A 66,797-nucleotide genomic window follows, 5' to 3' on the forward strand; every position below is an offset into this window, starting at 1 on the left:
TTGTTTCGGGTGACTTTTTGCCCAAGGTTTCGGGCGGGGGTGACTTGCAACGGCGCCTTCTGGAGGCCCTAAAAAAAGGACCGGGGACTTCCATACAGGTAGAGGGAGGGTCGCTTGACCTGGCTTTCTGGACAGAAAGGCATGGTTTTAGGGCCTTCCGACAACAAAGGAGGGGTGAGATCGTATGGACTCACCCCACACCGGGGAGGGACCGTAGGAATGTGGCCCGTCTCTATTGGAGGAGTAAGGAAGCAGCAGTTCCTTCTAGGAAGACTGTTGTGGAACTTCTCCTGGGGGCTGGGTTTGTCGCGAATGACATCTTTGCGCTCATACATCCCTACGGCACCGCTATGTTCGACGTCAGCTTTGTTAGGTCGGAGGGTTTGGAGCTTTTCTGGTCTAAATATGAGCTGATGAAGAACACCCCGGAGTGGCGGGGTTTTGCCGTCGAGGCCATCACCCGCCAATCGACTGTGAAGACAGTGACCGTTTTGACCTGTAATGAATCACTGTCTAGTGTAGACATCATGACTTGGCTTAGTCGATATGGTAGGGTGGGGCAGTTCCCCGCCAAGGTGCTCGATGAGCATGGCATCTGGTCAGGTGCCTGGACCTTCAGCGTGGAGCTGTTTGATCGGGGCAATTCTGTTGCTCATATTCCCTCCTCTGCCTTCATAGGAAGGGATAGGATTATGGTGTTCTATAGGGGCCAGCCAAAGGTCTGTCACAAGTGCGGCAGTCCCACCCACTTCAGCGCACAATGCGATGTTCGCATGTGTGCGAAGTGTGGGGACACTGGTCATCTTGCCGCATCTTGTAGGCGGATCCGGTGCAACCTCTGTGGGGACCTAGGCCACCCGTTTAGTCGCTGTCCGCTTGCCTTCGCCAACAGGGTTCAGGGCCGGGCTCAAGATCAGGCAGGCACTAGCCGCGAGGCTGGGTCTGTGGTTGGGGAGGAGCCTGCTGCCGGGACTGAATCAGTTGGTGAGGGGACAAGCGCTGGAACTACTAGCGCTGGAAGAAGCAGGCAGGATCCGAAGAAGCAAAGGCCGTCCAAGATCAGGTGGCTAGAACAACGCCGCAAGGATAGGGAACAGGTAGCAGCTGATCCTTCAGCTGGTCTTTCGGCTGGTCTGGCTGAGGATCCCGGTTGTAGTGACCCGGGGTACAGCGACGATGGGGAACCAGAGGCCCAACCTGTGGAGGCTAACCCATCCGCCAACCCTGTCTCCTCGTACGGCGAAAGCTTGGACGAGGGTGGCAGAGCGTGGTTGGAGGGTAGGAGGAACAAGCGGAGTAAGAAGAAGAAGAAAGGAGAGGGTCGTAAACCCTCTTTGGAGTGGGACCCATCTGTCCCACTCATCCTTGACCAGAGGCCTAAAGAAGGATCAACTGGGTCCCCTCTGGTGGAAGTCTCTAATCGGTACCAGGCCCTTGACGAGGATCTCCCAACTGCTTCAGCTGGGGGGGAGGAGGGTGTGGTGCCAGAACGCGTGGGGGCCTCCTTGCAGGCTGCCGGGCCCTGTCCTTCGGGGGGTAAATTACCTTCTGGAGGGGGGGCCAAGCCTGGAACCTTGGGCAAAAAGGATGGTATGGATGTCTCTGTATGTTTGAAAAGACAGAAGGAGTGTGATGGTTCAGATGAAAATGCTGATGGTGGTGGGGTGGGGAAAAAGAAGGCTATCTAACTCGGAACTCACCCCGTTGACACTGGCAAGCATTAACGTTGCCAGTATTAAGTCAGACGCAGCTCGTTTCCTGGCCTTTGATTTTTTCAGCCGTATTGAAGCTGATATTTTGTTTTTGCAAGAGACCTGGTTAACAAGTACAACTCTGCTGGCAAAAGCCAAGCGAGAATGGCGGCTAGGTCCGTCTTTCTGGTCTCTTGCGGCCGAGCCACGTAGCGGGGTGGCGGTACTTTTTAAGACCGCCGAAAGAGTGGAATGCAGGAGGATAATCGAGTTAGAAATGGGAAGGTGCCTGATTTTAGATGTCCTCATGGGGAGACAAGAATTGAGACTAATAAACATCTACGGCCCACAGAGTAAGTGGGACCGCAAGTGTCTCCTCATGAGGATTAAGCCTTTTCTTTTTACCAGCCGGCAAGTGATCTTTGGAGGGGACTTCAACAATGTGACGAGGGCCTGTGATAGGGGAGGCTCCAAAGGTGGGCTGGATGCTGATAGCATTGTGTTGTCTAGGATAGTTGAGGATACTCGTCTGGTGGACGCCCATTTACGCCCATTTATAAGCCAGACCACGTGGACTTCACCTTTCATCAGGGAAATCGTAGGTCTAGAATAGATAGGTTTTATTTAAAGGAGGAGGCTGTTTTCTCGGCTTTAGAAGCCGTGGAAGTGGAATTCTCCGACCACTGTTTGATTATTTTCTCTTTGAATGTTGCAGAGACTCCCTGTATGGGCAGAGGTATGTGGAAGCTGAATTCATCTCTCCTGGAAGAAGTGACAATAAGACAGTCCTTTGAGGATTTCCTTCAGAGCCAGGAACCCTTGGTGGACCTCTGCAACAGTAAGTCGGAGTGGTGGGAGATATTCAAAAAAAGGACGGCGAGGTTTTTCCGTGAGCTTTCTAACCTCAGGAGCTGGGACAGATACTGTCTGTACCAGGAACTGAGGAAGAAACTTAAAAGACTGGTTTCGACGGGGGGTAGCCGTGAGGATATCTCTCGTGTGAAATCCTTGCTCAAGAGGTGTCAGTACGATAGATACGCCTCTTTGGTAGCTGAAAGGGATTTCGGGAAGTACCGCTCACCCGACCCCTTTGGAAACTGTAAGATGGCAGTAAAAAGTAAATTTGTGGTAGGCCTGGTCGACAGTACGGGTTCCCTGAATAGGTCCAAATCAGGGATCCTGGAGGTCGTCAGGTCTTTCTACTCTCACCTCTTGGGTAGGAAAGAACTAAATCGGGACAGTTTTTCAGCTTTCTTGGCTGAAGCTATTCCCAAGGCAGGAATAGACCCCTCTCTTGATATTTTGGCAGAACCTATCAGGCAAGAGGAAGTGGGACTGGCCATTGATGGGCTTAGGCCCAAGAAATCGCCAGGTCCGGATGGCTTAACATCCGAGTGGTACAAGGCTTTCAAGGAACAATTAGTTCCTCTCTTGACCGAGGTGTTTAACGAGTGTCTTTCCTCGGGCACTCTGCCAAAGTCAATGGGTAAGTCAGCCCTGATTATTCTGTCAAAGGGTAAAGATCCATCCCGCATTGAGAACTGGAGACCCATATCGCTTCTCAATGTGGACAGGAAGATTCTGGCAAAAATACTTTTCTGCAGATTGGTGAAGTTTGCACCGAGACTTCTTTCTGGGGCTCAGCACTGCTCTGTTCCCGGCCGGAGCGCTTTTAGCGCCGTTCTCAGTGTCCGAGAAGCCGTGGAGCGGGGCAGGGCGGGTGTTTGGAAAGGGTTTCTGTTATCTTTGGACCAGGCGAAGGCTTTTGACCGGGTGAACCATGAGTACCTGTGGTCTGTTCTCTTGTGGTATGGTCTACCAGGGAGGTTTGTAGACTGGTTAAAAACTTTGTACAAAGGGGCGGAGAGTTTCCCGTTGATTAACGGTTGGTCGGGTCGACCTTTTGAGGTGGCTTCTGGTGTCCGCCAGGGATGTCCTTTAAGCCCTTTGCTATATGTGTTTGCGATTGATCCCTTCATTAGAAGGGTAGATCGTGGACCGTTGGCGGGGGTGGGGATGGAACTGGCGGTGCGGGGGCCATCTCTGAAGGTGGTGGCATACGCCGATGATGTCTCCATTCTTGCCTCCTCGGAGGATGAGGTGAGCTGGGTGATGTCGGAGGTGGACTGCTATTCAGAGGTTTCTGGGTCTCAGATCAACTGGGACAAATGTGAGACTCTCTGGCTGGGGGAAGGGGATCCTGTCTTCGATCTCCAGGGCACTCTTCCAGAACCTCAGAAGTCCGTAAAGATCTTAGGCATCAATTTTGGCCAGGTTGGAGATTATCATCAGCAAAATTGGGAGAGTAGACTAAAAGATGTCGCCCAAAAGGTGGACCGTTGGAAGGGATGGTCTTTATCCCTCAGGGAAAGGGTTCACCTGTGCAAAGCCTACCTGACTCCCGTGCTTTTGTATCTAAGCAGTGTTTGTGTTTTGCCAGGGTCTCTCTGGGGTACGGTCTACAGCCTCTTTTTCCAGATGTTGTGGGGAAACAGGCTGAACCTAATCAGGAGAGAGGTTACTTACCGCACAAGGAGACTAGGCGGGTTGGATATGGTCAACCCTGTGGTATTCTTAACAAATACCTTTTTGAAAATTAATATTGCAAACCTCTGGAAAGAGAGGGCTCCTTTGTGGGTAATTTCCTGTAGGGAGTGGTTTCGGCCTTTCTTCCAGGAATGGGAGACAGGAGGGCGAGTGAAAGACCTACGTGCGTCACATGGATATCTTCCGGCTTATGTTGCCCCGGTTCTGAGAATCCTGAGACGGTGGGGTCTGGGGAAGGGAGAGGTGGAGACCATGTCAAGGTTTTCCCTTGACAGGAAGGTTCTATCTTACCTTTTTCAGGCCCCACTGGCCTTGAGGGACTGCCCAAGTCAGGATCTGGAGGGTGGGCTGTCTTTGTTGAATTCAGAAAGGATCCCTAAGAAAGTTTGGGATGTGACTTGGCGCTGCTTCCACGGTAAGCTATATGTAAGGGACAATGTGAAGTGTAGAAACTCTGAGGAAAGGGGTTGTCCCCGGGAGGAGTGTGGTAACCTGCTGGAAACCATGGACCACTTCTTACTTCATTGTCTCTTTAATATAGAGGTATACAAAAGGGTGGGGGCTTCCATCGGTTGGCCTAGGCTGGCCGCCCTGTCCTATGCGGAGTGGGCCTATGGAGCTTTCAAAGACCTTGGTGGGAGGGACCGTCGCACTTTATTCGTTAGTGCAGTGGTTAGGCACCACATCTGGTGTGCACGGTGTTTAGTGTCAACAAAGAGTCACAAAATCCTCCCGGTGGAGATGGTATATAGGAACATCATGGGTGACCTGGTGAAGGTACGCTCTCTTGAGTACGAAAGGTGGGGGGACCCCAAGGCCTCTCGTCTGTGGAGGGGCTTCTGTTTTGGGGTTCCTTAGCTGAGTAGTGCTCTTTTCCTGGTGGTGGGCTGATATAGCACACACATAGGTTTTTGTTTTGTTTTTGTAGTAATGTAGGTATGGAAAGGCTTACGGGTACCGAACCATAGCTGGTTTAGGTGTAATAGTATTGGTTTATGGTGTCTATATTGTATTATATAGGTATGTTTTGTATTATGTTAGTGTTATGATAATATAATATTATTAGTATTGTTAAGTTTATAGTGGGGTTTAGTTAGGTTGGGAGGGGGCTGGGAGGGAGGAGGGATTGTATATATTTTTGTTTTCTATTATATATTATATACATATATATAAAAAAAATATATAAAAAAAATAAATAAATATAAAAAAAATAATAAAAAAAAAATGGGTGTTTTTTTTTGTTTGTTGCAAACTGACTGACCCCAGTCCGACTGGGGAAAGACTAGGACTTCTCAAAGCTCGGGGTTTATCCCCTTGGAACTTTGGGGGTTATCAGTTTGCATATTTGCTGTGGACTGGTGGTGGGTTAGTTAGATTTAGTTCTATAAGTTGTATATAATTTGTGTATCATTTGTATATAGTTTGTGTATATAGTGGGTATATAGTTTATGTATATTGTGTATATATTTTATTTTATGGATTTTATGTATACGTGTAAGATGCAAATATGTAAATATGTATAGTATGGGGTTACGAAAGTGTTTTAAGTGTTAATAGTATTGTAGGTTCTAGTGGGGTGGTGGACTGGTCGGGGTGGGTTTAGTAATGTGTTTCATTTCTGTGTATAGATATTGTTATGGCCTTTTGTTATTTATTTACAAATTAAAAGAGTCCATATATACAGAATAAGAGCACATACTCTGGATTACACCCAGTATACATGACTGGGGAAGTGGTACTGTGCAGTGTCTATGTATACAGAATAAGAGCAGATACTGAGAATTACACTCAGTATACGGGACAAGAGAAGTGGTACTGTGCAGTGTCGATAAATACAGAATAAGATCAGATACTGAGAATTACACCCAGTATACAGGACACGAGAAGTGGTACTGTGCAGTGTCGATATATGCAGAATAAGATCAGATACTGAGAATTACACCCAGTATACAGAACAGGAGAAGTGGTACTGTGCAGTGACCATATATACAGAATAAGATCAGATACTGAGAATTACACCCAGTATACAGGACAAGAGAAGTGGTACTGTGCAGTGTCCATATACACAGAATAAGAGAAGATGCTGAGAATTACACCCAGTATACAGGACAAGAGAAGTGGTACTGTGCAGTGTCGATATATACAGAATAAGATCAGATACTGAAAATTACACCCAGTGAACAGGACAAGAGAAGTGGTACTGTGCAGCATACATATATACAGAATAAGAGCAGATACTGAGAATTACACCTAGTATACAGGACAAGAGAAGTGGTACTGTGCAGAGTCCATATATACAGAATAAGAGCAGATACTGAGGAACTCTTTTTAATTTTATACAAAAATACTAAAACTTTGCCATAAAATTTCCAAACCAGATATAAAACAAGGTATAAAGTATATACACTTACCCTACTGGCCCAGCTACATGCATACTATCTCATTCATACCTACTAAATAGAGAAAATGAAAAGAGAAAAAGAAACCTAGCCTAACCTAAACATCCGATCCGGCTGAACCCTGACTATATACAAATTTATACAAATTGTTTATAACAGAAAATAAATGACAACTTGTCACAATAAATAATCAACACAAATTAAATAATCATAATAGAAATATCAAATAACAATTTTTTTTATTATTATTATTTTTTTATATTTTTTATATTTTTTTTATTTTTTTATACACACACACACACATTTATGAGAAAACACAAACCTATACTATCCCTACCAATCTATCCCATCACCTTCACCCAGGGCCAACCTCCGCCTCTTGTCCCTCCATGAGGCCAGCCCTTCCACCACCACCCACACCCAGCCCCTCGCCTCATGTCCTCCTATGTCCGCATAGTCCAGGGCTGGATGCAGGCCTCCCCACACAAAAATATGAACCACCCCACCCCATCCCACCCAACCTAACTACACCCCACTTACCCTATCATACAATATATGCATCTTATAACAACCATATCAATCTATACAAACCAATATTAAAATCCACCCGAAGGCCCAAGTTCAGTCATTTGCAAACCTTTCTTCAAAAACTCATCTTAAATACAAAACAAAAACCTGATGTGAAAGCCTCAGCCCAACACCAGGAAAAGTGCTACTGAGGTTAAGGCACATCAAAGGTGAAGCCTCTCCAGAGGTAAGAGACCCCATCCGTACCCACCTTCTCGCACTCAAGAGAGCGAACCTTCGCCAGGTCACCTAGAATGTTCCTACACGCCTCTTCCACAGGGAGGACTTTCTGCTGGGTTGAAACTAAACACCTTGCGTTCCATGTGAAGTACCTGATCACTATGTTAACTATAAAAGCTGTGCATGGGTCCCTTCTTCCCAAACCTTTGAATGCTCCATAAGCCCATTCCGCATAGGAGAGATTGGCTAGCCTAGGCCAGCCAATGGATGCACCCACCCGTTTGTATACCTCTGTATTAAAGGGACACTGAAGCAGGAAGTGCTCCATACTTTCCAGTATGTCGCCACACTCCTCCCGGGGACAACCCCTTTCATCAGAGTTCCTGTACTTCAAGTTGTCCCTTACATACAGCTTCCCGTGAAAGCAGCGCCAAGTCAAGTCCCAAAACTTTAAGGGGATCCTTGCCGAATTTAACAACTGTTGAACTTGTCTAGATCCCGGCTTGGGCAATCCTTAAGGGCCAAGGGCTTCTGGAAGTGGGTCAACAAGACCCTCTCGTCAAGGGATCTCCTTGACTGGGTCTTGAATTCCCTCACTCCCAAACCCCATCGGCGGATCACCTTCAGAATCGGGGTGACATAAGCCGGAAGATATCCGTGAGGTGTACGCAAATCCTTCACTTGCCCTCCTGTCTCCCACTCCTGGAAGAAAGGCCGAAACCAACCCCTGCAAGAGACTACCCACGGAGGAGCCCTCTCTTTCCAGAGGTTTGCCAGGTTGATCTTAACAAAGGTGTTCACAAGGAACACCACGGGGTTGACCATACCCAACCCCCCTAATCTCCTCGTACGGTATGTCACCTCTCTCTTGACTAGGTTCAGCCTATTCCCCCATAACAGTTGGAAGAACAGACTGTAAACCTGAGTCCAGAGAGGTTCTGGCAAGACACATACACTGGCCAAATAGTTAAGCAAAGGGAGAAGGGTGAACCTGATCAAGACTTAACTTTCTGTGAGGGTCAAAGACCAACCCTTCCACTGGTCAACCTTCTGAGCGGCGATCGTGAGCCTGCTGTCCCAATTTTGGGTGGGATAATCCCCATGCCGAATTGAACGCCTAGGACTTTGGCTGACGACTGGGACTCTCACACTTATCCCGGTTAATCACGGACCCGGAGACTTCCGAGTAGCGTTCTACCTCCGACATCACGTATTCCGCCTCCCCTCCCGAGGACACGAAAACAGTGACGTCATCGGCATACGCCCCCACCCTCAGAGTGGCTTCTGGCTCCTCCAGACTCATCCTGACTCCCGCTAACGGTCCTCGATCAATCCTCTTAATAAAAGGATCAATCGAAAACACGTATAAGAGCGGGCTCAATGGACAACCCTGGCGGACTCCAGACCCAACCTCAAAAGGGCTGCCAGACCAACCGTTCACCAGCGGAAAACTCTCTGCCCCTGCATACAAGATCTTTAACCAATCGACAAACCCTCCCGGCAGGCCATATTTCAGAAGGACTGCCCAGTGGTACTCGTGGTTAACCTGATCAAAAGCCTTTGCCTGATCTAAGGCCAGCATGTACCCCTTCCAGTTACCCGCCCTACTCCGTTCCACTGCCTCTCGGACACCGAACCGAGCAATGTTGGGTCTCCGAAAGGAGCCGGGGTGCAAACTGCACCAACCGATTAAACAGTATCTTGGCCAGGATCTTTCTGTCCATACTGAGAAGCGCTATGGGACGCCAATTCTCAATATGGCTCGGATCTTTACCCTTTGATATAAGGATCAGAGCTGACCTCCTCATTGACTTTGGCAAAGCACCCGAGGAAAGGCACTCATTGAATACCTTAGTCAAGAGGGGAACCAAGGAGTCCTTCAAGGTCTTATAAAACTCGGATGTTAAGCCATCCGGGCCTGGCGACTTCTTTAGGGCAAGCCCTTCGATCGCCAGGCTGACTTCCTCTTCTCTGATTTCTTCTATCAAAACGCCAAGAGAGAGGTCTACTCTTGACTCAGGGATGGTTTCAGCCAGGAAAGCTGAAATCCTGTCCCGATTCAGATCCTTCTTCCTCAAGAGGCACGAGTAGAAGGACTTGACGATTTCCAAGATCCCTGATCTGGACCTATCCAGAGATCCCGTACCATCGACCAGTCCCGTCACCAACTTACTTTTTACTGACATCTTACAGTTTCTGTAAGGGTCGGGCAAGCGGTACTTCCCGAAATCCCTCTCAAAAACCAAAGATGTGTGCCTATCGTACTGGCACCTCTTAAGCAAAGATTTCACCCTGGAGATATCCTCTCGGCTACCTCCAGTCGAGACCAGTTGTTCGAGTTTCCTCCTCAGACCCTGATACAAGCGGTACCTGTCCAGGGACCTGAGGCTCGAGAGCTGGCGGAAGAATTTTGCCACCCGATCTTTGAATATCTCCCACCACTCCGACTTAGTGTTACAAAGATCCAGCAACTCTACCTGACTCTGAAGGAAGTCCTCAAAGGATTGTCTCACCTCTGCTTCCTCCAGGAGGGCCGAATTTAGCTTCCAATAGCCTCTTCCCATTTGGGGGGATTCTGCAACATTCAAAGAGAACATAATCATACAGTGATCAGAGAATTCCACCTCTACCACCTCTAAAGGTGAAAAAGTAGTCTCCTCCTTTAAATAAAACCTGTCTATTCTAGACCTAATCTGACTACCTCTATAATAAGTGAAACCACTGTGGCCTGGGGTGTGCCTAATGTGGCCATCCACCAGGCGAGCCTCGCTAGCTATGCTATTCAGGGATACACTATCATAAGCCAGCCAGTCTCTGGCGCCTCCCCGGTCTTGGGACCTTGTGACTGTATTAAAGTACCCGCCAAAGACCACCTGCCGACTCATAAAAAGGAAAGGTTTGATCCTCATAAAGAGACGCTTCCGATCCCACCTGGTTTGGGGACCATAGATGTTTATCAGGCGAAGCTCTTGACCCTTCATGAGGACATCTAAAATCAAACACCTCCCCATTTCTAACTCAATCACTCGTCGGCTTTCTATTGGTGCGGTAAAAAGAACCGCCACTCCGCTATACGGCTCAGACGCAAGAGACCAATATGATGGACCACACCTCCACTCCTTATTTGCTTTATATACAGCCGCCAAATCTGGAAGCCTGGTCTCTTGCAAAAATAAAATGTCAGCTTCAACCCGGCTGAGAAAATCAAAGGCTGCAAACCTAGCCGCAAACTATTTAATACTGGCGACATTAATGGTCGCCAGCGTCAACGGAGTGAGTGCCGCCATACAGAGTGATTAAGTTAGACGGCCTTCTTCCTTCCCTTCCCCTTCTTGTTCTTCTTGTTCTTCTTCTTACCCCTCTTGGGGCTACCCCCTAAGGTGGCACGATCTCTTTTGAGAGAGACAGTGGTGTCAATCTCATTAGTCACCACCGCCTCCCCCTTCGCACCACCCTTGTCATTCCCATTCCCAGTGTCTGGACCCGCCCCACCTCCCGAGGACCTTGCATCCTCACTGGAGGGAGGCGCGGGCCCTTCCAGAGGCTCCTTCTCTTGCCCCTCCGGCTCCCCACCTTCAACCTCCTCCCCGGAAGAAGAGGAGGAGGAGATCTCATCCAAGGTGAGGTACCGGTTGGAAAGATCCAGGGGAAGAGAGTCAGGATTAGAGAGGTCCAGGGGGCAGCTGGCTTTGCCTTCCACAGGCACTCTAGTCGGGCTAGATCTTTTTTTGGTCAGACGTTTCCTTCTTATTCTTTTAGACTCTGTCTCACTCCCCTCTGTTGCACTCTCGTAGCAAGAGGACAGAGTCACCTCGGAATGGTCTAGTCTCCTGAGTTCCTCATTCCCCTCGATATCCCCCAGGGTCTCAGCTCTAGGAGAGGCATTCTCTTGGGAGGGCACAGGCATCACCCCAGGATGGGGTTCCACCTGCCCCCTCTCCATTTGACGCCTCTCCCTCCATCTCTGCTGGGACGGGCCGTCTTTTCTCTTCATCGACCCCACTGCCCTGTCGCCTTTGCCAGCACTCGCCTCGGCGGTGGGGGCCTCCCGGCTCGCCTCCGCGCGTGCACAAGCCACGTTGGCGACAGAGCGAGGGCAACGACTGAACGGGTGCCCTAGCTCACCACACAGGTTGCATCTAATCTGCCCACAAGATGCAGCTAGATGGCCTTCACCCCCGCACAACGCGCACCTCTGCACTTGGCAGCTGGCGCTGAAGTGCGAAGGGCTGCCGCACTTGTAACACAGCTTAGGCTGCCCCCTGTAGAACACCATGATCCTATCCCGACCAAGGAAAGCAGATGATGGTATGTGGGAAACCGACCCCCCTGAATGTTTCAACTTAATCTGAAACGTCCAGGCACCCGACCAGATGCCAAACTCATCCAGGTTCTTGCTAGGAAGACCCTGGACGTCCCCGTACCTGCTCACCCAGGTCAAGATGTCAACACAAGAAAGTGACTCGTTACGGGTGAGAACGGTCACCTTCTTGACCTCATTCTGGCGGGTTATCGCTTGCACAAAAAACCCCTGCCAGTCCGGCTGGTCTTTTGCCAGTTCATACCCAGACCAGAAAAGTTCAAGACCCTCTGGCCGGGCAAAACTGACATCAAACTCCCGGGTGCCATACGGATGTATCAGGGCAAAGATGTCACATGCCCTGATGCCCATCCGAAAGAGAAGCTCTGCCACCCTCTTCCTGGTAGGGCACGCTTCATTGCCTCTCCATTTCAGACAGACAACATTCCGCCTGGTTGACCCGGGGCCGATTGTGGGTGAGGACCAGGTGGTCTCGCCCCCGCCTTGCTCTCGGAAGGCACGCAGGCCATGCCTGTCTATCCAGAAGTATAGATCCACCTGCTGCCCCCCTACTGTAATGGAATTTTTCCCTCTCCTAAGAGCCTCTAGAAGTTGCCGCTGCAAGTTACCGTCACCAGACATTGGTAATGAGGAGGACAATGGGGACCGCCCCTCCCCCCCTGCGCCGGCGACCACACCAGCATAACTTCTGCCAGTTGTAACCGACGCAGGAGGGGCAGCCGGACCGGGCCCACCCCCACCCCCCACAGACCTATCTATTGCAGGTGCCACTCCAGACCTCTCTGAAGGGGCTACATGAGGCGCACCGGCCATTTGTACAGTGGGCGGCCGACCTCCAACATTCACCCCTCCATCAGGGCCCGGGCAACACCACTAACATAAACTGTATTTACACAAGTGACCACTTCTTCAGTGGCCGCTACCACACTCTCCCCTCCCCCCACACACACTGCTGGGCCAGAGGGGACGTTATTCGTTTTGTCCAGCATTTCCTTGCTGGACACATTTTTACCAGTCTTTCCTGATTTTTCGGGCCGGCGGGCTGTAGAACCACTGGTCCCAGCCACGCCGGCCTTATCCACTTGACGGACAGTGCAGAAGGGAGGGGCGGTGCGCACCACACTCGCATTAGGACCGCCCCCTCCCTCTCTGCTTACAGACATACTGCTCTGAGCTCCTTTGTGGATATCCGAAGCCCCACCCCCTCCACCCCTGACCACTCCCACTGCACCTCCATTCCCCGCCGCCACGACAATACCAGCGGAAGGGACTGAAGCGGACCAGACCGGGGCAGGGGAGACCGGAACCCCGGCAAGGATTTAGGCATACAACTTGGGAGGGGCTGAGGCAGCCACCTCGCACCCTCCCCCTGCAACTCCGGATCGGGACACCGCTGTACCCGCGGCCGCACCCCCCCCACCCACAGCCAAGCCCACCACCCCCGGCCCCCCGTCCCCCACCGCCATGCCAAAACCGACAGGGGGGACTGCAGGGTGCATGGGAGCGGCGAAGCCGACCGGGGCAGAGGACGCAGACCCCAGGACAGGGATCCCGACAACGACCTCTGCAAGGGGGGCAGTGGCAGCAACATCGCCCCGCCGCACCTCCACCCGGCACTTGTCCAGTGCCCCAGCAGAGGCGGGCGGAGCCACCTGACCACCAACCATGCCCCCCTCGCCACCCGCCCCAGGAGCCTTCCTGTCTGGCCCCTCCTTGCTTCTCCTCACCGCCCCTGTTACCGCAAACAGGGACGGCGTCCTGCGCCATCTTTACCACTTCTTTCTCCCCACTCCTACGCACCGATCCCACAGCAGAGACCGGGCCAGGGAGGATGGTGGGGTTCGTGCCCTGAGCTGGCTTTTCAGCTGGCCCAGGGCACGCAGGGTGGGTCACATAAACATACCTCACCTCTGGCTTTAATGTCTTTGTTTTTCTCCTCTTTCCCATCGGCTCATCTTCAGGTAATTCATTACCAAAACAAATGTCCTCACAAATTTTGGGGGACTCCAGGTGGCGTATTTCGGCCATAAGCTGCCCCTCAACTCCGCTGCTCTCACTGTACACTGTGTGCAGAATTATTAGGCAAATGAGTATTTTGACCACATCATCCTCTTTATGCATGTTGTCTTACTCCAAGCTGTATAGGCTCGAAAGCCTACTACCAATTAAGCATATTAGGTGATGTGCATCTCTGTAATGAGAAGGGGTGTGGTCTAATGACATCAACACCCTATATCAGGTGTGCATAATTATTAGGCAACTTCCTTTCCTTTGGCAAAATGGGTCAAAAGAAGGACTTGACAGGCTCAGAAAAGTCAAAAATAGTGAGATATCTTGCAGAGGGATGCAGCACTCTTAAAATTGCAAAGCTTCTGAAGCGTGATCATCGAACAATCAAGCGTTTCATTCAAAATAGTCAACAGGGTCGCAAGAAGCGTGTGGAAAAACCAAGGCGCAAAATAACTGCCCATGAACTGAGAAAAGTCAAGCGTGCAGCTGCCAAGATGCCACTTGCCACCAGTTTGGCCATATTTCAGAGCTACAACATCACTGGAGTGCCCAAAAGCACAAGGTGTGCAATACTCAGAGACATGGCCAAGGTAAGAAAGGCTGAAAGACGACCACCACCGAACAAGACACACAAGCTGAAACGTCAAGACTGGGCCAAGAAATATCTCAAGACTGATTTTTATAAGGTTTTATGGACTAATGAAATGAGAGTGAGTCTTGATGGGCCAGATGGATGGGCCCGTGGCTGGATTGGTAAAGGGCAGAGAGCTCCAGTCCGACTCAGACGCCAGCAAGGTGGAGGTGGAGTACTGGTTTGGGCTGGTATCATCAAAGATGAGCTTGTGGGGCCTTTTCGGGTTGAGGATGGAGTCAAGCTCAACTCCCAGTCCTACTGCCAATTTCTGGAAGACACCTTCTTCAAGCAGTGGTACAGGAAGAAGTCTGCATCCTTCAAGAAAAACATGATTTTCATGCAGGACAATGCTCCATCACACGCGTCCAAGTACTCCACAGCGTGGCTGGCAAGAAAGGGTATAAAAGAAGAAAATCTAATGACATGGCCTCCTTGTTCACCTGATCTGAACCCCATTGAGAACCTGTGGTCCATCATCAAATGTGAGATTTACAAGGAGGGAAAACAGTACACCTCTCTGAACAGTGTCTGGGAGGCTGTGGTTGCTGCTGCACGCAATGTTGATGGTGAACAGATCAAAACACTGACAGAATCCATGGATGGCAGGCTTTTGAGTGTCCTTGCAAAGAAAGGTGGCTATATTGGTCACTGATTTGTTTTTGTTTTGTTTTTGAATGTCAGAAATGTATATTTGTGAATGTTGAGATGTTATATTGGTTTCACTGGTAAAAATAAATAATTGAAATGGGTATATATTTGTTTTTTGTTAAGTTGCCTAATAATTATGCACAGTAATAGTCACCTGCACACACAGATATCCCCCTAAAATAGCTAAAACTAAAAACAAACTAAAAACTACTTCCAAAAATATTCAGCTTTGATATTAATGAGTTTTTTGGGTTCATTGAGAACATGGTTGTTGTTCAATAATAAAATTAATCCTCAAAAATACAACTTGCCTAATAATTCTGCACTCCCTGTAGTCTTTTTCTTCATCAGAACTAGTGGGGGGCAAGCATACCTGCTCTGCGGTGATGCCAGTTTCCGCAGGTTGCCCCCCCCGTGTCCGACTCTTCCCCCTCACTAGAGGAGTCATCTTCTTGCTGTTTTTGGTTTCCAGCCATTTCATTAAACCTTTGATCATTCATGAGCTTTTCCTTAAAGGGACCACTGTTATCCAGAATGGCCCCCATTCTTTCCTGCAGCTCTTTAATAACTTCTTTTAAGACTTTTATTTTTCTTGATATTTCTGGCCTGTTTTTTCTGGCTGCTTTGTCCACCTTCCCCCTCTCAAGCTTTAGGTTCTCCCTCACCTTCTTGAGGGTCCTATTCGCCTCCTCGTACTCCCGGAGGTAGGCCGTGATTAGGGAGCTGTAAACGGCGATTAGTTCCTGGGGCTTCATGTTGCCCCAGTCAGCCTCAACCGGAACCGGCCCATCCCCAGGAGCACTCCGCGTACCTCTTGGAGGGCTACTGTCCGCCCTCCTGGAACTGCCGGCGATGGACACGGCTTCACCTCCGGGGGCTGCAGGGGCCGCTGCACCACGACTCCTGCTGGATCTTCTGACCCCCGAGGCGGAAGATGGAACCGAGGCCGGTAGCTCACCTCCCCTACCTCCCGCCGGCCTACCCCGGGAAGCAGGATCCTGGGTCTTCAGCCTCCGGCTGCTGACGTTCATCACCACGTGTCGGCAGCCGCGGTGGAGATGCGCGAGTGGAGAGGAGGGCCTCCAGGACTGGAGACCTGGGCTTACATACCTCGGTGCTACTGGAGGTGGACGTCGATGTGGATATGAAGACACTGCAGCAAGTAATGGAGGGCAGCCCCGCAAGTGCCGCGGGCAGGAGGGGCCCCGCTACTAGGAGCGGCTGTGATCCCTGCAGTGAGCCCAATGGAGTACCAGGTGAGGTCCGGAGGGGTCCCAGGAGAGCAGCCAGCTTGGGATCCTCTCTGGACAATTTGAGTCGGCACCCGAGAAAGCAGGATGCTGTGGAAAGGCCCGCTGCTGCACAAGCAGCGGGTGAAAAAATGAAAAGTACAGTGGCTGGACAAGCTGCTGGACGGACCGTGGGACTGGATACAGGGAAGGCCGTGGAGAAGGTGACGAGGCCAGAGGCTGAGGTGGGTGATTCAGCATGTGGTATGTCTGTGTCGGTACCTCAGCCCGGCGACAAAGTTACTGTAAAGAAGCCTGATGTCGGGGGTACTTCCTGCCCAGCGGTTGAGAGACTGCATAATTGGGGTATTTTGGGCCCTAAGGAGTCTTCAAAATCCTTTTCCTCCCAAGTAGCATATTTTCTGAACATGCATGAGGAGGTCAGGAAGGAATTAAAAAGATTTAATGTGGAATATAAAAATGCAAGTGAAAATGGCGCCTAAGACAAAGAAGGCAATCCTCTCCTCCAGACTGGTGAAGTTGGAGGAGGTAGTCACAGTTTTGGAGGAGAAGAGGGCAGCCATTAAGGAAAATGGCGGCCCATTCTTAGAAAAATTCAGGAATGACTGCAGGTTTGAGGGTATGTCTGGACTATCCGGTACGCCTGGCCCCAGTCTGTCAGGGCAGCAGGCTGGGAGCCAGGGGAAGGTGGTACCTGGAACACTTGATTCGGAGGCGGACTCTCTGCCTTGTGGACAGGGGGTCCCCTCAGACCCGATTGCGTCTGTCTCCGGGGATGAAAGCGGGTCTGTGGGAAGGCTAATGGTGGAAGTCAGGCATCTGTAGTCCCCGGTGGGCAGACTGTATTTTGGGGATGAGGAGGTCCCTGAGGATGAGCTAGTGAAAATCAGAAAGGAGAAAAATAAAACTGTAATGGAAGAAGTGCTTCGATTTGTGCCTTTTGAATCCGCTGCTATGCCCAGCCCGGTTCCTGTAGTGGAATCGGGTCAAACAGTGCGGGAGATTGATTCTAAGATGGTGACGGGAGGTGCCCCCCCTTCCTGTAGTGGTAGGGTGGTCACAAGAAGCGCAGGGGGTAAAACCCCAAACAGTGTGGCGGACAAGGATGTGATGATTGTGGACAAGGTTCAAGGTGGTGGTGCTGTGAAAGAGGAAAAGAAAACATTAGAAACTGATAAAACTGTCAAAATTGCAAAAAGACCATTAAAATCAGTGGAAGGTGTAAAGACTTTGGAACCTGGGGAGAACACTATGGTCGATTATCCCAGGACTGTGCGGGCCGTGGGGGGTGCGGGAGGTGGGGAGTCCCCTGCGGGTTTTGCGGGGGGCTCCTCAGGGCCCGCCCCCAGTGATACTGCGGTCTCTTTAGGGAACCCGACCAGTCCAGGGGGAGTGAAAGGTGATGCAATAACAAATATGGATACAAATGTGGTTGTGAATGGGATTGTGGGTAATGATGTGCAGGTGGCTGTGGGGGTGAATGAGTACGTGAACGAGGTTATAAATGAGGATACAAATGAACTGGTGAATGGGATTGTGGATGAGGAAGAAATTGAGATGGTGGATGAGGAAGCTTTGATTGAGGAGTATATTGCGGATACGGAAGTGGATGAAGAGGAGGAAGTTATGCGGAAGGAAGCAATGAGGAAGGATGTGAGAGAGAGGATGGCAAAAACAAAAACAAAGACGTATGTGGGTGTTGTTTCGGGTGACTCTTTGCCCAAGGTTTCGGGTGGGGTTGACTTGCAACGGCGCCTCCTGGAGGCCCTAAAAAAAGGACCGGGGACTTCCATACAGGTAGAGGGAGGGTCGGTTGACCTGGCTTTTTGGACAGAATGGCATGGTTTTAGGGCCTTCCGAGAACAAAAGAGGGGTGAGATGGTGAGATCGTATGGACTCACCCCACACCGGGGAGGGACCGTAGGAATGTGGCCCATTTCTATTGGAGGAGTAAGGAAGCAGCAGTTGCTTCTAGGAAGACTGTGGTGGAACTTCTCCTGGGGCCGGTGTTTGTCGCGAATTACATCTTTGCGCTCATACATCCCTACGGCACCGCTATGTTCGACGTCAGCTTTGTTAGACCAGAGGGTTTGGAGCTTTTCTGGTCTAAATATGAGCTGATGAAGAACACCCCGGAGTGGCAGGGTTTTGCCGTTGAGGCCATCACCCGCCAATCGACTGTGAAGACAGTGACCGTTTTGACCTGTAATGAATCACTGTCTAGTGTAGACATCATGACTTGGCTTAGTCGATATGGTAGGGTGGGGCAGTTCCCCGCCAAGGTGCTCGATGAGCATGGCATCTGGTCGGGTGCCTAGACTTTCAGCGTGGAGCTGTTTGATCGGGGCAATTCTGTTGCTCATATTCCCTCCTCTGCCTTCATAGGAAGGGATAGGATTATAGTGTTCTATAGGGGCCAGCCAAAGGTCTGTCACAAGTGCGGCAGTCCCACCCACTTCAGCGCACAATGCGATGTTCGCATGTGTGCGAAGTGTGGGGACACTGGTCATCTTGCCGCATCTTGTAGGCGGATCCGGTGCAACCTCTGTGGGGAACTAGGTCACCCGTTTAGTCGCTGTCCGCTTGCCTTCGCCAACAGGGTTCAGAGCAGGGCTCAAGATCAGGCAGGCACTAGCCGCGAGGCTGGGTCTGTGGTTGGGGAGGAGCCTGCTGTCGGGACTGAATCAGTTGGTGAGGGGACGAGAGCTGGAACTTCTAGCGCTGGAAGAAGCAGACAGCATCCGAAGAAGCAAAGGCCATCCAGGATCAGGCAGCAAGAACAACGCCGCAAAGATAGGGAACAGGTGGCAGCTGACCCTTCAGCTGGTCTTTCGGCTGGTCTGGTTGAGGATCCCGGTTGTAGTGACCCGGGGTACAGCGACGATGGAGAACCAGAGGCCCAACCTGTGGAGGATAACCCATCCGCCAACCCTGTCTCCTCGTACGGCGAAAGCTTGGACGAGGGTGGCAGAGCGTGGTTGCAGGGTAGGAGGAACAAGCAGAGTAAGAAGAAGAAGAAAGGAGAGGGTCGTAAGCCCTCTCTGGAGTGGGACCCATCTGTCGCCTAAGGAAGGATCAACTGGGTCTCCTCTGGTGGAAGCAGTGGCGTAGGGATCGCCATAGCAACCATAGCAGTGGCTATGAGGCACTACGCCACTGGGGGCCCGTCCGGACCGCATTCATTTTTTTTTAGTTTTTTTTTTATTAACACACACAGACGCTACACACAGGCAGCCAGGCAGTGGCGTAACTACTAGGGATGAGCTTGAGGTGCCATATTCGATTTCGCGATATTTCGCGAATATTCGTTAGAATATTCGTATTATATTCGCCGAAATCGAATATTCGTAAGTTTGCCAATATAATGTAAATAATATGCGAATTTAATGGTAGCGAATTTTCGCATACAATATAAGAAAGAGTCAAAATTATATGAGTAACTGAACACTTTTTACATGTCAAGTGAATTCTCGGCACGGTTGCTTGTCATGGAACATAACCTAGCCTTTGCCTTTGCGAAAAAAAAAACGTCTTTACAACATGCGAACCGCACACAAGCTTTAAGCATTAGCAATAAGCATAGTAATACTTGACTGATGAAATGACTCGAAATTTTTCGAAAATAATGCTATATACGAAAATCAAGAATATAGCACTATATTCGAAAAATACGGAATGCTGTAAAGACGTTTTTTTTTCGCAAAGGCTAGGTTATGTTCCATGACAAGCAACCGTGCCGAGAATTCACTTGACATGTAAAAAGTGTTCAGTTACTCATATAATTTTGACTCTTTCTTATTTTGTATGCGAAAATTCGCTACCATTAAATTCCTAAAAAAATTCTGTTCGTGTAATGGTTACCTGGCTCATCCAAACTACTGTTAGCTGCTTTTGCTTACAGCTTGTGTGGGATTTATAATATGTGAGTTGTTCTAAATGCATTGGGCCTAATAAATTATATTTCTATTGTTTTATTAGCTTCAAGAGAAACTAAATTTCGTTTTAACGAATATAGAGGCAAATATTCCTATTCTTCGCGAATTCTCGAAGTTGCGATATTCACGATAAAATTTTGCAATTCGAATATTCGCGCTCAACACTAGTAACTACCGGGGAAGCAGTTTATTTTCAAGTTAGTTAAATATCGATTCTTGTCTTAATGTTCAGGGCCCCTTCACAGCAGCAACGGCGGCTGACCAGGCCCCCTCGCTAATGTGATCTAATCTTACTGTCTTCCTAAAGTCTCCTGATGTGTCTGGGATTCGAACCCACAACCTCCAATGTATCAGTGTATCAGAGGCAAAGCATTTACCCACACAGCCATAAAGGCTGCATTGCAACTGATTGAAAAAAATATGAGACTTCTACTGTTATAGCTGGCTAAGTGTACATCTATACACATGACAGCTGCCCCAACACACCCAGCACTGCTATATCTCTATATGACAGCTGTCCCAGCACACCCAGCTTTGCTATATTTCTATATATGAGCAGCTGTCATGTGTATAGATGTACACTTAGCCAGCTATAACAGAAGAAGTCTCATATTTTTTCAGTCAGCAGCAAGGCAGCTTATGGTCTTGTTGTTAAGTGCTTTGCCTCTGATACAGAAGGTTGTGGGTTCGAATCCCAGCAGAAACTTTTCTGAAATACAAGCACTGACTCCATATATGGACATACAGGGCGGGACACAGGAAGAGGCTGCATCGCTGACATGGAGGTAAGTAGAAGTGTTTATTTTATTTTTTTAATACCCGACTGTTACTGCCATGGGGGGAGCGGGGGGCACTTGATACTGGCACATGGGGGGAGGGGGGTTGGCACCTGATACTGGCACCTGAGGGGGTTGGCACCTGATACTGGCACATGGGGGGGAGAGAGGCACCTGATACTGGCACATGGGGGGAGAGGGGTTGGCACCTGATACTGGCACCTGGGGGGGTAGGGGGGGTTGGCACCTGATACTGGCACATGGGGGGGGGGGATAGGCACCTGATACTGGCACATGGGTGGGGGGAGGGAGAGAGGCACTTGATACTGGGACATGGGGGAGAAGAGAGAGGCACTTGATACTGGCACATGGGGGGGTTTGGCACTATGATACTGGCACATGGGGGGTGGGAAGGAGAGAGGCACTTGATACTGGCATGTGGGGGGGTTGGCACTTGATACTGGCACATGGGTGGGTTTGGCACTATGATACTGGCACATGGGGGGGAGAGAGGCACTTGATACTGGCACTTTTTTGGGGGGGGGAGATGGCACTATGATACTGGGACATGGGGAGAAGAGAGAGGCACTTGATACTGGCACATGGGGGGGTTTGGCACTATGATACTGGCACATGGGGGGTGGGAAGGAGAGAGGCACTTGATACTGGCACATTGGGGGGGAGATGGCACTATGATACTGGGACATGTGGAGGGAGGAGAGAGGCACTTGATACTGGCACATGATGGGGGGGCATCTATGGGGACACTTACTGGCACATTATTGGGGGGCATTATGTGGGACACTAGGCCGGCAGCCTATCAGAGGCCGGACACTGAGGGGCATCTACTGGGGCACTATATATGGGGCATTTTATACTGGTACATTATGGGGGGCACTAGCAGGAAGGGGGGAGAGGAGCACTATGGGGGAATTTACTGGGGGCACTATATGGGGGCACTATATAGGGGTATTTTATACTGGGACATTATGGGGGCACTATGGGGACATTAGCTCAACTGGGGGCATTACAAGGGGGTATTTTTGCACTGTCACATTATAAGGAGAATTATTACTACTGGGGGGGGGGGGCATTATAGTGGGCTTTATTACTCCCCCATGGTATGACCCCCTAGTAGCAGCACCAACCTCTCCCTGCTCTGCTATCCCTCTGCCCCTTCTCCAAATCCTTATTATGAAATCTTTCTCATTAGGATAAAGCACAACATCAGCTCCGCCGAGCCCCCGGCCAAGTGTTGAAGTGGTGTCCGAGATCCCCAAGGGTCAAGTAACTGTAAGTTTTCATATGAAATATGTTTATGTTATACACATATAGCATCCACTGTGCCACACAATATACAGTATACCGCTACACTGTGCCAAAGGAGTGGGGTTTACACAGGAGGAGGGAGATGCGAAGCGCGCTGGTGGGGGCCCTTACAAATATTTGCTGTTGGGCCCAGTCACTTCTAGTTACGCCCCTGGGTGGAAGTCTCTAATCGGTACCAGGCCCTTGACGAGGATCTCCCAACTGCTTCAGCTGGGGGGAAGGAGGGTGTGGTGCCAGAGGGCGCAGGGGCCTCCTCGCATGCTGCCAGGCCCTGTCCTTCAGGGGGTAAATTACCTTCTGGAGGGGGGGGCCAAGCCTGGAACCTTGGGCAAAAAGGATGGTATGGATGTCTCTGTATGTTTGAAAAGACAGAAGGAGTGTGATGGTTCAGATGAAAATGCTGATGGTGGTGGGGTGGGGAAAAAGAAGGCTATCTAACTCGATCATCAATGATGGCGGAACTCACCCCGTTGACACTGGCAAGCATTAACATTGCCAGTATTAAGTTAGACGCAGCTCGTTTCCTGGCCTTTGATTTTTTCAGCCGTATTGAAGCTGATATTTTGTTTTTGCAAGAGACCTGGTTAACAAGTACAACTCTGCTGGCAAAAGCCAAGCGAGAATGGCGGCTAGGTCCGTCTTTCTGGTCTCTTGCGGCCGAGCCACGTAGCGGGGTGGCAGTACTTTTTAAGACCGCCGAAAGAGTGGAATGCCGGAGGATAATCGAGTTAGAAATGGGAAGGTGCCTGATTTTAGATGTCCTCATGGGGAGACAAGAATTGAGACTAATAAACATCTACGGCCCACAGAGTAAGTGGGACCCCAAGTGTCTCCTCATGAGGATTAAGCCTTTTCTTTTTACCAGCCGGCAAGTGATCTTTGGAGGGGACTTCAACAATGTGACGAGGGCCTGTGATAGGGGAAGCTCCAAAGGTGGGCTGGATGCTGATAGCGTTGTGTTGTCTAGGATAGTTGAGGATACTCGTCTGGTGGACGTCCATTTACGGCATAAGCCAGACCACGTGGATTTCACCTTTCATCAGGGAAATCGTAGGTCTAGACTAGATAGGTTTTATTTAAAGGAGGAGGCTGTTTTCTCGGCTTTAGAAGCCGTGGAAGTGGAATTCTCCGACCACCGTTTGATTATTTTCTCTTTAAATGTTGCAGAGACTCCTTGTATGGGCAGAGGAATGTGGAAGCTGAATTTGTCTCTCCTGGAAGAAGTGACAATAAGACAGTCCTTTGAGGATTTCCTTCAGAGCCAGGAACCCTTGGTGGACCTCTGCAACAGTAAGTCGGAGCGGTGGGAGATATTCAAAAAAAGGACGGCAAGGTTTTTCCGTGAGCTTTCTAACCTCAGGAGCTGGGACAGATACTGTCTGTACCAGGAACTGAGGAAGAAACTTGAAAGACTGGTTTCGACGGGGGGTAGCCGTGGGGATATCTCTCGTGTGAAATCCTTGCTCAAGAGGTGTCAGTACGATAGATACGCCTCTTTGGTAGCTGAAAGGGATTTCGGGAAGTACCGCTCACCCGACCCCTTTGGAAACTGTAAGATGGCAGTAAAAAGTAAATTTGTGGTAGGCCTGGTCGACAGTACGGGTTCCCTGAATAGGTCCAAATCAGGGATCCTGGAGGTCGTCAGGTCTTTCTACTCTCACCTCTTGGGTAGGAAAGAACTAAATCGGGACAGTTTTTCAGCTTTCTTGGCTGAAGCTATTCCCAAGGCAGGAATAGACCCCTCTCTTGATGTTTTGGCAGAACCTATCAGGCAAGAGGAAGTGGGACTGGCCATTGATGGGCTTAGGCCCAAGAAATCGCCAGGTCCGGATGGCTTAACATCCGAGTGGTACAAGGCTTTCAAGGAACAATTAGTTCCTCTCTTGACCGAGGTGTTTAACGAGTGTCTTTCCTCGGGCACTCTGCCAAAGTCAATGGGTAAGTCAGCCCTGATTATTCTGTCAAAGGGTAAAGATCCATCCCGCATTGAGAACTGGAGACCCATATCGCTTCTCAATGTGGACAGGAAGATTCTGGCAAAAATACTTTTCTGCAGATTGGTGAAGTTTGCACCGAGACTTCTTTCTGGGGCTCAGCACTGCTCTGTTCCCGGTCGGAGCGCTTTTAGCGCCGTTCTCAGTGTCCGAGAAGCCGTGGAGCGGGGCAGGGCGGGTGTTTGGAAAGGGTTTCTGTTATCTTTGGACCAGGCGAAGGCTTTTGACCGGGTGAACCATGAGTACCTGTGGTCTGTTCTCTTGTGGTATGGTCTACCAGGGAGGTTTGTAGACTGGTTAAAAACTTTGTACAAAGGGGCGGAGAGTTTCCCGTTGATTAACGGTTGGTCGGGTCGACCTTTTGGGGTGGCTTCTGGTGTCCGCCAGGGATGTCCTTTAAGCCCTTTGCTGTATGTGTTTGCGATTGATCCCTTCATTAGAAGGGTAGATCGTGGACCGTTGGCGGGGGTGGGGATGGAACTGGCGGTGCGGGGGCCATCTCTGAAGGTGGTGGCATACGCCGATGATGTCTCCATTCTTGCCTCCTCGGAGGATGAGGTGAGCTGGGTGATGTCGGAGGTGGACTGCTATTCAGAGGTTTCTGGGTCTCAGATCAACTGGGACAAATGTGAGACTCTCTGGCTAGGGGAAGGGGATCCTGTCTTCGATCTCCAGGGCACTCTTCCAGAACCTCAGAAGTCCGTAAAGATCTTAGGCATCAATTTTGGCCAGGATGGAGATTATCATCAGCAAAATTGGGAGAGTAGACTAAAAGATGTCGCCCAAAAGGTGGACCGTTGGAAGGGATGGTCTTTATCCCTCAGGGAAAGGGTTCACCTGTGCAAAGCCTACCTGATTCCCGTGCTTTTGTATCTAAGCAGTGTTTGTGTTTTGCCTGGGTCTCTCTGGGGTACGGTCTACAGCCTCTTTTTCCAGATGTTGTGGGGAAACAGGCTGAACCTAATCAGGAGAGAGGTTACTTACCGCACAAGGAGACTAGGCGGGTTGGATATGGTCAACCCTGTGGTATTCTTAACAAATACCTTTTTGAAAATTAATATTGCAAACCTCTGGAAAGAGAGGGCTCCTTTGTGGGTAATTTCCTGTAGGGAGTGGTTTCGGCCTTTCTTCCAGGAATGGGAGACAGGAGGGCGAGTGAAAGACCTACGTGCGTCACATGGATATCTTCCGGCTTACGTTGCCCCGGTTCTGAGAATCCTGAGACGGTGGGGTCTGGGGAAGGGAGAGGTGGAGACCATGTCGAGGTTTTCCCTTGACAGGAAGGTTCTATCTGACCTTTTTCAGGCCCCACTGGCCTTGAGGGACTGCCCAAGTCAGGATCTGGAGGGTGGGCTGTCTTTGTTGAATTCAGAAAGGATCCCTAAGAAAGTTTGGGATGTGACTTGGCGCTGCTTCCACGGTAAGCTATATGTAAGGGACAATGTGAAGTGTAGAAACTCTGAGGAAAGGGGTTGTCCCCGGGAGGAGTGTGGTAACCTGCTGGAAACCATGGACCACTTCTTACTTCATTGTCTCTTTAATATAGAGGTATACAAAAGGGTGGGGGCTTCCATCGGTTGGCCTAGGCTGGCCGCCCTGTCCTATGCGGAGTGGGCCTATGGGGCTTTCAAAGACCTTGGTGGGAGGGACCGTCGCACTTTATTCGTAGTTAGTGCAGTGGTTAGGCACCACATCTGGTGTGCACGGTGTCTAGTGTCAACAAAGAGTCACAAAATCCTCCCGGTGGAGACGGTATATAGGAACATCATGGGTGACCTGGTGAAGGTACGCTCTCTTGAGTACGAAAGGTGGGGGGACCCCAAGGCCTCTCGTCTGTGGAGGGGCTTCTGTTTTGGGGTTCCTTAGCTGAGTAGTGCTCTTTTCCTGGTGGTGGGCTGATATAGCTCACACATAGGTTTTTGTTTTGTTTTGTAGTAATGCAAGTATGGAAAGGCTTACGGGTACCGAACCATAGCTGGTTTAGGTGTAATAGTATTGGTTTATGGTGTCTATATTGTATTATATAGGTATGTTTTGTATTATGTTAGTGTATGATAATATTATATTATTATATTAGTATTGTTAAGTTTATAGTGGGGTTTAGTTAGGTTGGGAGGGGGCTGGGAGGGAGGAGGGAGTGTATATATTTTTGTTTTCTATTATATATTATATACATATATTAAAAAAAAAAAATTATAAAAAAAAAAAAAAAAAAATGGTGTTTTTTTGTTTATTGCAAACTGACTGACCCCAGTCCGACTGGGGAAAGACTAGGACTTCTCAAAGCTCGGGGTTTATCCCCTTGGAACTTTGGGGGTTATCAGTTTGCATATTTGCTGTGGACTGGTGGTGGGTTAGTTAGATTTAGTTCTATAAGTTGTATATAATTTGTATATCATTTGTATATAGTTTGTGTATATAGTCGGTATATAGTTTGTATATAGTTTATGTATATTGTGTATATATTTTATTTTATGGATTTTATGTATACGTGTAAGATGCAAATATGTAAATATGTATAGTATGGGGTTACGAAAGTGTTTTAAGTGTGAATAGTATTGTAGGTTCTAGTGGGGTGGTGGACTGGTCGGGATGGGTTTAGTCATGTGTTTCGTTTCTGTGTATAGATATTGTTATGGCCTTTTGTTATTTATTTACAAATTAAAAGAGTCCATATATACAGAATGAGAGCAGATACTGAGAATTACACCCAGTATACAGGACAAGAGAAGTGGTACTGTGCAGTGTCCATATATATAGGATAAGATCAGATACTCTGGATTACACCCAGTATACAAGAAAAGAGAAGTGGTACTGTGCAGTGTCCATACATACAGAAGAAGAGCAGATACTGAGAATTACACCCAGTATACAGGACAGGAGAAGTGGTACTGTGCAGTGTCCATATATACAGAATAAGATCAGATACTGAGAATTACACCCAGTATACAGGACAAGAGAAGTGGTACTGTGCAGAGTCCATATATACAGAATGAGAGCAGATGCTGAGAATTACACCCAGTATACAGGACAAGAGAAGTGGTACTGTGCAGAGTCCATATATACAGAATGAGAGCAGATACTGAGAATTACACCCAGTATACAGGACAAGAGAAGTGGTACTGTGCAGTGTCCATATATACAGGATAAGATCAGATACTCTGGATTACACCCTGTATACAGGACAGGAGAAGTGGTACTGTGCAGTATCCATACATACAGAATAAGAGCAGATACTGAGAGTTACACCCAGTATACAGGACAAGAGAAGTGGTACTGTGCAGAGTCCATATATACAGAATAAGAGCAGATACTAAGAATTACACTCAGTATACAGGACAGGAGAAGTGGTACTGTGCAGTGTCCATATATACAGAATAAGATCAGATACTGAGAATTACACCCAGTATACAGGACAAGAGAAGTGGTACTGTGCAGAGTCCATATATACAGAATGAGAGCAGATGCTGAGAATTACACCCAGTATACAGGACAAGAGAAGTGGTACTGTGCAGAGTCCATATATACAGAATGAGAGCAGATACTGAGAATTACACACAGTATACAGGACAAGAGAAGTGGTACTGTGCAGTGTCCATATATATAGGATAAGATCAGATACTCTGGATTACACCCAGTATACAAGAAAAGAGAAGTGGTACTGCGCAGTGTCCATACATACAGAAGAAGAGCAGATACTGAGAATTACACCCAGTATACAGGACAGGAGAAGTGGTACTGTGCAGTGTCCATATACACAGAATAAGAGCAGATACTGAGAATTGCCCCCAGTATACAGGACAAGATACTGTATATACTAGATACAGTAGGTAAATAGAGACAAGAAGAAACCAGCACCACATAGCACTGGGGAAATGGGTTCAAGCTTTAAAGGGGTTAACTAGTATACCCACAAAATTATGAAGCATATTGAAAGTGTACAATTAGAGGTAATGTGCCATTCTTGCAGATGTGACAGCTGAGGCTAGAGATTGGCAGCGTCGGTCACAGGACCTCATCACTTCCAGTCTGGCAGGGACCCGAAATGGCCTGGACAGGAGCCATGGTGCTTTAACAGTGGGACTGTAAATAGGTGGGGGGTGGTGGTGTTTTTTTCCTGTGGGTACACTTTACATCCACTGTTTAATTTTGGCATTAAAGGGGTTGTGTCACTTCAACAAATGGCATTTATCATGTAGAGAAAGTTAATACGAGGCACTTACTAATGTATTGTGATTGTCCATACTGCATCCTCTGCTGGCTGGATTCATTTTTCATCACATTATACATTGTTTGTATCCAGGGGTTATGACCACTGCTGCGGCGCAGATATGTGGAGCTGATGCTCATGTGTACCTATGCGTGCTCCCACCTGCACGTCCTATAGTGTGCAGACATGGCTTGGATTGCAGTGTGGTCATAACCATGGAAACGAGCAGTGTATAATGTGATGGAAAAATGAATCCAGCCAGCAAAGGAGGCAATATGGACAATCAGAATACATTAGTAAATGCCTTATACTAAAGTGGTTGTGTCTTCTCAAACACAGGATATGCCACTAATGTTGCAGATGATATGCCACTAATGTTGCGGATGCGGATTCCAGAGGTGGAACCTGCACCTATCTCTAGAACGGAGCCCGCAAAACCAGACATGCACGGCCACCCACTTTTCATTTCTATGGGAAATGAAATGAATGGAGGGCAGCCTTGCATGTTAACTTATGTTAACTTTGTCAATAGATAGATAGATAGATAGATAGATATAAAGGAATGTGGGCAGCACCACTGTCTGTAAGGTGCAGTCGGAGTGCCAGCGGCTGAGGAGGCGATCCACCTCCAAAGTATAAAAAAGAAGAAATTCCGCAGCACATCCAGGTAGTAGAGAAATAAAAAAGGCTTTATTCACCAGGCTTGCGACGTTTCAATCCTCTCAATGGGATTTTTCTCAAGCAGTGACTGCTTGAGAAAAATCCCATTGAGAGGATTGAAACGTTGCATGCCTGGTGAATAAAGCCTTTTTTATTTCTCTACTACCTGGATGTGCTGCGGAATTTCTTCTTTTTTAGATAGATAGATAGATAAACAGATGCAGTAGAGAGATATACTGTATATAGGTGGAATAGACAGGCAAAGGTACAGTAGAGAGATATAAGATATGCACTGCGTGCAGAATTATTAGGCAAATGAGTATTTTAACCACATCATCCTCTTTATGCATGTTGTCTTACTCCAAGCTGTATAGGCTCGAAAGCCTACTACCAATTAAGCATATTAGGTGATGTGCATCTCTGTAATGAGAAGGGGTGTGGTCTAATGACATCAACACCTTATATCAGGTGTGCATAATTATTAGGCAACTTCCTTTCCTTTGGCAAAATGGGTCAAAAGAAGGACTTGACAGGCTCAGAAAAGTCAAAAATAGTGAGATATCTTGCAGAGGGATGCAGCACTCTTAAAATTGCAAAGCTTCTGAAGCGTGATCATCGAACAATCAAGCGTTTCATTCAAAATAGTCAACAGGGTCGCAAGAAGCGTGTGGAAAAACCAAGGCGCAAAATAACTGCCCATGAACTGAGAAAAGTCAAGCGTGCAGCTGCCAAGATGCCACTTGCCACCAGTTTGGCCATATTTCAGAGCTGCAACATCACTGGAGTGCCCAAAAGCACAAGGTGTGCAATACTCAGAGACATGGCCAAGGTAAGAAAGGCTGAAAGACGACCACCACTGAACAAGACACACAAGCTGAAACATCAAGACTGGGCCAAGAAATATCTCAAGACTGATTTTTCTAAGGTTTTATGGACTGATGAAATGAGAGTGAGTCTTGATGGGCCAGATGGATGGGCCCATGGCTGGATTGGTAAAGGGCAGAGAGCTCCAGTCCGACTCAGACGCCAGCAAGGTGGAGGTGGAGTACTGGTTTGGGCTGGTATCATCAAAGATGAGCTTGTGGGGCCTTTTCGGGTTGAGGATGGAGTCAAGCTCAACTCCCAGTCCTACTGCCAGTTTCTGGAAGACACCTTCTTCAAGCAGTGGTACAGGAAGAAGTCTGCATCCTTCAAGAAAAACATGATTTTCATGCAGGACAATGATCCATCACACGCGTCCAAGTACTCCACAGCGTGGCTGGCAAGAAAGGGTATAAAAGAAGAAAATCTAGTGACATGGCCTCCTTGTTCACCTGATCTGAACCCCATTGAGAACCTGTGGTCCATCATCAAATGTGAGATTTACAAGGAGGGAAAACAGTACACCTCTCTGAACAGTGTCTGGGAGGCTGTGGTTGCTGCTGCACGCAATGTTGGTGGTGAACAGATCAAAACACTGACAGAATCCATGGATGGCAGGCTTTTGAGTGTCCTTGCAAAGAAAGGTGGCTATATTGGTCACTGATTTGTTTTTGTTTTGTTTTTGAATGTCAGAAATGTATATTTGTGAATGTTGAGATGTTATATTGGTTTCACTGGTAAAAATAAATAATTGAAATGGGTATATATTTGTTTTTTGTTAAGTTACCTAATAATTATGCACAGTAATAGTCACCTGCACACACAGATATCCCCCTAAAATAGCTAAAACAAAAAACAAACTAAAAACTACTTCCAAAAATATTCAGCTTTGATATTAATGAGTTTTTTGGGTTCATTGAGAACATGGTTGTTGTTCAATAATAAAATGAATCCTCAAAAATACAACTTGCCTAATAATGCTGCACTCCCTGTATAGGTAGGAAGGCAGATAGAGTGGAACAGATATTAGATAAGTAGATAGACAGAGGGAGATAGATATAAGATAGATGTAGACAGATAGATACATAGGTAGGAGGATAGACAGACAGATGGAGACAGATATAAGATATATAGGTAGGAAGGCAGATAGATAGAGGGAGATAGATCTAGACAGACAGATAGAAATAAGAGACGGAGGAAAATAGAAATAAGATAAATTAATAGACGCATATAAGTTAGATATAGACCGATACAATAGATAGATATAAGAGATAGGTAGGTGGGTAGATAGACAAAGGAGATATATATAAGATATATAGGTAGGAAGTTAGCTAGAGGGATAGAGATATTAGATAGATAATTAGGTAGGTAGGTAGGTAGGTAGACAAAGAAAGATGTATATTAGGTAGATAGACAGAGACAGATACAAGATAAGATAGATATAGACAGAGGGAGATAGATATAAGATGGATGGAAAGACAGAAGGAGATATAAGATAGATAGGAGATAGATATAAGAGAGATTGATAGACAGACAGAGGGAGATAGATATAAAATGGATGGAAAGACAGAAGGAGATATAAGATAGACAGAGGGAGATAGATATAAGATGGATGGATAGACAGAGGGAGATAGATATACAGTATAATAGAAAGACAGAAGGAGATAGATATAAGATGGATGGATAGACAGAAGAAGATAGATATAAGATGGATAGACAGAGGGATATAGATATAAGATGGATGGATAGACAGAGGGAGATAGATATAAGATGGATAGACAGAGGGATATAGATATAAGATGGATGGATAGACAGAGGGAGATAGATATAAGATGGATAGACAGAGGGAGATAGATATAAGATGGATGGATAGACAGAGGGAGATAGATATAAGATGGATAGACAGAAGGAGATAGATATAAGATGGATGGATAGACAGATGTATATAGATATAAGATGGATGGATAGACAGAGGGAGATAGATATAAGATGGATAGACAGAGGGATATAGATATAAGATGGATGGATAGACAGAGGGAGATAGATATAAGATGGATAGACAGAGGGAGATAGATATAAGATGGATGGATAGACAGAGGGAGATAGATATAAGATGGATAGACAGAGGGAGATAGATATAAGATGGATGGATAGACAGAAGAAGATAGATATAAGATGGATAGACAGAGGGATATAGATATAAGATGGATGGATAGACAGAGGGAGATAGATATAAGATGGATAGACAGAGGGAGATAGATATAAGATGGATGGATAGACAGAGGGAGATAGATATAAGATGGATAGACAGAAGGAGATAGATATAAGATGGATAGACAGAGGGATATAGATATAAGATGGATGGATAGACAGAGGGAGATAGATATAAGATGGATGGATGGACAGAGGGATATAGATATAGGATGGATAGACAGAGGGATATATATAAGATATATAGACAGAGGGATATAGATATAAGATGGATAGAAAGAGGCATGTATAATTTGGGAATCCACAGGGGGTCTGGCAGCTGACAGAGGCAGGGGCGTTGGGTGTGTACTGCCCCAGAGTGGGGGTGGTCCCTGCTCTGACAATAGTGCTGGGTGTGCCTGTGCATCCTTCCACCTCTATTAGTGTCTGTGGCCGCAGGAATCTGGAGGAGCCCCCCTCATCTCCCTGCCGCCACCTCCAGTGAGGGTGACCCCGAGCCCCCCACCTCGCTGTCTCCTGCACCGTCCACCCCACCTCCACCTCTGTCTCCTCCCTCTGCCTGGATCCCCCAGAGCTGAGTCAGGCGTTCCCTCTCTCTTCCACAGCATTGCAGTACTCCGCCACCCAGCACCATCTCCACGCCGCATCCCTCAGCACCATGGTCAGCACCGTGTCAGGTAGGCACCGCACAGCCTCGCCCTCTCCTGCCATCAGCAGACAGATGCTCTATCCAGAACCAGGACGATAAATGACCCGCCATCTGCCTGCACACGGGGGTCTCTGGGTGTGGTGGGCTGCCCATTTTTCTATATGTCTGCAATATCTGAGTACGATATGTGGCTGCCTCTTCTAGCATGTTTTCCACATGGATGCATATGGCAGTGCCCAGCTCCCTACGTACATCCAGCATCCATTTTCTGCCTCTCATTGCATTGAGGGTGTGTGATGATGATGATGATGATACCTGAGCCTTCAGCACATCTGCTGTCTCATGCATTGTACACATCTGCCCATCCTCACTGCCCTTGGCACACAGGATTATTTGGTTAATTGTTAGTAATGTACTGGTAACAGCATCTCACAATGCAGCAGGACCATGGCTTACTGTCATTGAATGAACCCCCCGCAGATCTACTGGATCTGCCTTCCGCCTGCATGGGTGGGATTTCTTTGGATATGGCACTAAGCAGTTGTTTTATTAAAGGGGATACAAGAAGGCATCTCAACTGGTATTGTGCCACCTCAGGGGTCTTATCAATGTTGGGGTGTTGTCTTCTTAGCGTCTTTTCCCAGGGAGTGGCTGCTGGTGAGGGCATCTCCATATCTTGCTATGCATTTATCCTACTCCCTATGTGTTGCACCAGCCCCTAGGGATCAGATTCCCCCTTCTGCTTTTCACCGTGGGTGTGAGGCGAATCAATGGACAGTGCAGAGACTAGTCCATATCTGTAAAGCTCCAGTCATCATGCCCTTCCTATTGTCTCCATGCTGCCTGCAATGCTGGCTGAGCCTGGGCGTCCATCCTTAGGGCTGGGATTTATGGGTGGAGAGTGCTGAGAATGCAATAGGGGGTGGGAGGCTGTCATCTATAGAAGAAGATGTCTGGAATTATTTGGCATCTAGTTTCCAGTGCAGGAGAATGGTAGAATGAAGACCTATAGATAAAATACTAGATCTACTGGAGACGCCTAGATCTATCTTCAGACGCCTGGGAATGTTGCTCTCCGCGCATCCAGTTCTTGGGAGGTGGCTTGATTGTACAGTATCTGTGCTCTGAATGCATTAGATCAGGGATGCTCAACCTGAGGCCCTCCAGCTGTTGCAAAACTACAACTCCCAGCATGTCCAGACAGCCTACAGCAGGGCATGATGGGAGTTGTAGTTTTACAACAGCTGGAGGGCCGCAGGTTGAGCATCACTGCATTAGATGAAGCTGTGCAATACATGGGTTGTCCAGTAGCTTAATTTAAAAGGGCTGTCCACTTCTTTTCCACGGATGGCCTATCCTCAGGACAGACCTTCAGTATCTGATCGGTGGCAGTCCAGCAGCCTGCACTCCCATGATCAGCTGTTTTGGAGTAGGTCCGGTGCTGGAACTGCACGGCTCCCTCCATCGTGCAGTGGATAGAGCTTGCAACGCTGCTACCATTCCCTTTAATGGGGGCAGTGCTGCACTAACCAGCTCCATCCACTGTACCGTTGTACCAACTGTCACCACCGGAGCTACCCGAAACAGCTTATTGGCTGGGGTGCAAGGTGTTGGACCCTCGCCAATCAGATATTGATGGTCTGTCCTGAGGATAGGCCATCAGTAGTAAAGGTGTGGACAACCCCTTTAAAATAACAACAGGAAATTTGATAAAATGTAAAAAATAAAAAAAACACCTATTACTTATGTCTTAAATCCTCCACTGTTCCGGTGATCCCCACTAGAGATGCTGTACATCCACATGACCACTGCAGCCAACCACTGGCCTTTGCTACCATGCTTGTGTGTACGGCACAAGACCACTGATTGGCTGCAGAGGTCACATGGATATACGGCAAGTTATTGCTGCAGGAAGATATACACTAGCGAGGACCACTGGAGGATAGACAATTGACCTGTTAGCAGGTAAGTAAAAGTTTTATTTTTATTTTATAGAAGATTGGTTAATGTCTCAAACTCACATAGTCAGCAGCAGTATCTAATGGTGCAGGAAAGAAGTGATGATATCAGTCACACATATGGATGTAAATCGGTGGTGACCTGGACTCCTGCCTCCTGAAGAGCACTACAGTCACAGCCTCTACCCCAACAGGTGATGTCAGGGGAAAGTGGGATCGGGCATGTTCGAATGCCTGATCCTCTTGTTCTAAATGGAGATGGTGTGTGGCAGCAATTAATACTGGCCATAAGCAGAATATATGTAGAATTTCAATGTGCTTGACCCTTTTGTTCTTGGGACAATAAGGCTCCTGCCAGAGGTGTCTGACAGTGCCTTTCTTCCCTCTCCCATTTACAACATATGCATGCTTGGCCGAGTATGCATGTGTATAGCGGGACTGGGAGAGAGAGCTGTCATCTGAATGGCCGAGCTGTTCAGTTATCTCATGAGCATGGCCGGCTTTACTCGCCTTTCCCAATGATGACACATGTATGCTTGGCCGACCCAAGTATGGGGGAGTGGTCAACAATAGCTTTCTATTCTGCCGACAGCTATTAAAGGGCGGCATCTGTAGGTTTAGTGTTGCTTTGATGCAAGCTGTTTTCACGGCGAGACGAATAACCTGCAAAGTGGAATTTTATAGAAATTACTTTGAGAAGATGAATAGGCTCCCAAAGGAAATGTAAAGATATATTTCTGATGTCATCAAAAAATTGCCGTTACAGATGTAGTAATGGAAATGACATAGTTAGTTATGAATTAAAGAGATAGGAGATAGATAAGAGATAGATAGATAACAGATGGATAGATAGGAGATAGATAAGAGATAGATAACAGATGGATAGATAGATAGATAGATAACGGATGGATAGATAGATAAAATAAAGTTACAGAGAAGGGTCACCGAGTGCTGAGGTCCATTGTGCATAAAAATCACCAACGCTCTGATGACTCAATAACTGCAGAGTTAAAACCTCCTCTGGCATTAACATCAGCACAAAATCTGTGCACCAGGAGCTTCATGGCCTGGGTTCCTATGGATGACCAGCTGCATGCAAGCCTTACATCACCAAGCACAATACCAAGCGTCACATGGAGTGGTGTAAAGCATGCTGCCACTGGACTCTGGAGCAGTGGAAACGAGTTCTGTGGAGTTATGAATTACACTTTTCTATCTGGCCACATGGTGGATGGGTCTGGGTTTGGAGAATGCCAGGAGAATGTTGCATTATGTCAACTGTAAAGTTTGGTGGAGGAGGGATTACGCTATGGGGTTGTGTTTTAGGGGTTGACCCCTTAGTTCCAGCGAAGGGACTTTTAGTTCTTCAGGATACCAAGACATTTTGGATAACTGTGTGCTTACAACTTTGTGGGAACAGTTTGGGGAATGCCCATCTCGGTTCCAGCATGACTGTGCCCCAGACCACAAAGCAAGGACCATAAAGGCATAGTTGGGTGAGTTTGGCGTAGAAGAACTTGTCTGGCTCACAAAAAGCTCTGACCTCAACCATCAAACACCTTTGGGACGAACCAGAATAAAAGACTGTGAGCCAGGCCGTCTTATCCAACATCAGTGTCTGACCTCACGAATGCTCTTCCCAAAAAACCAAGAAGAGTGGGGAGTTGTGGTCAGGGGCCTCTATATTAATGGCTATGTATTTAGAATAGGATGTCAAAGCTCCTGTAGGTGGAATGTGTAGGTGTTTCAATACTTTTGTCCATATAGTGTAGAGAGATAGATGGGGTCCTCTCTATTGTCACCAGTGCAGTGTTTCCGAAAATGTCCTCTCAAACCCCAGTGAGGTTTACTACAGTCACATCTAAACTTTTTACCAAAACTCCACTTTGAACACAAGTTTAGTTTATATAATTTTGAATCAATGTCATTGCTTATTAAATATCAACATTTTTTACCAACATCAAGTCATGTCCAGGGTATATAAAGCAGAAGGCTCTCTGGTTCTGCTATTCCCTTTGTAGCCAGTCATCTCTGTCATCTTCCTGTTTTATACCCAGGACACACACTCATTCTGTTGCCAGTTGCCTGTCATGTCTGACAATTGGTAATTAAGGTTGAAAGCTGGCGCCAGGTTTTCGCCTCCCTAGGGGAGGGAAGCTTGTACACGAGGCAGCTGATTAGGACTGGGTATTTGGGCAGAGACTTTGAGTGTCCTTGGTGACATGTCTGAGCCTCAGAGCCTTTTCTACGGCTTGGTGCTGTTGTTTTGCTTGCACTAAGTGCTGGTTTTCTCCCGAAATTCAATCATTATATCGTTTCTAGCATCATCTAATATTGTGGTCTCTCAACTTCAAGGAAAAATGTCAGCTCATCTGAAACCATACAGATGCACAGACAAACAGGGCAGCATGGAGAAGAAAGACGAGAAGAAGATAGATTCCAGCATCCGGTCTCAGGCTTTATTTGAATATCTCCATAAAATGAATCGGGGAAAGCTACATAGTCACCACTTACGCATTTCAGGCCAACTTGTTTCCTTAAATATAGCAAAGAAATGAGTGAGCATGAGAAGTATATAATTAGAAAACCACCAGACATAAAAAAAAGTGGAACCATACATATAAAAATGCCAATATATGCACATAATATATAAAAAAAAAAAGATCACAAAACTGAAACATCAAAATGTCACCGGTAAATCAGAACATAAAGAAGTAAATATAGTATAGACCAGGGATCATCAACCTCCGGCACTCAAGCTGTTCTGAAACTACAACTCCCAGAATGCTCCTTTCACTTCTATGCGAGTTACAAGAATAGCTGAGTAAGTGTGCATGCTGGGAGTTGTAGTAGTTTCACAGCAGCTGGAGTACCAAAGATTGCTGATCCCTGGTATAGGAGGTATAGAAGTATATATATATATATATATATATATATATATATATGATTAAAGGGGTCATCCAACATTTTGATATTGACGGCCTATCCTCAGGATAGATTATCAATATCTGATTGTTGGGGGTCCAACTCCCAGCTTAGAAACATAGAATGTGTCGGCAGATAAGAACCATTTGGCCCATCTAGTCTGCCCAATATACTGAATACTATGGCCCTATCTTATATGAAGGATGGCCGTATGCCTATCCCATGCATGCTTAAACTCCTCCACTGTATTTGCAGCTACCACTTCTGCAGGAAAGCTATTCCATGCATCCACTACTCTCTCAGTAAAGTAATACTTCCTGATATTACTTTTAAACCTTTGCCCCTCTAATTTAAAACGATGTCCTCTTGTAGCAGTTTTTCTTCTTTTAAATATTCTCTCCTCTTTTACCTTGTTGATTCCCTTTATGTATTTAGAAGTTTCTATCATATCCCCTCTGTCTCGTCTTTCTTCCAAGCTATACATGTTAAGGTCCTTTAATCTTTCCTGGTAAGTTTTATCCTGCAATCCATGTACCAGTTTAGTAGCTCTTCTCTGTACTCTCTCCAAAGTATCAATATCCTTCTGGAGATATGGTCTCCAGTACTGAGCACAATACTCCAAATGAGGTCTCACTAGTGCTCTGTAGAGCGGCATGAGCACCTCCCTCTTTCTACTGGTAATGCCTCTCTCTATACACCCAAGCATTCTGCTAGCATTTCCTGCTGCTCTATGGCATTGTCTGCCTACCTTTAAGTCTTCTGAAATAATGACCCCTAAATCACTTTCCTCAGATACTGAGGTTAGGACTGTATCACTTTATATTCTGCTCTTGGGTTTTTACGCCCCATGTGCATTATCTTGCACTTATCCCCACCAAATAGCTTTTTAAAGAGGTAGTGGCGCTCTTGTAAGCACTGTGGCTTCCTCACAGCATACCAAGCACAGTGCCATACATTGTATAGTGTCTGTTCTTGGTATTACCGCTCAGATCCATTCACTTGAACGGGACTGAGCTGTGCCTAGACCATGTAATTGATGAATGTGATGTCACTGGCCTAGGAAGATGCCGCAGCGCTCACTGAAGCAAAGCGACTTCTTCAAACATCCTCATCCTGAGGCTAGGCCATCAATATCAGAATCTCGGACAACCCTTTTATTAATGGAGAATAAAATCATACCTCCAAAATACCTCCCTGCTGTGGAGTTTGCGTCGATGGTCACATCCTCATAATGGAGGATTAAAGGGATTATGTCATGATTAAGGTAAAAAAATATTAAATCAGACATCATACAGTACACGACAATGTCTTTCTAAGGGCTCATTCAGACGGCCGTATGCTGTTGGCAAAAATACTGAATGCTATCCTTTTTTTGCGGATCCGCAAAAAAACGGATAGCATTCAGTATTTTTGTGGACCTATAGACTTCAATGGGGCCATGTACTGATTTTCACGGACAAGTATAGGACATGTTTCATTTGTTTTGCGGAACCGTGGAATAGAAAAGGGCCCCATAGAAGTGAATGGGTCAGCATCTAATCCGCAAAAAAATGGATCCGCATTTTTGCAGATAGCATACGGCCGTCTGAATGAGCCCTAACAAAGCTAAAACCAGCCCTATACCTCAAATGATCCCAAAGCTCTCTCTATTCATTGCTCCAATTGCTCTGCTAGATTGTTTCCAGGCTGGCAGCTCTGGGGGTGTGTCCTTTCTCTGGGGTGTGTCCTTTCTCTGGGGGGGGGGTGTCCTTTCTCTGGGGTGTGTCCTTTCTCTGGGGGGGGGGGGTCCTTTCTCTGGGGTGTGTCCTTTCTCTGGGGGTGTGTCCTTTCTCTGGGGGTGTGTCCTTTCTCTGGGGGGGTGTCCTTTCTCTGGGGGGTGTCCTTTCTCTGGGGGTGTGTCCTTTCTCTGGGGGGGGGGGATTCCTTTCTGTTGTGGCTCTCTCCCCATAACTCTCACAGCTTCTAACAGTATATATGGCCGATGGCAGTTGAAGAATGGAACTGAGCACTTTCGACCTCCTCAGTAGTTGGACGTGCACATTACTACATTGACTGTGAAGTGCTCCCTACATTGAACTCCTTCCAACCAGGAAACCACTACATCTGTCACTCAGAGCAGAGGGGAGGGGCCGTAAAGCAGCAAAGTAATGCCCCGCCCTGGCATTTGCAAGAGCATAATTTGGCATAATAAAACTTCATATTCAAGCTACTATGAAAAAAGCCCCATAAAAGGTATGATTGCACTGCTCTTCCCAGCCCCTACCTAGTGCTGTCAGCAGTTCAGCATGGTCAAAACTGCTGACAGACTCCGTTTAATTTGTTCCAAAAATATAGGTTAGATGCTTTGCAACACATTTCTTATTTATTTTAGACATTTTTTGTGCCTCACTCACCAAGGGCTGGCAGGGGCTTATCAGAAAAGAGGCGTGGATTAAGATGCACCAATGTGCCCCAAAACTGCATCAAAATGTTGGCACAGAATTCTGCTGCTCACAGTGAGTCCAATGGGAGCAGCACTGTATTAGCAAGCTCGCTCCACTACAATGGCTCTGACTTCTGGTGATGGAACTCCACCAAACAGCTGATCAGCAGCGGTTCCACACCGCTGTTCAGTTGGTGATAGCCTATCCTGAGGATAGGCCATCACTTACTAAAAGCTGGACAACCCCTTTGAACTGATTTTTAATGCAACCAGATAATGAGCTTGGTAGTTTATTATATGGCCACATAGCCAGCTGAGATGACAGCATGGGCAGTGTCATAGACGCTGGGCTGTCCGTCATACATCTCCTCCCTTTTAGTCGTGCAGGCCCCTCACTATTACATGCCTAGCACCGTGTCAGTTTCATGGTGCCAATGGTGCCAGCTCATATCGTGCAGTTGACAGGAACAGGGAGAGCCTGACTGACGCTGACTAGAGCCCAGGCAACATCCCCACTGCACAGGCATATAGGACCAGATAAGAATGGCATACTATGTCTTGCACAGCTAGGGTTCACACCTGGCCAATAAACTACCAGCCTAGTTGGTATTACCAGCAGGAGGCTGGTGGCAGTATTTTATTTTTACCAGCACATAGAAGTGAAGGTAATTTTTAGTTTGCTAAGGAGGTATGTATGGGCTAGCCCCTTGCTACTAACAGCTGTATCTCAGGCTGTACAGCACCCAGAGATATGAGCTAGGTCTTGTTTTAAAGCAAATAATCTAACATCTGCAGATCTAACTCTCCACCCGATTTCCAAGAGTTATACATTGGGTGGTATGGTGGTTAGCACCTCAATCCTGGTCTTGTGTTAAAGCCTATATTCTTAGCTTTAAAAGAAGACCTCACCTCTCTAGGTGCTCTACAGCCTGAGATATTCCAGGCTGAAGCAGTTCCACCTCCATCAGCCAGACAGGATGGAGGAGGTGAACTGGGGTCAGTGGGGGATATGCTGGCAGACTGCAGGGACCCAGGAGAGGTATAGATCCTTCTGTCCCCATGTATTTGTACATGACCGCAGGGGAGGGGGTTCGTTCACATCTGCAAGGGATGCTCTGTCAAGAGCCTCTTTTGCAAATTCCGTAAAAAATACTGGACAAAGTAGAGCAGCAAGCTGCAAATTTTTGTCAAGTAAAATACTAGGTATCTAATTGAAACCAGATCCCATTATAGTCAATGGGAGTGATTGCCCACCTTATCACCCCTCTGCGTCTAATTAGCTACATTCACACGACTGTATGTGTTTTGTGGCAAAAAAAAACGATGACGTTCCGCATGGCATCCATTTTTTTTTGGGCGGATCCATTGTAACAATGCCTATCCTGTCAGCAAAACGGACAAGAATAGGACATGTTCTATCTCTTTTGCGGGGCTACGGAACGGACATACGGATGCGGATAGCACACGGTGTGCTGTCCGCATTTTTTGCAGACCCATTGAAATGAATGGGTCTGCTTCCTATCCGCAAAAAAAAACTATGTATATTTTTGCGGGCTGCAAAAAACATCCGCTAAAAATACGGATGACGTCCGTGTGCATTCTGTATTTTGCGTAACGGAACAGCTGGCCCCTAGTAGAACAGTCCTATCCTTCTTCGTAATTTGGACAATACTAGGACATGGAACGGAAATACGGACAAAAGGAATGCACACGGAATAACGTCAGTTTTTTGCGGACCCATTGAAATGAATGATTCCGCATACGGTCCACAAGAAAAACTGAACGGACATGGAAAGAAAATACATTCTTGTGCATGAGCCCTAAGGCTGTTTTATTGAGGCCACAGCCCAGAAGTTTACCAGCGTCCAGACACAGCATCAAGCTACATAGTGCTCTCGGCCAAGTGTTATCCTTCATTAACCTTGTCCTGCTCACGTGAGGGAAAGTCATTGTTGGACTGAGGTTCCTGGGGCCTACCAGAGAAAATTATTCCTGAGGCCCAAACCCTATATCATCAATAAACTTTAATAGGTTTTAAATCACAGAAATAGACTCAATTGGTAACTGACTGGGTCCAAAGGCCGCCAATTTTTTTTTTCTCCTGGATATTTAGGGCCCATTATGGTATCCGAGCCTAGGCCCACTGGAGGATCCTTTGGTGGTCCAGGTGGTAAATCTAGGCAATCCCATGAGCCAAAGAGTTAGCTAAGGTGAGTTCTCCCTTATGACCACTCTGTTCTGTTTACACAGAGGGTTTATTACAATTTATAAGTATTTGGTACAATGTCTAGGCAGTCTCCTATAAGACAAATAGTGCCTTTAGGTCAGTTCTTGCCATCAGTGAGCTAATCCTTCATCCATGGCTGATGTTTTACAATGAGTAAAGTCTAGGCAATCCCTAAACAGTTACATTCAGCTTGGTTATTTCCTTCCATAAGCTAGTCTTGCTCACACAGTTGACGGTTTGTTACAGTGTGTGTTCTTGGACCATATCTTGCCATTCTTGTTTGTTAATTTTACAGTACCAGTGAAGAGAAAAGCTCTGAGCAGGCTAACAGGCGCCACTTATCAACATGTCTCCATTCTAGTGAAGAGTACCATTCTTTTGCAGTGGGCATCATCATACAATGTCACCAGCAATGGCTGAATACTAAAGGGAACCTTCATTCACTAAGTCACGTCATTTCTCTTGCAGCCTACAAAGAGAAGATGAAGGAGCTATCTATGCTGTCCTTGATCTGCTCCTGCTTTTACTCGCAGCCTCATCCCAAGACAATCTACGAGTATGAAGGTGAGAAAAAGTCATATTCTTCCTGAGAAAGTTGAACTCTGTGATATGATAATGGTCTTATGTGTCCACAGACATGGAGGTGAAGCAGCTCAACAAAAGAGCATCAGGGCAGAGCTTTGAGGTGATCTTGAAATCTCCTACAGACTTGTCCCCAGATGGTCCTCCACTGGCCATCTCTCCTAGGAAGAGGGAGGTTTCCTTGGAAGAACTGCAAAAGAGGCTGGAGGCTGCTGAGGAGAGGAGGAAGGTACTTTGTGAACGTGCAATCCTTAATTTGCTGCTTCTTCAACTTTAGTAAGGTGCACGGGTTATATCATATAGCAATATTCTGCTATATAAATATATGTACAACTGGTATAATTCATGCATCTTGTATATAGTGATATGGACCATGCTGGTATTACCTGGGCATGTCCTGTATATAATTATATATGTACAGCTGGTATAAGTTATACCTCTTCTTGTATACAGTGATATGGACCATGCTGGTATAACCTGGGTATCTCGCATATATAATTATATATGTACAGCGGGTATAAGTTATACGTCTTCTTGTATATAGTGCTATGGACAATGCTGGTATAACCTGGACATCTTCTGTATATAATTATATATGTACAGCTGGTGTATGTTATACATCTTCTTGTATATAGTGATATGGACCATGCTGGTATAACCTGGGCATCTCCTGTATATAATTATATATGTACAGCTGGTATAAGTTATACATCTTCTTGTATACAGTGATATGGACCATGCTGGTATAACCTGGGTATCTACTGTATATAATTATATATGTACAGCTGGTATAAGTTATACATCTTCTTGTATATAGTGATATGGACCATGCTGGTATAACCTGGGCATCTTCTGTATAGAATTATATATGTACAGCTGGTATGAGTTATACATCTTTTTGTATATAGTGTTATGGACCATGCTGGTATAACCTGGGTATCTACTATATATAATTATATATGTACAGCTGGTATACGTTATACATCTTCTTGTATACAGTGATATGGACCATGCTGGTATAACCTGGGTATCTACTGTATATAATTATATATGTACAGCTGGTATAAGTTATACATTTTGTATACAGTGATATAGACCATGCTGGTATAACCTGGGTATCTTCTGTATATAATTATATATGTACATCTGGTATAAGTTATACGTCTTCTTGTATATAGTGATATGGACCATGCTGGTATAACCTGGGCATCTTCTATATATATTTATATATGTACAGCTGGTGTAAGTTATACATCTTCTTGTATATAGTGTTATGGACCATGCTGGTATAACCTGGGTATCTACTATATATAATTATATATGTACAGCTGGTATACGTTATACATCTTCTTGTATACAGTGATATGGACCATGCTGGTATAACCTGGGTATCTACTGTATATAATTATATATGTACAGCTGGTATAAGTTATACATTTTGTATACAGTGATATAGACCATGCTGGTATAACCTGGGTATCTTCTGTATATAATTATATATGTACATCTGGTATAAGTTATACGTCTTCTTGTATATAGTGATATGGACCATGCTGGTATAACCTGGGCATCTTCTATATATATTTATATATGTACAGCTGGTGTAAGTTATACATCTTCTTGTATATAGTGATATGGACCATGCTGGTATAACCTGGGTATCTCATGTATATAATTATATATGTACAGCTGGTATAAGTTATATATCTTCTTGTATATAGTGATATGGACCATGCTGGTATAACCTGGGTATCTCATGTATATAATTATATATGTACAACTGGTATAAGTTATATATCTTCTTGTATATAGTGATATGGACCATGCTGGTATAACCTGGGTATCTTCTATATATAATTATATATGTCCAACTGGTAAAAGTTATACATCTTCTTGTATATAGTGATATGGACCATACTGGTATAACCTGGGCCTCTTCAGTTATATAAGTCTAACAGATAGATCATATCTACCATATAACTTGTTTTTCCCTCCCAGACTCAGGAAGCTCAGGTGCTGAAACAGCTTGCTGAGAAGCGGGAACACGAGAGGGACGTTCTGCACAGGGCAATAGAAGACAATAACAACTTCAGCCGAATGGCTGAGGAAAAACTCAACTACAAGATGGACCTGAGCAAGGAGATACGTGATGCCCACTTGGCGGCTCTCAGGGAGCGTCTCCGTGAGAAGGTATTGGTTTCTCTATATCTGGCGAGGTATCGCTATTGGATTATGCAGACACGATTCATTATGCTTCACACGTCACATTGTTTTCTACTCTAGTCACATCTAAAGCTGCAAATAGAATTCCTATCAGGCTGCAGGAAATGACGTCTCTCTGCTTCCCCATGGTGGTTCAGTGTATGTACAGCTCTGTTGGGCCACATACAGAAGCCTGATGTAGAAAAAGCTGCACAAAGTGTACAGTGCGGTGCACTATACTAGCTCAGCAAACAGGGGAGCAGTGCTGACAAATTCCAAGTGTCCACTTTTTCTGTAGGGCTCTGCTTGCTCTGTGAATGAAAATTAACCCTATCTATCCTAAGTGTTCCAGTACTTACCAATTCTGTTCCATTGTATAATCATCTCTCTCCTTGTGTTGCTCCAGGAGCTTCATGCAGCAGAGGTCCGCAGGAACAAGGAGCAACGGGAGGAGATGTCTGGATAGAAGCCGCTGCTGCTGTAGACTTCCACCCCAGCTCCCAGAAAGAAAAAAAAAAAACAGCAAACAAAACTATTTTATGTACATTTCATTTGTCACTTCATCTCACAATCCCCATCTGACTCCCCCATATCTCCTGATCTGTCACCATCGTGACCCGGTCGCCCTGGAGTAATGCGGTTCATAAGGTTTATGCCATAAGGTTCGCACGTCTGCAGATTCTTCCAGAGAATTATGCCCCTTGCATATTTAATTTTTAAACCATATAAATTACAATTGTTCGACCATTTGGAGTCCAGTTCATTGTGTGATATGGGCAATGAATGAAAGGGATTGAAATGAAATTTAAAGGACACCTGTCAGCAGATTTGTACCTATGACACTGGCTGACCTGTTACACGTGCACTTGGCAGCTGAAGGCATCTGTGTTGGTCCCATGTTTATATGTGCCCTCATTGCTGAGAAAAACGAGGGGGGCGTCTAGGAGCAATGGAGGCAATGGGGGCGTTTCCATTACTCCTAGAGGCTCAGCTCTCTCTGCAACTGCCGCGCCCTCTCCACTTTGACAGGGCCAGGCAGTGAAAACATCATTTGTCAATCAAATTGGACAGGGTGTGGCAGTTGCAGAGAGAGCGGAGCCTCCAGGTGTAAAGGCAACGCCCCCATTACTCCTAGAAGCTCATTTGCATATATTAAAACATCATTCTTCAACACAGATGCCTTCAGCTGCCAAGCGCACATGCAACAGGTCAGTCACTTTAAAGGGGACCTACCACAGGGGTGCAACCATTGCCACATTCAATCTGAATTACTAAGGGGTTATAATCCCACTGACATGAGCCTTGACTCCTTAGACACTGAAGTCTTTCATGGAGGGTTCAGAACACAGAAAGGGAACATGTGCCAAGGTGGCACTCAGGGAGAGGGGGTATTCAGTGCACAAGTATTACCGATGTTATAGATACTTTAAGAAAACGTATTCTCCCTATAATATATATTGATGGCAGAGGTCAGAGCCAGACATTGCTATTCGTCCGGCAGTGGTATACTTGCTCAGTCAACGGCTGTCCCCTTCATATCTAAGTTCAGTTCCCCCTAGCCATGGAGAGGAGTGGGAGTTGTAAGCCAGAAGCTAAAATGTGGCCGTAATACAATGGCCTAAGGGTACTTTCACACTTGCGGCAGAGGAATCCGGCAGGCAGTTCCGGCGACGGAACTGCCTGCCGGATCCGTAAAAACGTATGCCACCTGATGGCATTTGTAAGACTGATCAGGATCCTGATCAGTCTTACAAATGCATTGAAATGCCGGATCCATCTTTCCGGTGTCATCCGGAAAACGGATCTGGCATTTATTTTTTGCACATTTTTTTTGTCATCCGGAAGGACGGTATTTTGAATGCCGGATCTGGCACTAATACATTCCTATGGAAAAAAATGCTGAATCCGGCATTCCGGCAAGTGTTCCGGATTTTCGGCCGGAGATAAAACCGTAGCATGCTGCGATATTATCTCCGTCCTGAACAGTCAAAAAGACTGAACTGAAGACAACCATTCAGAATGCATGGGAATAAAACTGATCAGTTCTTTTCTGGTATAGAGCCCCTAGGATGGAACTCTATGCCGGAAAAGAAAAACGCTATTGTGAAAGTACCCTTAGGCTGGCTTCATGTATTCAAGCAGTGATGTGAGGGTACTGACCACACGGTCAGGTTTCTGCAAGCAGTTTTGGAAGCCAAAATCTGTAGTGAATCATAAATGGAGAGACAGTATAAGGAGTATATACAACTTATCTTCTTTTTTTAAATCCGTTCTGGTTTTGGCTTCCAAAACTGCATGCAGAAACCTGACCGTGTAGCTGTACCCTTAGGCGGACTGAACAATAGGATGACATAGGATGGTATCAGCACTCTAGCAGGAAAAACAAAATGGCAGTGAAAGGAGCTCTGGTGCCACCTGATGGATAATTAAGCATATTACATGGAAATTTAAATCAAAGAACAATAAATTTTGCTCATTATGAATATACCTTCTAAAGAGCAGAATACATTAAACATAAAAATTCAAGGTTACCATCAACCACAATCGGAGGAGGAGGCAAAGAGGAGGGTACAATGGGTTGGACATAAGGTTTTAATAGGGACTTATGAAAAACATTATGGATCTTCCAAGTCTGAGGAAGATCAAGACGGTAGGCAACAGGATTGATGACGGACAAAATTTTGTAAGGCCCAATAAACTTAGGACCCAACTTCCAGGAGGGAACCTTCAATTTTATATTCTTAGTAGACAACCACACCAGATCACCAACATTCAGGTCCGGACCAGGCACACGTCTCTTATCCGCCACACGCTTATATCTCTCACTCATGCTCTTTAGATTATCCTGAATCTTTTGCCAAATAGATGACAAAGACGAGGAGAATCTCTCCTCATCAGGTAAACCAGAAGACCCCTCTCCAGAGAATGTCCCAAACTGGGGATGAAACCCATATGCACCAAAAAATGGCGACCTATCAGAGGACTCCTGACGACGGTTATTTAAAGCAAACTCAGCAAGGGAGAGAAGAGAACACCAATCCTCCTGATTCTCTGCCACAAAACAGCGCAGATATGTCTCCAGATTCTGATTGACGCGCTCCGTCTGGCCATTCGACTGTGGGTGGAAAGCAGAAGAGAATGACAACCGAACCCCCAAGCTAGAACAGAAGGCCTTCCAGAATCTGGAAACAAACTGCGTGCCCCTATCAGAGACTATGTCTGAAGGAATGCCATGCAATTTGACAATGTGATCAATAAATGCCTGCGCCAGCGTCTTAGCATTGGGCAACCCAGGAAAAGGAATGAAATGCGCCATTTTGCTAAAACGGTCCACCACCACCAGAATCACAGTCTTCCCAGAGGAACGAGGCAGGTCCGTAATGAAGTCCATTAACAGATGTGTCCAAGGACGGGAAGGAATTGGTAACGGGAGGAGAGGACCTGATGGCCGTGAATGAGGGACTTTGGCACGAGCGCAGGTCTCGCAGGCTGCCACAAAACCCTCAACCGACTTACGAAGCGCCGGCCACCAGAATCTCCGAGCGATGAGATCCACTGTGGCTCTACCCCTCGGGTACCCAGCAAGGACAGTATTGTGGTGCTCCTTAAAAACCTTGTGTCTTAAAGCGAGAGGCACAAACAACCTCCCAGGAGGACAAAGATCAGGAGCCTCTGCCTGGGCTGCCTGAACCTCTGCCTCCAATTCAGGATAAAGAGCAGAGACCACCACACCTTCAGCCAAAATGGGACCCGGGTCTTCAAAATTCCCACCTCCCGGAAAACAACGTGACAGGGCATCCGCCTTCACATTCTTAACCCCAGGGCGGAATGTGACAACAAAATTAAACCTTGAAAAGAACAAAGACCATCTGGCCTGTCTCGGGTTCAGACGCTTGGCCGATTCCAAGTAGGCCAGATTCTTATGGTCGGTAAACACGGTAATAGGGTGTCTGGCTCCCTCTAGCCAATGGCGCCATTCCTCAAAAGCTAACTTGATGGCCAACAACTCCCTATCTCCCACATCGTAATTTCTCTCTGCGGAGGAGAGTTTCTTCGAGAAAAAGGCACACGGTCGCCATTTGGCAGGATAGGGACCCTGAGACAAGACTGCACCCACACCCACCTCAGAAGCGTCCACCTCAACAATGAAGGCCAGAGAGATATCAGGTTGTACCAAGATGGGAGCGGAAGCAAAACTCTCCTTGATACTAGAAAAGGCCTTACGCGCCTCTACCGACCAGGAGGAAAAATCTACCCCCTTTCTAGTCATATCAGTGAGTGGTTTAACAACAGAGGAATAATTCAAAATAAACTTCCTGTAATAATTGGCAAAACCCAAAAAACGCATCAGCGCCTTCTGATTCTCAGGAGGCTCCCACTCAAGCACAGCGCGGACCTTCTCGGGGTCCATGCGAAAACCAGAAGCGGAGAGAAGAAACCCCAGAAATTGAATTTCTGGAACCGCAAACACACATTTCCCCAGTTTAGCGTACAATTTATTCTCCCGCAGGAAGAGCAAGACCGTAGGTGGTCCTTATGAGTTTTGAAATCAGGAGAAAAAATCAAAATGTCATCTAGATACACTAGTACAAATTTCCCCATTAAATGATAAAAAATGCTGTTCACAAAATGTTGGAAGACGACTGGAGCATTCATCAAACCAAAAGGCATAACCAAATTCTCAAAATGGCCCTCAGGGGTATTGAAGGCCGTCTTCCATTCGTCTCCTTCTCTGACCCTGACCAGGTTGTATGCCCCTCTTAGATCCAACTTGGAAAAAACTTTAGCCCCAACAATCTGGTTAAACAGGTCCGGGATCAGAGGAAGCGGATAAGGGTCACGAATTGTGATACTGTTCAGCTCCCTGAAATCCAGACAAGGTCTTAAAGAACCATCTTTTTTCTTAACAAAGAAAAAACCAGCGGCAACAGATGACTTCGAGGGTCGGATGTGTCCCTTTCTCAGGCTCTCAGAGATATAAGTACGCATAGCGACCCTTTCAGGTTGGGAGAGATTGTATAAACGAGATTTAGGCAGCTTGGCGCCTGGGATGAGATTAATAGGGCAATCGTACTCCCTGTGAGGGGGCAGCTCCTGAACACCACTCTCAGAAAACACATCCGAAAATTCAGCGAGAAAAGATGGTACAGTCTTAGTAGAAACCTCTGAAACAGATGTCGTGAGGCAATTCTCTCTGCAAAAGTCACTCCAGCCATTTATTTGCCTCGCTTGCCAATCAATGGTGGGGTTATGTTTAGTGAGCCAGGGTAGCCCCAACACTAGAGGAGTTGGCAACCCGCTTAGGACGAAACATGACACATCCTCAACATGAGTATCACTCACAATCAAACGGATATTGTGAACTATGCCCTTTAACGATTTCTGAGAAAGTGGAGTGGAATCAATAGAAAAAACAGGTATATCCTTTCCTAAAGTGCATACCTGGAAACCATGTGTTATAGCAAATTGATTATCAATGAGATTGACAGCTGCTCCACTATCTACAAAAATCTCACAAAAAATGTTCTTGCTCTCTAGCGCCACCCTGGCAGGTAGGACAAAACGGGAACTACAAGCAAACGGAAAACCTTCAATTTCCACATCAACCTTGCCAATAGTAACAGATGGAACGTCTTTAGAGGATTTTTTTCTTTTTGTTTCTTTATTACTCTAAAAAAACTGCCTGAATCTCCTAGAGGGACAAACATTTGCCAAATGATTTATACCTCCACAACAGAAACAAACCCTCCTCTGAGAGCTGAATCTTCTATTGTCAGAGGCAAGCAAACCCAGCTGCATGGGCTCCTGCTCAGAGGGGATTGAGAGAGACTGAGACCCCTGCGCACTGAAAGAGACCGCCCCACTGTCCTTGGAGTGAGTATGACAGGAAGGAGTGATCTCTCCTCTCTCTCTAAGACGCCTGTCAATAGGAACGGCCCGAGACATGGCAGAGTCCAAGGAGGTAGGTCTCTCATGAAAGGAAAATGCATCTTTCAATCCCTCTGAAAGACCATGGCAAAATTGACTTCGGAGTGCAGCATCATTCCAACCAGTATCAGCTGCCCATCTCCGAAATTCTGAACAGTATATCTCTGCGGACTGTTTACCCTGGCATAAAAGACGTAGTCTAGACTCAGCCAGAGCAATACAATCCGGATCATCATATATCTGACCCAGGGCTAAAAAAAATTCATCCACTGAACAGAGGGGCCGTGCCCCCTCCGGCAGCGAAAAGGCCCAAGACTGAGCGTTATCCCTGAGCAGCGAGATGATGATCCCCACCCTCTGCTCCTCATCACCAGAGGAATGGGGAAGTAGGCGAAAATGGAGTTTGCAAGCCTCTCTAAAACGAACAAAATTCTCACTACCCCCGGAAAACGTATCCGGGAGCGAGATCTTAGGCTCAGAACAAACTCCATGAACGCAAGCTGAACCGGTCACCTTAAACTGAGATACAGTTTTACAGAGATCTGCTACCTCCAATGAAAGACCCTGCATGTGTTCAGTCAAAAGTGAAACCGGATCCATGCTTGAGACGGTTTTGGCGGTTTATAATGTCATGGATGGTGTAACAGAAAACTAGAAGACACAAATGAAGATCCGACTGACTTGATCCAAAACTAAGGAACCAACGGGTAAGCCCTGTAACAACGCTAGCTCTCTCCTTTACTGCTCAGCCTATGCAAAAATCTCAATGGTAGAAATTTGCATACCCTCGTTCCTCGACTGTATGACACCTGAACACCCTATAATAGTGAGGGGACACGACCACCGTCTCCCTACACTTAATACGGAGGGAGTCAGGGTCACCTCGGATCAAGCAAACAGGAAAACAAAGATAAATGAACAGACTTATCTGTAGAAGCATCAGTTGTAGCATCCAGCATGCACACACTCCAGGAAGTTGTATAAACCGCAAAGTGATGCAGTATGGGAGGGGATTTAAAGGGATGCAATCAGTGCAACTAGATAACAGCTGAGAGAGGGAAACAAGATGACAAAACGAAAGCAAAACAAAAGAACCTCAAGCAGGAGGTTCTAAAGAACATCTGTCAGAGCTTCACAGATGTCTGGCGGTGACAGGTCTACATATGAACTAAGAATAAAATAACCTACAATGTCTTTCCATGCCAGATAAAAACTTTACTACAACCGATACTGCAAACTGTTCCACAGCTGACATTATCTGATGTGGAAGTGGAACTACAAGTCCCATTATGTCCTGTCAGCATTCAGCCACACCACATAACTTTTTGGACAGAGAAAGAGGGACACTCTTTACTGGCTGAAGATGAACAGCCTTCAAAGCCAATTCCTACTGTCGAGACAGTGGCAGGACGTGGGGTCCAGAACTGCAGTGGCAGGAGATCAGTAAGGTAGCTATAAGTTCTGTGATTTATTTATTTTTACAGCTTGTGTAGGCCCGGGGGCAGCTTCTTTCTTGCACTGGAATATACCGTTAAAGTAGGGTGACCATACGTCCGCTTTTTCCCAGACATCTGTTTCTGGGGCTTAAAAAAATGGTCTGACTGACTGGGATTTATAAATGATCAAAAATGTCCATTCTCAAGTGTGTGTGTGTGTGTGTGTGTGTGTGTGTGTCTGCTACAGTACAAGAGCTAAAGGACCTGTGATGATGTCGCCCTCATAAGATCAGAGCAAGGGGTGCCAAAGCTCAGCAGTGGAGAGGAGAAGTGGTAAGGACCTGTGGTGATGTCACCATCATGTGATTAGTGTAGGCGGGGCAGAGTTCAGCAGTGGAGAAGTCATGAACCTTGGAAGTTGGAGTCCTCTCTTATACTCATTCTCTGAATTGTCCTCTGATAACCCATAAAAACAGTCTGGACATGCTGGGAGTTATAGTCCTCTGCTCTTATACTCCTCTGAATTATACTGTGATATCCCATAATTACAGCCTTAATATGCTTGGTGTTGTAGTTCTCTCCTCTTATACCTCCTTCCTGTAATGTGCTCTCATATCCCATAATAATGACCTGGACATGCTGGGAGTTTTATGGGCACATTTATTAAGACCGGCGTTTTAGACGTGGTGGATCTGGCACAGTTATGAAGAGGCGCCAGCCACTCCATAACTTCGGCGTATTCAGCACCGCTTCTAAATGTAAGATAGCTTCCTTGCTGTCTTACATATAGACCTTTTTCTATGCCTGAAACAGACTTAGATAATAGTAAATGAGACGTGCCTGTTGGCCCCTCCCCTTCCACTTTTTTACATCTGGCGTGAGCGGGGAGAAGTTGCAGATTGTGGCGCAACTAACCGCTGCGCCGCAATCTGCGGCTGAAATACACCTAATTTAGACATATTTCAGCTTGATAAATGACCCCCTTAGTCCTCTCCTCTTATACCTCGTCCCTGTAATATCCTCTGATGCTGGTATATAGATTACAGCTTCCATTCTGTGTGTTGTATCATACCCCACTTTGTGTGGTATGAAACAAAACCCAACTGTCCCCGTTATGGTGTCCTCCTTTTGGTGGTTATGAAAGTGGTGGATTATAATAGGGACATTAGGGTCGGCACCCCCTGGCCCGGCATCGCTGGGGGCCCAACGCCGACCAGAACGCCCACATACTGCGGCGGAGCATGGGAGCACATAGTTCCCTGCCCCACCGCCTATCACCGCCATAGACTTCAAGCCAAGTAGTCCTGAGGCCTATGTGGTAGTTAAAGCCTGGCACAGGCGTGCGTGATGACATGACCAAAGTGCGATGACGTCATTGCGCACCTGTGCCGGATGTGCCTGCCTCACCATCACGGACACAGGAAAGTATTAGCCTTTAGTTTTTTTTTGTGTGTGCCAACTTTTGGGGCAGAGGAGGTCATATTACTGCAGGGACAGTGGGAGCAAATGATTACATGGGGCAAATTACTTAATGGGGGAAGTGTGGGGGCAAAATACATAATGGGGGCAAATAATTTAATGGCGACAGTGTGGGGGCAAATTACTTTGTGGGGGAAAACTACTACATGGGGGCAGTGTGGGGGAAATTACTATGTGGGGGCAATGTGAGAGAATTTACTATATGGGGCAGTGTGGGGGAAATTACTATATGGGACAATGTGGGGGTAATTATTACTGTATGGGGCAGTGTGGGGGTAATTATTAATATATGGAGGCAGTGTGGGTAAAATTACTATATGGGGCAATGTGGGGGAAATTACTATATGGGGCAATGTGGGTAAAATTACTATATGGGGGGCAATGTGGGAGGAAATTACTATATGGGGCAATGTGGGGAAAATTTCTATATGGGGCAATGTGGGGGAAATTACTATGTGGTGTGGGGGACGTTGCTATTGGGGAGGCACTATAGGGGCCTTTCTATTACAGGACATATTAGTGGACATTATTTTTTGGGACACTATTTAGGCATTATTACATGGAGCACAATGTAGAATGTTATTATTACTGGGGGAACTCTAGGGGAAATTATAATTGCTGTAGACACTATAGGGATTAGGGATGAGCGAATAGACTTCGGAAGTCGATTCGCATAAAACTTTGTTTCAATACTGTACGGAGGGAGTGCTCCTTACAGTATTAGAATGTAAAAAACCATTTCCTGAACTCGGGTTCGGTTCCAAGTGGTACCTTGGAACTGAACTTGAGTTCGGGAAATCGTTTTTTACAGTATAAATCAATTTCTGAAGTTATTATGTGAAGTCTCGCGAGACTTAGCGAAGTAATAACTTCAGCTCATCGGAGCCAATACATTCTAATACTGTACGGAGCGCTCGCTCCGTACAGTATTGAAACAAAGTTTTATGCGAATCGACTTCGGATGTTTCATCCAAAGTCGATTCCCTCATCCCTAATAGGGATCTTTGGGATAGTTTATCAAACTAGTGTAAAATAGAACTGGCTTAGGCTACTTTCACACTCGCGTTTTGTGCGGATCCGTCATGGATGGATCCGTTCAGATAATACACTGCTCAAAAAAATAAAGGGAACACAAAAATAACACATCCTAGATCTGAATTAATTAAATATTCTTCTGAAATACTTTGTTCTTTACATAGTTGAATGTGCTGACAACAAAATCACACAAAAATAAAAAAATGGAGATCAAATTTTTCAACCCATGGAGGTCTGGATTTGGAGTCACACTCAAAATTAAAGTGGAAAAACACACTACAGGCTGATCCAACTTTGATGTAATGTCCTTAAAACAAGTCAAAATGAGGCTCAGTAGTGTGTGTGGCCTCCACGTGCCTGTATGACCTCCCTACAACGCCTGTGCATGCTCCTGATGAGGTGGCAGACGGTCTCCTGAGGGATCTCCTCCCAGACCTGGACTAAAGCATCTGCCAACTCCTGGACAGTCTGTGGTGCAACGTGACGTTGGTGGATAGAGCGAGACATGATGTCCCAGATGTGCTCAATTGGATTCAGGTCTGGGGAACGGGCGGGCCAGTCCATAGCATCAATGCCTTCGTCTTGCAGGAACTGCTGACACACTCCAGCCACATGAGGTCTAGCATTGTCTTGCATTAGGAGGAACCCAGGGCCAACCGCACCAGCATATGGTCTCACAAGGGGTCTGAGGATCTCATCTCGGTACCTAATGGCAGTCAGGCTACCTCTGGCGAGCACATGGAGGGCTGTGCGGCCCTCCAAAGAAATGCCACCCCACACCATTACTGACCCAATGCCAAACCGGTCATGCTGGAGGATGTTGCAGGCAGCAGAACGTTCTCCACGGCGTCTCCAGACTCTGTCACGTCTGTCACATGTGCTCAGTGTGAACCTGCTTTCATCTGTGAAGAGCACAGGGCGCCAGTGGCGAATTTGCCAATCTTGGTGTTCTCTGGCAAATGCCAAACGTCCTGCACGGTGTTGGGCTGTAAGCACAACCCCCACCTGTGGACGTCGGGCCCTCATATCACCCTCATGGAGTCTGTTTCTGACCGTTTGAGCAGACACATGCACATTTGTGGCCTGCTGGAGGTCATTTTGCAGGGCTCTGGCAGTGCTCCTCCTGTTCCTCCTTGCACAAAGGCGGAGGTAGCGGTCCTGCTGCTGGGTTGTTGCCCTCCTACGGCCTCCTCCACGTCTCCTGATGTACTGGCCTGTCTCCTGGTAGCGCCTCCATGCTCTGGACACTACGCTGACAGACACAGCAAACCTTCTTGCCACAGCTCGCATTGATGTGCCATCCTGGATAAGCTGCACTACCTGAGCTACTTGTGTGGGTTCTAGACTCCGTCTCATGCTACTACTAGAGTGAAAGCACCGCCAGCATTCAAAAGCGACGAAAACATCAGCCAGGAAGCATAGGAACTGTCAAGTGGTCTGTGGTCACCACCTGCAGAACCACTCCTTTATTGGGGGTGTCTTGCTAATTGCCTATAGTTTCCACCTGTTGTCTATCCCATTTGCACAACAGCATGTGAAATTGATTGTCACTCAGTGTTGCTTCCTAAGTGGACAGTTTGATTTCACAGAAGTGTGATTGACTTGGAGTTACATTGTGTTGTTTAAGTGTTCCCTTTATTTTTTTGAGCAGTGTACAACTGTCTGCATCCGTTCAGAACGGATCCGTTAGTATTATCTTTAACATAGCCAAGACGGATCCGTCATGAACACTATTGAAAGTCAATGGAGGACGGATCTGTTTTCTATTGAGCCAGATTGTGTCTGAGAAAACGGATCCGTCCCCATTGACTTACATTGTGTGCCAGGACGGATCCGTTTGGCTCAGTTTCATCAGATGGACACCAAAATGCTGCAAGCAGCGTTTTGGTGTCCGTCTCCAAAGCAGAATGTAAACTGATGCATTCTGAGCGTATCCTTTTCCATTCAGAATGCATTAAAATGCAAACTGATCCGTTTTGGTCCGCTTGTGAGAGCCCTGAATGGATCTCACGAACGGAAAGCCAAAACACCAGTGTGAAAGTAACCTTAGTTGCCCATAGCAACCAATCAGATCTCACTTTTCATTTTTGACAGCTCCTTTGGAAAATGAAAGGTGGAATCTGATTGGCTGCTATAGGTAACTAAGCCAGTTTTACTTTACACCAGTTTAATAAATGACCCCATTATGTCTACTGGGGTCACTATTTTTTCAGCAGTACAGTACGTAGGACATTGGGGAGCACAGTGGGCACAGTATTGGGAGTGGCAGCAGGATGACATTTTTGGGACACCAGGATGGGGAGGTTGATGTAAAAATTTAGAAATCTAACGAGTCTGTGTATCAAGCTCTGTAGAGACGAAATGCAGCTGAAAGAATTTGTCATGGTGGTCTGGGTCAGACGCAGGAGAAGAGGAAAGAGGTCTACATGACAGATGTCCCTGGATGTAAGAGGTATGTGGTGCTGTATTCTCCTCCAAGTCTTTTTTTTTTAACTTAAGTTTTTTATTATTAATTCCAAGTTACACTCACAAATGTAACATCACATGAAATTGGCATTATAATATTTACGATTCACGCAGGAATCCAACAAAACACAAGGTTTATGTTGCAAACTCGAATTCTTGCCAAAGACCCAACAAAAATCAGGACATTGTATTAGAGAAAGAAATAACAATAGAACTATAACGAAAAAGGTACATATCTTTGAATGATTTGCAGTAGCTTAAAGTGGCGGGCTGCTCGATGGGGGGATAGTGTGGAACATTTAATAAAACTATTTAACCTGGATTGGAAAATTGAATCCATAGTTTCCATTTAGACATTAACTCAGACCAATTATGAGTATGGAGGGTATAACGTTTTTCCATTTCAAAGTTCGCCTGCACAGAGGAGACTAGCACAAGGCTAGAGACGCTGATTTAGGAATCCGCCAACCCACAACGCGTAACGGTTTGAGAAGAAAGAACACAGCTTCCCAGAAAGTAGATACAATAGGGCACTCCCACCAGATGTGTTTATAGGTACCTACTTGACCACAATTTCTCCAGCAGTTTGGAGGGTATGAGTGCTTAATTTTATGGATGTGAGCAGATGTAAGGTACCTACCATCTTAATAATATTTTAAATGCGGTCTCCCAATGAGAAGCGCTCTTGGATACTTGTTTCACTATAGGAAAAGCTCAGAACCATTCCTTCATAGCATGTGTAACCCCTAGCTCTTCTTCCCATTTAAGTACAAAGGGAGGTTTTATTGTTGTCGTAGGCGTTATAAAGATTGTGAGAATCAGTTAAAGCATGTCTAACCCTCAAGTATTTATAGAAATCTCTTTTTGAGATGTCATATTGATTAGTTACATTTTCAAAAGAACACATGACTGTGCCTTCGAAAAGATGTTGGATTGTAGAGATGCCAGCCGTCACCCAGTTATCCAATTGAATATCAGGGATCCATACATTCAAATAATGCAACAAAAGGTTCCTTCCTGACGATTTGGCCAGTGGACCCATAAGTGGCAGTAGGTTTTTCCAAGCTATACCTGATAATTTGATACTAAGGAGGGGTTGTTGGTCTCTCGGAAGTTTTCGGGGGTGCAAATTGAATAGTGAGATAAGAGGTGTAGAGGACGCAGACCATTCCAATTCCACCCATCTCTTATCACTATCTCTCACCCACCAATCCTTTGATTGAGCGAGTATACACGCCCAGTAGTATTTCCTAAGGTCTGGAATACTCACTCCCCCCTTATCCCATGGTCTAGTCATTGTAGAAAATTTTATCCTGGGTTTTCTACTAGCCCAGACAAAATCAGTGAGCAATTTTTGAAGAGACTTGAAAAAAGATTCCAGTACGGAGACCACTACCGAGCGGAAAACATGCAATATGACCGGAAACATCATCATCTTGACAACTGCCACTCTACTTGCCCAGGACAACAGTGGCAAGGAGAATCTACTAATAATATTAGATATCTTCTAGTATTTATACAATTAGACAGCACTCCAACTGGTAGATACTGGCGCTACGGCTATCCCTGCTCCTGGTCACAACCTAGCCTGATGAAGGGCTTTCCTTTAGCCTGAAATGTTGTATTGTTTTGCACCATCATGTCCAGCTGAATAAATGCACTAATTAGCATATCTACCAGTTGGAGTGCTGTCTAATTGTATAAATACTACAAGTGTGGATGCTGAGGTGGTGTCACGGCTGTATGTGAGCAACAATAGTATACACAGTAAAGAGCTACTGACCGGACCCAAACTAGGGAGGATAAAGGGTGACCCCTGTCCGACCCTCAAAGCTCTCCCTATGCTGCTAAAGCACATGCCCGGATCTAAATGGCAGAACGAGGCATGCCCACGTGCCTAAGACTGATGACCACTGTAACCCCTACAATAGTGGAAGGGGCACGGCCACCGGTGCCCTACTCAGTATATGGAGGGAACCGTGGCCACCTCAGATCCAGTCAGAAAATAATCAGGAACACAACAATGTCTGTACACTTAGCTGAAGGTGTTGCAGCCGCAGAGAAGACGGATCCAAGGACAGCTGGCAATATCCGGAGTGCTTGCTGCAGCAGAACACAGATCCAGTGAACTGATAGCTACAAGTGAAGATACTAAAGCAAGAGCTACAACTGAAATGAGAACTATAATCCACGCCCTACAATAGGAGGAGGGGTGATATAAAGAGAGGGAAATCAAACGCATGAGGAACAGCTGGGAGGAAGGAAACCAAAAGTAAACAGAGCAGTGAGAACTCCTCCCAGCTCTAGTAGTGACATCATCACAGGGGTGGAGAAACAGAGCTGTGAGAACGTCCCAAAGCTCTGGTAGTGACAGGTGGAGTCAGGAACAGAACCTTGACGAGCACCCTCAAATAAGCCAGACTACTGGTGAGTGCTGTGATCATTTGGGATTATACTACCATGTTAGATATCTTCGACAGCAGCGGGGTGTAATTTGCTGAGTATAAGTCTTTGCTAGAATAGGTCAATGTGATCCCCAGGTAAGTAAAGCCTTTGTCCTGCCAATTGAAAGGATATCGGGAGGTGAGTTCCGACCGTACCGAAGGGTCCACACCAACCGTAAAGGCCTGGGTCTTTGTTAAAGGGCTTCTGTCACCCCACTAAAGTCATTTTTTTTTTTTGGGCTAGTTAAATTACTTATACTGCGATATATGAAAATATAATGGTCTTACTTACTTTGCTTCAGCAGTTTCTTATAAAAACAAATTTTTATAATATGTAAATTAGGTCTCTACCAGCAAGAATTGCTTAAATTGATCTGCTATTAGTCTAGGGTCAGTAATTTTGTTTCCTTTTTTAAACAACACATAGCCAATGCGAGATGAAGCTGTAGCCTGTCTAAGACGCTTAGCTAAAAAGGCACCTGCTTTATTGTTATGTACATAACATTGCATTTAGAATTTTTTAAGAAAGTATTCATGCTGGGATGCAAGGATTACTTGTAGGCGATTTCTAAGATCCCTCAAGGTTATGGAATGGCGTGTATCGAGGCTTTATTTAGGGTTTCAATTTGATGAATACTGGAGAGAATATCATTAATCTCCTGGTTACGTTTCTTCTTCATCTGTGCACAGTACTAGATGAGAGTACCTTTCATCACTGCCTTGTGTGCATTCCACAAAATCTGGGGATCGATTTCGGGGGTTGTATTAGTTTCAAAGTATGAAACAAGAGCTGACCTTAGTCTTTCTCTATAGTCTGGCTGGGTAAGTATCACATCGTTTAGGCGACATGGGGATGGGAGAGGGGACGAGAATTTTTCCGATAACGTGAGAGTAATAGGGGCATGATCAGACCACGTGATAGACATAATATTAGAGGAGACTACTTGAAGTAGGGATATTTTATTCACTAGAAAAAAGTCGATCCGGGAATATGAATGATGGGGAGAAGAAAAAAAGGTATAGTCCCTTTCTCTACCATGCTGACAACGCTACACGTCATAAAACCCCTCTTCTGTTAGAGACTTTGCAAGTGAGGAGAGATGCCTCCCAGGAGCAGTAGTATCCAACTGATTATCCAAAATGGAGTTAAAATCCCCTCCCACCACTAAAATCCCTTTGCTCACCGACTCTATCCTGTATCGGAGAGACCCCCAGAATCTTGGTTGGTGTCTGTTGGGAAAATACACATTGAGGGTATATGTAACATTATTTATATCACAGATTACCTATATAACGACCATGCGGATCCACTATTGTGTCATGTAGCGGAATGGCTACAGTATTTTTAATCATTATCGCTACCCCCTTACGCTTGGCAAGGCAGAAAGCCATGAAGATATGAGGGAACCTCCTGTTCGTGAAATTGGGTGTCTTCCTTTTATGGAAGCCAGTTTCTTGTAGGAATAATATCTCACATCGGAGATTTCTGGCTTCCTTCCAGACCATACTCCATTTGAAGGGACTATTAAGACCCTTTACATTCAAAGAGGCAATAGTTATTACCATATTAGTATGCCGCCTTTGTTTCCCTCCCACGAGCAGCCGCGCCAGCCCATATCACTTCCAAAAAGAGAAATGCATAGCTAGATGTACGTAGTAACGAAAAAAAAAAGAAAAAGAAAAATGATAACTAGTAACATAAACTATGTAGGAAGGCGCAATGGGCCATCATTGATGGAAGGTATGTGTCACAGAGATTCCTGGCCTCATTGATGTAAGAGCCGGTAGTTTTAAGTGTCAGCGGCAGCTAGTGCTGACTGACACTGTTTATTGTTAGTATGGCTGTAAAGTCGATCCAGGCCGGCTCTTACTGGGAGTAGCCAAAGTGCTGGGTGGGTGGCTGCTCCCCACGCTCCAGGCCGGGTCTTTTTTTGGCCTATATAAAACCCAGCCAGCAGTCTCAGCAGGGTGTGGTTTATCCTCCATCTGACAGAGAAGCTGGGGAGTCTCTGTGTTTTGGGACCTGTGAATTCGTGCCGTGCTAAAGGGCTAAAAGCCGCATGCCAGGAAACAGGCCCCTAAAGCCTGCTGTGGACTGTGGGTGGAAAACTGCTAACCAGGTGAATATTTTGTTCTATGGACATTGCAACGGTCATTTTGTTTTTCCTTATGTGTGCATAAACACCGAACTGTTTAAGTTAAAGACTTTGTGATTGCTTCTATACTGCGTCCGCTAGCCTGTCTACCAGAGCAATACCACACAACTATTGCTGAGAACCATCTTTCATAGTTCGCCAGTCTCTGGAATAAACTGAGACCAAATCTAAGCATCTGGGGGGGGGGGGAGAATATTAGTCCCACAGAATATTTGAAACGGTAATTAGAAACCTAAAGAGAAAAAAGAAAGAAAGAATACAAATTTGTGTTGGTATGATCACAGACCCGGGCCTTGGGTTCCCTCGGCTTCATTTTTTCATCCCGGCTTTTGTCTGACAGGAACTGTGGACTATTCTGCCTCGATTGTGGGCGACGGATGATGACGATAGCGTTGGGGTGATGTTCTTCCATCTTGCAGGTTCCACTTCTCCACAACTTTCATGCCCTCTGCCGCTGAAGAAATAATGGTGGTTATTCCGTTCCGCGAAACCAGAAGCTTAACTGGGAATCCCCGATACTTGATATTATGTTCCCTGAGCAACTTAGTAACCGAGAGGAACTCTCTGCGAGCTTGCAACGTGGCCGCTGATAAATCCGGAAACAAGGAAAGGGCAGTGTAAGGCGGTGAAAATGAGACGTATTTGCGTGCCTAAAATAAAATAAGCCCCTTAACATGGTAAAAATGTACTCTCACCAATGTGTCTCGCTGAGCTTTTTCTGGAGCTGCTTTAGATTTGGGGATCCTATGCGCTCTGTCCAGAGTGACAGCCATAGGGGTCAGATTGGGCACTAAGGTTTGGAAAAGGCGTTTAAGATAGTCCATAAGTTCAGGAGTAGAGATTTCCTCTGGAATGCCCCTAATTTAAATGTTGTTACGTCTGGAACTATCTTCTGCATCTGTAGCTTTGGTTTTGAGCCATTTGACATCTTCTTCTAAGGCTACATGCACACGAACGTATTTGTTTTGCGGTCCGCAAATTGCGGCTCTGCAAAAAAAACGGATGAAATTCCGTATGGCATCCATTTTTTTGGCGGATCCGTTTTTTTTGCGGATCCATTGTAATAATGCCTATCCTTGTCCGCAAACTAGAAAAAAGTAGGACATGCACTAACTTTTTTTGCGGGGCAACGGAACGGACATACTGATGCAGACAGCACATGGTGTGCTGTCCGCGTTGTTTGCTGACCCATTGAAATGAATGGGTCCGCATCCTATCCGCAAAAAAAACGGTACGGACACGGAAACAAACAACGTTCATGTGCATGCAGCCTAAGGCGTTGTGTGCATCCACCAGCTCGTTGTGTGCGTTAGAAAATTCTGCCATATTACGTTCCAGGTGGTCAGTGCGTTCACCTATGGCGGAGACGTTTACTTGAAGTTTCTGGATGAGGGACGAAACACATGTATTAATTCCATTTTGCAATAGAATGAGCATATATTTTAAAGTGTCCACTGTAACTGGAGCTGAGGACGCTGGAAATTGAGAGATATCATATTGAGGCAATACTGTAGAGATTATTCCCTCATCACACATAGCTCTTTTTAGAAATCGGGCTGTGTTTGATAAAGTAGGGCTCGTGGGACGCGGTGAGGGTGGTGCTGATTCATTTTGTTCTACTCCGGAAGGGTCTGCAGAATCAAAGTAGTCCGTTAGCTTCCTTGGAGCAGAGTCTTTCACCTTTTTTTTGGTCGATTTAGACCCTCTATTCATTTTTCCAGCCCCCTTGTTTGCGTGAAAGCCCTGAAAATGGCAGAGGGATTTGGAATGCAGCTCCACTGGCCGGATATTACGGTCTATATCTGAGGTGCTGCATGTGTCCAAGATGGCCGCTAAGACGGGGGAATGATATTCTATGTTTGCCTGCGATGCCTCTGTGCTTGAAAACCGCTCTTGCAGTTATTAGGGAGTGGGATTAACAGCGGCGGATCCCGCTTCTTAATGCTGCTCTGACCCCCTCGTTGCTCCGTGTCTCCTCTGCACGATGAGCCGCCTGGATGCGCGCACTGATGTGGGAGCGCTGCCTCCAGTGAGCCGAAGCGCTCCACATGGTCAAAATGTCCGCCGCGACAGGGGCTGTCGCTCCCGGCCTGCCCGCAGCAGTGCCGTTCTGGAGGTCCGATCCTGTAGTTGGTAGGGAGCGGGAGTGTCTGCTGCGCCTTCTTCCTCACCTTGAGCCGTGCAGCACCGGCTCCCCCTTGCACGCTGAGCTGGCTGTGTGCGGGTGGCGATGTGGACACGATGCCTCCGGTGCAAGCCCGATACAGGAAGGATCTCCAAAGATGTCCCCAGACTCAGGATGAGGTAACTTCCCACTTTGAGGTGCTTTACACCGGTTTCTTGTTCTGTGAGCCGCTGTGTTCTATCTGTGGCTGGAAGAGCTGAGGACTAGACAGCCATCTTCCTCAGCAGCCCGGCTCCATCCCCCCTCCTCCAAGTCTTTTTTTTATTATAATCATATGTATTTTAAATTTGGCAAATTTGTAACAGCCCAGATAGCAGTGATAACTTTCTGTGTACAGATAACATAGTAGATGTTCCCTGCAGTCTTATGTAGCACCCCACATAACACAATAGTTCACTGTGTTATGTGGGGTGTTACATAGGACTGCAGGTAACATCTATGAAATCTGTACTCAGAGAGTTATGAGATGGTGGGGGTCCGACTCCTGGCACCCCGCCAATCAGCTGTTTGAGGAGACCGCGATGTTCCAGTGAGCGCCGCAGCCTCTTTGCTCCTTACCAAGCACAGCGCTGTCCATTTGAGAGCACTGTGCTTGGTATTACAGCTCAGACCCAATCACTCAGATGGGACAGAGCTGCACCGAGGCCATGTGAACGATGAATGTGATGTCATATGGCCTAGGAGGAGACTGTGCCGCTCACAAAGCACCGCAGCCTCTTCATACAGATTTTTTTTTTTTATTAAAATGGAGGGAGGCGCCTGAGTTGGTTAGACAGCCTATCATGCACTTAATCCGCACCTGAAAGTGGTCACCCTACTTAAAGTATACCTAAACTTTCAAATAAGCTTGCATAGCTCCGACGTCGCTCTGCTGAGAGCCTGCACCAATGTGGTATATAAGGCATTTGGCCGAGCCGAGTGAGCGCAGGCAGGAGCTCTGCATAGCACTTTGCTGCTCGGGCCTTCGCTCGCTCGACTAAAGCCTGACAAGGCACATTGGTGATAGGCGCGGGGATGTCAAACCGAATTTTTTCAGCAAATGAGCCCAGCTGAGCATCGCAGGCTTGGAGGAGAAGGAGTGGGGAGCCACACAGGTAAGTAAGCCCCCCCAACCCCACCAATTCTTGCACAGCCACTTTAGGATCCAGATTGAACCAAATAAAAATATAACCTGAGGTCTAATATACAGGTAGGAACCAAACAGTTTAGTCAGTTTATTAATGCACATGTATTTCCCAGGTTAAAAAAGAGGGACATTTAAAGGGGTTATCCAAACTATAAAACATGCCCTCATATGAATTATACTTAACCCGCTCCCCAGTACCCGCGTCGCTCCTGATCCACGCACGGCCGCCGCTGATCAGAACATCCTGAGCAGCCAATAGCAGGCTGTGACGTGGACAAACCTCCTTAGCATCGCGGGTGATGCTAGTGAGGCTCGTTCTTGTCGTAGCCTGCTATTGGCTCCTCTCTCTGTCGCGTGGGTCAAAACATCCGGCGACAGGGGGAGCAGCCAATAGCAGGCTGCGATGGGAAGGAGCCTCCCTAGCGTCACCCGCAGCAGTGGCGGCCGTGCAGGGATCAGGAGAGATGCGGGTGCCAGGGTAGGTATCATCTATATGAGGGGCATGTTTTATAGTTTATATAACCCCTTTAAGGCCTCTTTTACACAGTGAACATCTGTTTTTCACGCATGTGAAGAAAAACTAAAGAGTAAGGCCTCTTTCATAGAAGCAGTACAGATTGTGTCTCTTCAGGGAAAAACTGATGGTTTTACACACAAGTTCGGCAAGTTTTTTCTGAGATTACGTTCACAGTTTGCGTTTTTTCCGTCTAGATATGTAGATTGCAGGCGATTTTCCCGAACATGAAGAAAAACTAAAGAATAACAATCTACATCTCCTACTCTTACCAACCATCAGTGCTAAACGCATTGCATCTGGACATCCGTTTTTCACACAAGCCTCATTCACTTCTATGGAGCCAGAGATGCGTGATAAATGCACAATATAGAACATGCTACGATGTTTCCTGAACACAAAGATGATGCGTGAAAAAACAACTCACTGTACACACTGGATGCTGTCCGTTCACTACATGTGAACACCAATTCCCAGGGCCCCTTTTTTGATTGGTGATGGTACCCAGGTGTAGGAATAGCCGAGTGATATAGGGTGGCCTAAAATGTCCCTTTATGTGAGTTATGAGTGTCACGGTGCTCCTACCTGGATACGGCTGGACCCCAGGCGTTGGCTCTGAAGCAAACAAATAGGGGTAATAGTTGAGGGATAAAAGAATAACTTGAGCCCAGACCTTGAGATGCAGTTGAAAAACAGCTTTACTTTGTATAAACGTTCTCCAAAACGGTTTACAGGCTTTGTCTTGGTCCCAGCAGGCTTTAGCATGAAACTCTGGCAGGCAAACTCGTCTCTACTACAACTGTTGCTCTCTGGCTCTGCTGTACTGATAGGCTGACTGTA

The 66,797-nt window shown here is 46.5% G+C and overlaps 1 protein-coding gene across 1 annotated transcript; it reads left to right on the forward strand.

Annotated features, from left to right (window-relative positions):
• Positions 1 to 32,858: 32,858 nt before the first annotated feature.
• STMN3 (stathmin 3) lies at positions 32,859 to 45,850 on the forward strand. Its single transcript, XM_040436133.1, has 5 exons — positions 32,859 to 32,900; positions 42,873 to 42,968; positions 43,040 to 43,215; positions 44,985 to 45,176; positions 45,595 to 45,850. The coding sequence occupies exons 1-5, from the start codon at positions 32,882 to 32,884 to the stop codon at positions 45,652 to 45,654; spliced, it is 543 nt and encodes a 180-aa protein (XP_040292067.1). The 5' UTR covers positions 32,859 to 32,881; the 3' UTR covers positions 45,655 to 45,850.
• Positions 45,851 to 66,797: the final 20,947 nt, after the last annotated feature.

The sequence above is a fragment of the Bufo bufo genome, chromosome 6 (assembly GCF_905171765.1).
Source record: "Bufo bufo chromosome 6, aBufBuf1.1, whole genome shotgun sequence".
NCBI lineage: Eukaryota > Metazoa > Chordata > Amphibia > Anura > Bufonidae > Bufo > Bufo bufo.

Bases quoted from the DNA above. Each gene is read 5' to 3' on its own strand.
- STMN3 (XM_040436133.1), top strand. The intron at 42,969-43,039 runs GTGAGAAAAAGT...ATGTGTCCACAG, and splicing joins GACAATCTACGAGTATGAAG to ACATGGAGGTGAAGCAGCTC. The intron at 45,177-45,594 runs GTATTGGTTTCT...GTGTTGCTCCAG, and splicing joins GGGAGCGTCTCCGTGAGAAG to GAGCTTCATGCAGCAGAGGT.